This window comes from Staurois parvus, unplaced genomic scaffold (assembly GCF_062004578.1).
Source record: "Staurois parvus isolate SC_StPar_1 unplaced genomic scaffold, SC_StPar_1.0 ptg001090l, whole genome shotgun sequence".
NCBI lineage: Eukaryota > Metazoa > Chordata > Amphibia > Anura > Ranidae > Staurois > Staurois parvus.
The window spans coordinates 4,284,441-4,356,529 of NW_028318886.1; the positions used below are offsets into that span (position 1 = coordinate 4,284,441).

The window sequence follows — 72,089 nt, forward strand, 5'->3', positions numbered from 1 at the left end:
CAATTATTGGGACTTTAAAGACATCAATAAATAAGTAAAATTTCAATGTCAATCTTTATTGAGCGTCAATAACATTTAAAATGTCAGCCATACAAATTATATATGGGCGGTTACTTTAGAAGATAAATACATTGTTATATCACCACTGAAAGATGTATAGACATTACAGAGTTCATGAAAACCATCCAAAGCGATTCAGAGTAAATTTACACCTTCTTCAGGGATGAAGCTCTACACATAGGTGATATGATCTATAGAAGCTGAAACATATATATTTAGAACATATAACAATTCTACCAGTGATTATGTATAACATTGTTATGTAAACACCAAATATACAGTACTCACAGCATAATACAGTGAGAGCCACATAAGTTTCCGCCACATTTAAAAGTAGTTGGTTCCACCAATCCTCCCCAGTCTGCATCCAGGCAGCCACCAACCGGACAAGGCCCCTCCAAAAAGGGACTGAGGCCGCACTGTCACAACAGAGAACTACATAACAGAAATAGTGGAATAAATACAATCAGACAAAAGAGTATATCATTTCTTATATAAAAAAGTATCCAATAAGTCTGATGGACACCAACCGATAATAATGATGGTGTAAATTCTATTGTAGCAGGTATTGTCTGAAACCTGGTAGGGAAACGCAGCTCCATGCACAGAATGATCCTCCATTTCTTTTAGGAGAAATAGGTCCAGGTAAAACCTGGAACAATGATATCAAGAAAAGACCCCCAAATAAGTAATGGTAATGTATAAGTATAACCATATCTAGGCCCAATCAGGGGTATCTGTGCAAAAAAGAAAAAAAGAGAAGGAGCTGGCTTACCTAGATGGAAAGATGGCTACAAAACCACACAGTGATAAATCAACATCGTCCACCAACGTGAGAGCAGAGTAAACTCAGGTCTAGGGGATCTATTTATGTCTCCAAAAGCCTCCAAGCCTGTTGCACCACAGACCACATGTCACAAATTTCGGGGAGATATAAGTGATTTTCACTGCTGTGTTGGGCATATTGTACAGCATTTGCAGGATATTAGAACTTCATACAGGAAGGGACTGTTAGGTTGGGACTGAAGGCGGGAGCTGTTTATCTGTGTTGTAAACCACTCATACTTCTCATTGCTTTGTACTGTGGGGCTTATTCTACAACATTTGAAATTGTAACATATTCGACCAAACATTGAGGGGCACGACTGCTTGTCTGCATAGTATAGCTATAAACTACCTTTTGCTGCTCATCAACATCATCGTCATCATCATCATCACGGCTTTCTGCTTTTGGCTTATTCTACTACATTTGTGACTGTAACATATTAGACCAGGCACTGAGCACCAGTGCTACTTGTGTGTAGTCTATGGTCATAAACTACGTTTATAGCTCATCATTGTTGCTTTGTTCTGTTGGGCTAATTTTAATTCTTTACAATTGCAATGGCAGCATATTGGACCAGGCATTAAGCACTATCTTTTACTGTTCATCATTACTTTATGCTGTGGGGTTCATTGTACTACATTTGTAGCATATTAGACCAGGCATTGGACCCTAGTGTGGAGGAAGCCTGGAGGAAGACATCATGATGTTCAGGCAAAGCTAGCTGTCATCCTGCACATGCGGAGCATATGCAGGTTCGAAAGCAGGAAGTACTGCTAGTGCGTGGCTTCAGTGACAATTAGCGTTCTATTCCTAGTGCTGGACAGACCACTATTTTTTGGGAGTGTATCTTTGGCTTTAACTATATTTTTAATAAAGGATTTTAACTAATGAGGATTTCTCTTCTTTATGTTTACCATATAGCGATGGAAACCTCTGGAAAATTGCTGAGAGGGGTTTCTGGATACCTTTTCGGCATTAATCATTAAACCATTTTAATAGAGATGTGCACAAAGAAAAAATTTCTTTCACTTTGAATTAATTTGCTAACCACTTGCCAACCGCGCTATAGCCGAATGATGGCTCCATAGTGGTTGTCCAGGTCTGGGAGAACGTCATATGACGTCCTCCCAGAACGCGCCCTCCCGTCTGCCCCCGGGGGCGCGCACCCGGCGATCTCCGTAATCGCTGTGTCCTACACAGCTGATCACGTGATGTGGTAAAAGGCCAATCACAGTGGCCTTTTACCACGTGATCAGCTGTGTCCAATGACACAGAAGATCACCGGTAAATGCAGTTGCCAGTTATTCGCTGCACTTTCCTCGCGCCGTCGCAGCATGAGGAAAGCACTGCTGACAACTAGCAATTGTCAGAGGATGGATCAGCACCGATCATCAGGGCACTGATCATCAGTGCCCTGATGATCAGTGCCCAGCAGTGCCACCCTCAGTGCCGCCCACCTGTGCCCAGCAGTGCCATTCACCTGTGCCCATCAGTGTCACCCACCTGTGCCCATCAGTGCCACCCACCTGTGCCCATCAGTGACTAGTAGTGCCACCCACCTGTGCCCAGCAGTGCCACTCATCAGTGCCCAGCAGTGCCCCCCATCAGTGCTGCCCAGCAGTGCTACCCAGCAGTGCCGCCAGTCAGCATCATCAGTCAGTGTCACGCATCAGTGCCCATCAGCGCTGCCTATCAGTGCCCATCAGTGCCGCCAGTCAGTGCCGTTAGTCAGTGCCACCAATCAGTCCCCATCAGTGCTGCCCATGAGTGCTGCCTATCAGTGCCGGTGATCTTCTGTGTCATTGTTGCATATCAGTGCAGCATCATCGGTGCCAGCTCATCAGTGCCACCTATCAGTGCTGCCTATCAGTGTCCATCAGTGCTGCCTATCTGTGCCACCTCAACAGTGCCGCCTATCAGTGCCCATCAGTGCTGCCTATCAGTGCAGCCTCATCAACACACATCAGCGAAGGATAAAAGTTACCTGTATAAGTGCCTGGTAGGCAAGTGGTTAAGTCAATCATTTCGTTTCATCATATTCGTTATGTTAGAATGATTCCTTTTCGTATATTTGGTTTTGTTTAGTATTTTGATCCAAACTAATTCGTATTTTCAGAAGTTATTTTGGAAGATTCAGATTCATTTGTTAAGTTCTTTTGATGACTTGCTTGCAACTTTGATGCAATTTGCTTACAATTTCGATGTGACTTACTTGTGACTTTGATGTTTGCTTAACTTTGGCCAATCTTACCAATACTGTGCAGAGTGTGACAATCATATTGAGCTTACAAAGCCCTCTGAAGTTTCAAACAAATGAAGCAAATTAATACAAATTAATTAGTAATTTTTGTTATAATTTATTTTGAATTTATTGAAATTCATTACTATTGTGATTCGGATACATCCAAATAACGAAAATTTCATCCAAATTTTGTTTCCTAATGAAACAAATCGCACATGTCTACTTTTTAATAAAGGTCTTTATGTAATGAGGATTTGTATTCTTTCTGTTTCCCATGCAGCAATGGAAACCTCTAGAAAATAGCTGAGAGGGGTTTCTGGATACCTTTTAGTCATTTAACAAAGTGCATGTGAACTGCTTATTAAGTCTAGAGGTGAATAATATTTGGTGAGGTTAATGTGCACAGGGAGTCGGGGGAGTCTGGTGTCTGGAGATTCACATGAGAAGAATATACACAGATTTATTGTGGATATGAATTTATTTTTGCACTGATAAAGACCATACTGTTGCACTGAGTGACATTTGTTTATAATTTTGCACTGTGACTTTATATTGATTTATTGGCATAGTAGATTATATGTTGGTTAATTGTAATGACCTTACATCACCCCACATTCACTACACCCCTAATCCACATAGATAAGTTGGACATACACCAGTAAGGCCTACTATTCCTGAATAAAACTGTCCTGCTGTTGGACAAATTTAAAATACTGTGTCTGCAGTCTCATAATTGAATAGTAAAACCCTTGCTTGTACTCCTGTCTATAGCATATTTTGGCTTAGTACCTCTGATTAAAACTGTCCTGCCATTGACTAATTTTACAATGCTGTATCCTTTGCACTATTCTAATTGTTGTAGTAAAGCCACAGTCTGTACCGTTTGGGATTGATTTGCTAAAGGCAAATAGGCTAATCAGTTTAATCACTTTGCAATGGAAGTTGTACTTCACAAGAGAATTTGCACCAAAGCTTAGTGAATGATGTGAAGCTTTGCTGATTATCCATTATCTAATCATGTACAAGTAAAAACACATTTTTTATGTACCTTGCACATACCTGGGTATCCTTGCAAAGAGAAACTCCACCACATTCACAAAGCTCTGGTACAAATTGCCATGCAAATTGCAGCTATTTGTCTTTAGAAAAGCATCAGATTTTTCTCTTGTAAATTTAGGCCTAATCTTGCTATTTAAAATTATTCTTTTTGCTGTACAATTTTACAATGCTGTGTCATTTGTGCTCTCTTAATTCATGTAGTAAAACACCTGACTATACTCCTGTTCTTTAGTATGTTTTGACAAATTCACCCTAGTTAATATTGTACTGATGTTGGCCAATTCCTAACGAGAGCTTGAGAGATATTGGCCAACATCTGGACAAATTTTGCATCAGGGAGATCAGGAAAAGGCACAATGAACTACTGGAAAATTTCTATCCACCAATATAAGCCAAGCTAAGTGTAAAAGAAAAAAAAAAAATTCCACAGTCCAATATGTACTACCAGTGTACACTGTTGCTGAGACTGAAATTGAGCTGTTTTGTAACACCATGCACAGCTGTATTACATCCCCCAAGCACGTTGATTAAAGAATTTGTATATTTACAATGTTACCCTTGATATCACATTAAAATATACTATGCAGTGTGTTTTTAACAAAAATATTTTTCTACAGAGATTGAGATCCCCATTTTATTCATTAATAAGAATTAGAATAGCATGCATTTGAGTAACATGTTTACCTCTTGGGAATGTAATATGCTAATGAGCCCCTGGAGTAAACAGATGAATAGGTGGCGCTTCTTTGGTTCTCAAGGCTTACAATGTTTTCTATAAATATATATTGAAAATGTAAACCTTTTTAACCAAATTTGATTTTCTTTTTTAAGAACATTTCTGAATGCAGGTAAAACCACAGTTGAACCATCATTACTGTGTTTATTTCTGTATGTAATCTTTTGCCTTTCATATTTTAATTTAATCTTGTGGTAATTTTTTGTTTAGGTTGTTGAAGAAAGTAAAATTCTTCAGACTATTTTTCCACATCCTCTTACAAAAATGCTTGATGATGACAGCCTGGGTAACAAGACAGCACAGAGTAGATTTTTTATTGTTGGCTTTCCTACAAATCCACAGACCCAGCTGATACTTTTCACTGGAATTCTCATTATCTACATGATAGCTATGTTGGGAAATTTGATCATCACAATGCTGATCATCCAGGCTCCTCAGTTGCATACTCCTATGTACTTTCTTATATGTAATCTATCTCTATTAGACATGTCTTTTATATCAGTTACTGTTCCAAAGCTTTTAGCCATCACAAAGACTGACATGAATGTTTTGTCTTTTAAAGAATGTATCTCGCAAATGTACTTTTTTATTGCAACTGCAAACATAGAGTCTTTTCTTCTGACCTCCATGTCTTATGATAGATATGTAGCAATTTGTAATCCTTTGCTCTATCCTTTAATTATGAACAGAGTTTCATGTTTATTTTTGACTGTAGCATCCTGGCTCCTTGGATTCTTAAACTCATTATTGCTCTCGTTGCTTACATCAAATTTGTCATTTTGTAAGTCCAAAATCATTAATAATTTTTTCTGTGACCTCAAGGCACTTCTAAATATGTCCTGTAGTGACACTACTCTCATTCAGACTATTATACTTGTTGACAATTTTATCATTGGTTTCTTTCCTTCTTCTTTGACCTTGACCTCTTATGCTTATATCATTTCTAGCGTGTTAAAAATCCATAGCACAGAGGGGAGACATAAAGCTTTCTCAAACTGCACGTCACACCTTACCATTCTTTTCCTCTTTTATGGAACAGCACTTTGCTTGTACATGGTTCCTAATGCTGAAAACTCTCAAACCAAAGATAGCATTCTTTCATTTATTTATGTTGCTTTAATTCCAATGGTAAATCCATTAGTTTATAGTCTACGAAATAAGGATGTTTTAGGAGCTTTGTCAAAAGTAACTGGATGGAATAAAGCACATAGAATATCTTTTAAAAACAAAATTTAAAAAAGCATTTATACCTAAATTATCACAAAGTAAATCTATGCTTTGATAGTCACATTTCAACGATGGTAGTCTATTGTTGATGTAAATGTATCATTTTTTTCCCTAGTATATATCAAATATTCTTATTTATTCCTGAAGTCTGTCCAAAAAAACATGATGTGTAAGTGATAGCTGTCTTTCTGGTAACCTGGGATTTTCAAACATAGGGTCTTCCAACATCATTCTCTTTCTGCAGAAGCTGTTCCTGGCTTCCACAAGAGGTAATTGAATTGAAAAGAGAACAAGATTTTAAATTTTTCCTAATAAAAGCAAAATACAAATAAAAACTATGCAGCTTCTCTAAGTGAAAAATGTTGTTCCAAACTAAACACCCACCTTAATACTTAGTGGTATTAAATACTAAAGCAAACATTTATTATATCGCAGCTTTCCATTTCATAGATGTGATGGTGGTATTCATTTTCTTTTTTTAGGCTTTCTTTCTTTTATTTTCACCTGGTGATCCAGCCAGTAAGTCAGTTGTTATTCAACAGAACTAGCTCTCCAACAAAATGTAGAAGTTACAGAGGTGAGACAAACCACTTGACACTGACAGGGGTGCTTACAATGATCAACTTTTATTGGTTCATGTAAAACCTTTATCCCAAAAGGAAAAACAGTTTATAAAATAATAGCCAGAGTTTGGCTTCAAATTTGTTAGTGTATTTAAATCTGTTAATACTTCTAATACTCCCCTCCCCACCACACTAATAATGCTAGAAGGTGAACCGTGCTCCATCAGCCGGATGGAGGAGCACGGTTCACCTTCTAGCATTATTAGTATGGGGGGGGAGTGTTAGAAGTATTAACAGATTTAAGTAAAAAAAAAAGTGGGGGCACTCTAATACAGGAGGTGTTGTACTGGCCAGATCACCAGGTGAAAACAGAGAGAAAAAAGCCTAAAAAAAAGGAAAACTAATGCAACCACCAAATCTAAGAGTTGGCAAGTTGCAATATATTACATTTTTGGGTTTGGGTTTAATATCCCTTTAAAGCATATGTAAATCTGAACATGTAACATATCACCGTAACTAGATTTGCAGACCAAGCACCAGGTATGCGCAAAGTTCAGAAATGAGCAAAGTCAGTTAACAAGCTGGAGGTGGTATCTGATTGGCAGAAAAGCAACAAAACATAAGCAGAATCGAAGTCAAGAGCAAGCAGAGGTTGACAATGTGTAAACAGTGAGGTGCCAAGTTGACAAGCAAAGACTTTATCAGAAGACTCGGCTGAGGCTGGTAACAGAGATGATCAGAAATCATAGAAAGACAATGATAATCTAAAGGCCCTTTCACAAGGGCTGCTTCTATTCTGATCAGCAGGGGATCAGTGAACTGATCCTGTGCTGATGGGAGCAGAGCAGATGACAGGTTCATGTCTGTTCAGTTTCAGCATAACAGACATGGACAGACCCTGCTCTGCTCTATGGGTGGTAGTAGTAAACAGACTCCGTTGTCTGTTTACACCCAGTTGCCTCCTATCCAGTTTGCCCAAACAGAAGAGGGCTCAGTCCTCCTCCATTCTTTTTAAAGGGCCTGGATATAGACTGGTGTAAATGGACACAAGTCCATTTACACCCGCCAGTCCATGGGAATGCATGGACCTTCAAATCAGGTCCGCCTAATCGGATTGCCCTTGTGAAGGGCCTTAAGAGAAGGTCAAATGGAAGACAGGTAAGTAACCAAGGCCAGGCCCAAGTTCAAGGTCAGGGCAGACAGAAAGATCAACCAGCAATGAGCTTATTCTAAACTCAGTTTTAAATAACCCACTTAGTTCTAGTATCTGTGGTGGATGTGCACGCACATCCGCATGCATGTAAATGTACACAAAGTCACACGACGTAGGTCTTTCTGAACACAATTATGTTCAAATACAGTTTAACCATCCTTTACTTGAACATTTAACCTAACCAAAAAAACCTACATGAGCTCCAGTGGAGACTACATGGGATCATTTACCAAGGAAATTTCACTGTCGCCATGAACAAAGCTTATTACCTGATCCTGCTCTCTTATTTATATCTCCCATATTAGGCAATTCCTGTCATCTCAGTCTTGAAACATATCTTGAATTTCTTTTGTTATTGTGCATGACTGATCTAAAATGCCCTCATTATCTCTTGGTTTGACTATTGTAACAAAATCCTCTGTGGTCTACCAACAAACATACTGTCATAACTTCATTCCTTTCCTAACTCTGCTGTCATCCACTCTTTTCACTCTTCCTGCTCCACTCTTTCAGCCATATACTACCAGCCAATTCAGATCAAAGTTTTATAACTAACTCACAAAGTCCTCTTGCCCTTCCATGCATTTTCTTAAAAATTTCTAGATAAAGCCTAAGGCAGGCAATACATTAGTAATTTTTTTCATGCAACTAGCAGGTTGCAAGAAAAAAAATGACCCAATTCTTCCATCCACACATTCTAGGTGGATGGCGGAATTGCTCCTGCATTGCTTTTGTATTCTGACTTCCATGCGGTCAACACATACTGATCAGCGCAGCCGACTATAGCCGGCAGTGTTGATTGTGTGGACGTTTTTCAAGAGCATGGTTATGCAGAAGTTGATTGATAGACAACCTACTCATACATGGTTTAATATTTGGACAATTCCTTCTAAACCGGCCAAATTTCAATCCATGTATGTCCGGCTTTACTCTCAGTTTCAATTCTTCAAAAAACCTTCTTTTGTCCTCAGAATAGTTACATATATATTCATGATTTTCCCATTTGTGGAATTTTCTTCCACTACTGTTGGGTGCCCTTCAAGCCTTAACATTTTTTTTAAACTCATCTCCTCAGACAAGTTTATATTTTGATCTACATTATTCTCTCTCAACATCTGTTACTGATAGGGATGAGCAATTCTGCCAGGGTTCATTTTGCAGAGGGTTTGCAAAGTCTGAACTGCACACCCAATTGAAGTCTACGGGGGATTATTTATTTATTTATTTATTGCAGGTACTTATATAGCGCCATCAATTTACGCAGTGCTTTACATATACAGGTGAAACTAAAAAAATTAGACTATCATGCAAACGTTCATTTATTTCAGTAATGCAACTTAAAAGATGAAACTAATATATGATAGAGACTCATTGCATGCAAAGCTAGATAGTTCAAACCGTGATTTGTCATAATTGTGATGATTATGACTTACAGCTCATGAAAACCCCAAATCCACAATCTCAGAAAATTAGAATATTGTGAAAAGGTGCAATATTTTATGCTCAAAGTGTCCCACTCTAATCAGCTAATTAAGCCATAACACCTGCAAAGAGTTCCTGAGCCTTTAAATTGTCTCTTAGTCTGGTTCAGTAGGAATCACAATCATGGGAAAGACTGCTGACCTGACAGTTGTGCAGAAAACCATCACTGACACCCTCCATAAGGAGGGAAGGCCTCAAAAGGTAATTGCAAAAGAAGTTGGATGTTCCCTAAGTACTGTATCAAAGCACATTAATAGAAAGTTATGTGGAAGGGAAAAGTGTGGAAGAAAACGGTGCACAAGCAGCAGGGATGACCGCAGCCTGGAGAGGATTGTCAGGAAAAGGCCATTCAAAAGTGTTGGGGACTTTCACAAGGAGTGGACTGAGGCTGGAGTCAGTGCATCAAGAGCCACCACACACAGATGGATCCTGGAAATGGGCTTCAAATGTCGTATTCCTCTTGTCAAGCCGCTTATGAACAACAAACAACGTCAGAAGTGTCTTACCTGGGCTAAAGAAAACCAAACCTGGTCTGTTGCTCAGTGGTCCAAAGTCCTCTTTTCTGATGAGAGCAACTTTTGCATCTCATTTGGAAACCAAGGACCCAGAGTATGGAGGAAGAATGGAGAGGCACACACTGCAAGATGCTTGAAGTCCAGTGTGAAGTTTCCAGAGTCTGTGTTGATTTGGGGAGCCATGTCATCTGCATGTGTTGGTCCACTGTGCTTCATTAGGTCCAGGGTCAATGCAGCCGTTAACCAGGAGATTTTGGAGCACTTCATGCTTCCTTCCGCAGACGAGCTTTATGGGGATGCTGACTTCATTTTCCAGCAGGACTTGGCACCTGCCCACACTGCCAAAAGCACCAAAACCTGGTTCAATGACTGTGGGATTACTGTGCTTGATTGGCCAGCAAACTCACCTGATCTGAACCCCATAGAGAATCTATGGGGCATTGCCAAGAGAAAGATGAGAGACATGAGACCGAACAATGCAGAAGAGCTGAAGGCCGCTATTGAAGCATCCTGGTCTTCCATAACACCTCAGCAGTGCCACAGGCTGATAGCTTCCATGCCACACCCCATTGAGGCAGAAATTGATGCAAAAGGGGCCCAAACCAAGTACTGAGCACATATGCATGCTTATACTTTTCAGAGGTCCGATATTGTTCTATGTACAATCCTTGTTTAATTGATTGCATGTAATATTCTAATTTTCTGAGATTGTGGATTTGGGGTTTTCACAAGCTGTAAGCCATAATCATCACAATTATAACAAATCATGGCTTGAATTATCCTCCTTTGCATGTAATGAGTCTATCTCATATATTAGTTTCACCTTTTAAGTTGCATTACTGAAATAAATGAACTTTTGCATGATATTCTAATTTTTCGAGTTTCACCTGTATATTGTACATTCACATCAGTCCCTAACCCTCAAGGGGCGTACATGAATATTGTTACTAAATTCTGGCCATTTTCATGGCTATTTGGCAAGCTACTTTCAAAAAAGGGTATGGACAGCTGGGCACTGAAATGGATAAAATAATAATAAAATATTTAGAAATACCATACAGTGTGAAGAGGATCCTTTTAATGCAACTTTGAAGACGGCATGGGAAAAACACCAATCTTTTAAATTACATGCTTGAAAGATACCTGAAAGCTATATGTGGTATTACAGAACAGTAAGTTTTTCATGGACAGCATTAGGGACACAGCATTCTGGCATCACATATTTTAAATGTGTAGGTGATTTTTTTTTTACTTTTACATTTAGTTTGGCTTAGATACAACAGCGACATCCATGTCTTTTTGATTTCAACCTGAAAAAGGGCTTTTAAGGTACTTTAGTTTTGGTTGTTACACCTAAATTTGTACCCTGTGCTATTAACCACTTGCCCTCCTGAGGATTTACCCCCCTTCCTGACCAGGCCTTTTTTTGCTACTCGGCGCTGCGCTAATTCAACTGAAAATTGTGCGGTCATGCAATGCTGCACCCAAATGAAATTTACGTCCTTTTTTTCAAACAAATAGAGCTTTCTTTCTGTGGTATATGACCACCTGTGCGCTTTTTATTTTTCACGCTATAAACAAAAAAAGACCAAAAATTTGGAAGAAAAACAATATTATTTGCTTTCAGCTATAAAAAATATATAGTAAACACAAAGTTAGTTATAAATTTAGACCAAAATGTATTCTGCTACATGTTTTTGGCAAAAAAAACCCCAATAAGTGTATATTGATTGCTTTGTGTGAAAGTTATAGCGTCTACAAACTATGGTATAGATACTGCAATTTACGCCATTTTTTTCCTATACAGCGCTGCGCTAGTTTAATGGACAATTGCGCGGTCATGCAATACGGTACATAAATGAAATTTACATCCTTTTTTTCCCACAAATTGAGCTTTCTTTCGGTGGTATTTGATCACCTGTGTGGTTTTTATTTTTTGCGCTATAAAAAAAAAAGTCTGACAATTTTGAGAAAAAAAAACAATAATTTGGACTTTTTGCTATAAAACATGTCCAGTAAAAAAATGTAAAAATCAAATTTAGTCATAAATTTCTGCCAAAATGTATTCTGCGTCATGTCTTTGCTTAAAAAAAAATTCCAATACGTGTAAATTAATTGGTTTACGTGAAAGTTATAGCGTCTACAAATGGCGGGAAAGATACTGGGATTTTTTTTTATTATACTAAAAATGGCGGCAATCAGCGACTTATGGCGGTAATCAGCGATTTATGACAGTGATCAGCGACTTATGGCGGGACTGCGGCGGACATTTTGACACTGGGGGGGAACTGACTTGGGGTCACTGACATCCCCAGTGACACCAATACAGTGATCAGTGTAAAAAAAAACACTGACACTGTACTAATGGCACGGGGGAGGAAGGGGTTAACTTTTATTAGGTAAAGAAAGGGTTAACTGTGTGAGGGGAGTGTTTTACTAGGGGGCGGGGGTGTGTACTTCACATGAACACGCTGATCCCGAGAGATAAAGTCTTCTCTCAGGTTCAGCGTGCTCTGAACTGACAGATAGCAGGGCTGCATTGTTTACATTGCAGCTCTGCTATCTGTCAGTGATTACTTATAATCGCTGACACCCCGCGGGAAATGACCCGCCGGGAAACGGTGGCGGGCACCCGCTGCCAGGATCAGCTGGACGGGTAGGGCGGGCACGTGCCTCGTATGTGCCCCCTACCTGTTTTGCACAGCAACATTACATGACGGCGCTGTGCGCACAGGTGCCTCCCTGCAGCAGTAAAAACACTGCGGCAGGTCGGCAAGCGGTTAAGCCTGAATTGATTGGTGGAAGTAGCAGCCACAACAGATTTAAAAGCTACAGGAAAGTGCACTTCTGAAAAAATAAAGCTAAAGTCTTTATCTTCTTGCATATTGACCAGTGAGAAAAAAGTTTAATAGTGAGCCTTATTTCTCAGTATCACAATGCATAGTCTTAAAGAAGATCCATCACAAACATTTTTTATTGTCTTACCACTATGGGACAAAGTACATGTAGCACTTTGTCCCATGATTCTAGGTGCTATCTAACCCAAGTTACGAGTATTGACCTGCCCCCCCCCCCCCCCCTTATCTGCCAAGGCCAATTTGACAACAGCTTTGAAGAGATTCATAGCTTCACCTTGTCTCAACTATGAACACATTCTCAAGCAACAGCAAAAGGAATGCAGAGAGAAGGGGGGCATGTCAGCCTCTGGCACATGGCATGGTGCATTTATTTAACAAAAAAATGCCTTTATTGGAACAGCATTTTAAAGGATCTCAAAATGGTTTTGAACTAAGCAATTTTTAAAAGAAATATGTGAGAATTTGTCTTGCACAGCCTGTTCTGCATGTGGAAATGTCTGTTTTTTTCGCTTTCTGATGCTGGCTTTGATATGGCCGATCTGGCAATCAGCTAACTGCACTGTCAAATTTAGGATTTGCACTTTGCTGCACAGGGATTTTAAATAGATGCATTCTGGTGTTCCTATACTACTTACCATGCATGGCTGCTAAATGCACCTTTGGATTCAGGATTGATACTGTTCCTATATACTATATAATGATGTATGCTTTTACACATATATTTTGACAAGGCCTACTGACACTGGAATTCCAAACCAGATAAAATCTGAATTCATTTTGGAGGAATTTGTATTAAGTCACAGAACATTCTTAAGGGATTGGTGTAATTATGTAAATACTGTATATGTATTATAGTTTGGCCAAGTGCAGTTAATCAGAATCTAAACAGCCATCATGGGGATATATCTATGACCAGCAAGGCCATGGGGTCCTATTTCTTGTTCACTGTTTGAAACATTTAGCTCCTTTCTTAAATGGGTGGTTTGTGATATTTTGAGAATAAGCTACTTCTTCCACTTTCTAGATTAATTCTTGTGTGTCATCTTCCCTCATGGGGCAAAAGCTGCACCATTTTGTTGGCTGTAGTCCAACATTTAGTGGAGAGGTTCAGGGTTGAGCTGGTCATTGACAAGACTGAAGGTCTATCCCCTGTTATGGGTTTCCTGGGGTTTGTGCATGACACAGTAGATATGGAAAGTATCTGGAGCTTAACTCAAGGGCTCTATAGTGCCATGCAGTTCCTCTTCCTATTTAGCCACCTGAAACTCTGGATACTTCCTTACCTAATCTTAAAAAATCCACACTCTGAACTCTTTGCTTCTCTTATTTAGGCCATGCCACTTCTTCCCTTAATTCTCTTTGCCAGCTTATTGTACTTATGCCATTGTCTTGCTTCTTGTTGCTACTGCTACATTGCATCTTTATTACCATTACTTGAGTTCCAGTCCTTTGCTGCTGATTCACCAACCACTCTTATTGCTCTCCACTTTAAACCTGACGCCTTTGGCAATAACTTTGACCTGATTACTGACTATGCTCCTGCTTTTTCTGATACTGCACCAGCTGCTTGTATACCAAAGCCAACCAGTTAACCATGAAAATGCCTGTTGTTTCAGCTTCTGATATTGCACTGGCTGCTTGTATACCAAAGCCAACCAGTTAACCATGAAAGTACCTGTTGTTTCAGCTACTGGACTTTGAATCTGATCCCAGTGACTAAACTCAACACCTAGGAATCAGGTTGGGATTGATATGTGGTGTCCTGATCTACAGGATGGAATTTAGTGGGTCCTGAAGGTTGAAAGGCGTGCACAAACAAAAGGTGTTATGCTTATGTTATAGTAAAGGATGCCAAGTCCTTAAAGGTGGTCATTCTGTTCAAAAATATAAATAGGTCTTAGGTAAAGGCCAGTGAACTGGTAGTTCATTCATAGCTGTATTAGTGGTTAACTATGCATTTGTCTCCTAGTCAGTGCAGCTGGAGGCCTATTTTAAAGGTTTGCACAGATATTTAGTTTTACATAAAGTGCCTTCAACGGGATTTGGACTCCATTTATATTGTATATGTTTATATGTTTATATTTTGTTATGTGTTTGTAAATAAATGGCTGTGATGGCCATTAAACTCCAAACTGGTGTCTTGTGTGGGTTATTTTGTTAATTGGGGCTATAGGGGTGATAGTCAGGCAGTCCAGGAGACAGTTTATATTTAAACCCCAATTAAAAAAGTAGGATCTCTCTGAAGGACTAACTTCTGTGATAAAAATTGGGGAAGAAAGGAAACAGCCAGGGAGTAATAGAGTGACCTGTAATAAACTTGTGAAATGTCCAGTCCTGCATGTTGCATACCAACGGTTGAGCCGATGTCCTGGGTTCGGTTCAAGCACAGTTAGGTGAACTTCTAAGAGATTCAGATGCTGAACTCGAACCTCACTAAAATCAATAGTACGGTAGCTCAATTTGTCAAATTAAACATGCCCATGGGCTAATAGGCAAGAGGCAAATAGCATAGGGGTTAAGAGGCAGGGTGTGCACTGTCCTGGGAAACATTTGCCAATGCAAGAAAAAAAATACATTCCATCAACAGCAGTGATTTTTTTCAAATGCATGAAAACACTAAAAATGCTCAATTCCTTTAAATAACATGTCTAAGGGGGATACCCTAATCCTGGCTCTGAAGGAGTGCATTTTTGTGATATACATAAAGTGATGCAGAAGCAGAGGCATTTACAAAGAAAAAAAAGTGTTTACAAATCATGACATTTCATTACCAGCCTTCAGGGGTCTGCTATGTATTTTGGGGGACCTTTGGGGGGGGGGGTGTGTACTGTTTTTTTTAATTCCAATGCTGGCAACAGAATGTCTTTTGCAAACAATTTAAACTTCTGCAGTTTTTTCTATGTAAATGTCACTTTTGCTGCAGAATATCATACAGCAAACAAAAATAAAAAATAAAAACAAATACCTTTGCATGGAGTCTTCTTCCCCCCCCCCCCCAAAAAAAAAAAACATACCAGACTCTTTAAGTAAGGTATGGTATTTAAGGAGGTTGCTTCACACACAAAAAAAAAGCTTGAGGTCCTCCTAAAAGTCCATATAGACCAAAGCAGGATCTAGCTTTTCTGATCTGGTGGTGCAGTAAAAAAAAAGTCAGGGGGCATATTACCAGTAGTGTGACGGGGATACATAGAACCAATATTCCCTGTTCACTTAGCACACTTCTGTACCACAAAGTCATAACCCAGAAGTAACATCTGACAGGATGTGCAGAGGTGGTGAAGGAGTGAACTGGGAATGCTGTCATTAGCTTAGGGTGATTAAACAGAACCTGTGCCGCCTTATATCAAGTGTCCCTAACAGAGTCCCTCTTTATATCAGCGTTTCTCCTTACATCAAGGCTCATTTAAGAGTCCCTCCTTACATCAGGTGTCCTCACCTGAGTGCCCTTTACATAAAATGTCCTCATCAGAGTGCCCCCTTACATCAATTATTTCTCTCAGAGTGCTGCCTTTACATCAACTGTCCCCATCAGAGTTCCCCCTTACATCAATTGTCCCCATCAGAGTTCCACCTTACATCAACTGTCCCAACAGAGTGTCCCCTTACATCAATTGTCCCCATCAGGTCTCATGGATTTGTGGATGCATTTTCAGAGGTCTGGAGGGGCACAACTAAAATCTGGGGGGGGGGCATAGCCCCCTATATTGGGGCTTGCACCAGACCCTTAATCCGAGAATGCAGCCTGTCTGGTCAGGGAAGGGGGGGGGGGGTTGTGAGCGTGCAGCCTCCCCATTCCTGAACCATTCCAAACCACATGTCCTCAATATGGGGATGCCTCCCTGGCAATCATCTAATCCCCATGATTGATGTTGAAGTTGATATGTGTGACAACATGTGAGCATGACTAGGATTATGAAAGACCTGGGCATTGTTGGATAGAAAATACAAAAAGTTCTGTGTCACACAGCAGATGGTTGGTATGACAAGATTGTAACAGCTGGAGTAGCCTAAAGGGGTATGAATAAACAAAACCTGTGTCATGTCACTGATATGAGTACGTAGAAGAGACTATATGGGGTCTCTTAGGCTTAGGTTGCTAATATGTAATGATATAATTTAAATGAGTATATTAACATAATTAAACTTAAAAAATGAAATGGTCCACAGACAAATTCTACTGCAACCAAACAATTGGTCTCAGAGATGTACCCTTTGGGATAATATTGTTTTATTTATTACGCACAATAATGAGGTGGCCTTAATACAAGAGAACTGACATCTCAGGCAAGTGACAAAGTGTCACTGGAAGATAGGATATAAAAGAGAGCCTTTATTCATAATCATAGTGATGAAGGAAAATAATATGCCGTGAAACTGATGAAAAATGTTAAATCTGTATAAATGAGATGGGTATCTTACAAGTTAATCTAACAGCTAATTTGGTTTCAACATGAAAACATGGATTTCACCAGCAGTAGCATTTTGCCAAAGTGCCGTTCACAAGCTACTTAGATGGAATTTGCTTAGAAAAACTAATTTTTTATTTTTTTAAGAAAACATTGATTTTTATGGTCAAATTTAGGTTGGCTTAGACTTTGTGGACACAGCAATGATAACTCCATAATGTGCCTGCATTTTAAGTGATTAAATAATTTATAAACAGCCAGCCATGGTAAGGAGTCTGCAGTGTGTTCCGTGTGGTGTAAACTGCATAATGTTGCAAAGAACATTCTGTGAATGGTGAGAAGTGGTAATAAGTGATTTTTCACAAATATACATTTGCCACCAGGAATACAATTTTTCTCACTGAGCTGGTGAGATATGCAACTTTTTCTTCTATATTTAGAGGGGTTTTTTTTTCTTTGGTGGGGGGGGTTATTTTGTTTATTTCATTTAGGGTCTATTTAATTAGTGAATACTTCTGAACACAGTGCTTGCATTTTACAAGTAGTTCATAAAATATAGGCTGTAGTTTTGAGCTTGTTGTTTGCCCCATGTGGTGTCCACTGCAGAGAACCCTCCTTGATTGGTGGAGAGTTGAGATAGTGGAGTGGTTTTGACACAAATATAGAGAATTTGCCATAATAAACTCTTAACTTCACACAATAAGCTGCTTAGCAGACATTTTCTTGGAAAAAAAACATCAACTCTTTTTTTTCTTTATTTAAAGAGATAATTTACAGTACTTTAACCCCTTCACGCCTAAGGGTAAAACAAATCTCAATGCCTTAAGCACAATCTTGCAATTTTGACATGCGTTAGTAAAAACGTACATGTCATCACAACTACTTTGTACATCCAGGTGAATTATACCTTGTTTTTTTCAGGACAAATTGGGTTTTCATTTGGGGTAAATGGTAATGGATATCTCCTGATTTTGTTTTTTATTGTCAAAGGAAAACTAGCCAAAAATAGTAAAAAAAAATCATTTTTTAATTTAGCTGTGTGTTTCTTGTTATTACCATAACCTACCACCAAAGAACAAGCCAAAATATATTTTCCAGCTCTTGACAATTGCAGTGATACCATATATGTGTATGTTATTTGTTGTTTGTACCAACAGTACAGCCCAGAAACAATAGTGTGCATTTTGCTTTTTGGGTTTTTTCTTTACCTAAAACACACTGACACTGATATAATTTTTTTTTATCCTGACCTTTGACCCTGACTCTTGACCTTTGACTCTGACCTTGACCCAGACATTAACCCTGGCACTAAACTAGATCAAACCGTGATCTAGGTATTTTTTCTTTCTTAATTTTTTTAAATGTATTTGTTTATTTATCTTTTTTTTTTTTAACAAACATTGTTCTTTCCCTCTATGCAAGGAGAGAGAGAGATACAGTGTATCGCTCTCTCCTCCATTCATAGAGAAAAAAAACAAGGGGGGTGGGCTGTACAGTGACTGATCACGGTGATAGCCAATCAGAGGCTATCACAGCGATCATGTGACACAGAATCTGGAGTCTCCTTACAATGGGACCTGGAGCTCTCAGTGACACCCCGTTCTTTGTGCTGGGAGTGCACTGTGCGGTGCGCTCCCAGCACAAAGACAGCTATGCAAATATGCTGCCCCACAGAAACAAAAGCCCAGTTCTGTGAGGCCGCATATTTGTGTTACGACAGCGTGAAGGGGTTAAATTATTTAAAATTGAGTTTTTGTGTATTTGCTTACTTTATTGTATCTATTTGATTGTTATTTGTGCACTGCCGCTTTTAATCTTTTCAGTTTTTAACTGTCTGTTTTTTTACTTTCTGTAGGAATAAAACATAAAACAAATGAGACTAATGAGGTTTAGTTTTCTTGAGAACTATTTAAAGTCCTTGCACCCTTAAAATACCACCTAAAACCAACCAAATTGTGCCTTCCCCTTTAGACTTCAATGCAGACAAAATGTTGACACTTTTCTGAAATCTCACAATTTTTCACCAAGATTTGGGGGAAATAAAAAAAACAATTTAATTTATGTTTAGTTGTTAAATATTCCATGTACAAACTGTGACAGTAATGAGGTCAAATGACCTCCAAACTGAGTTGTACTGAACAATGTGCATCTTTATTTTTCTAAAATTCTCTATTCAGTGGCAAAATTCCTTTTACAGTCAGCTTCAGATACCAACCATTTTTTAGAACTCCTGATCTCATAAAATTACATTAATAACAAGTTTTTATACAAGTTTATGAGAAATGCTGAACAATTTGAGATTAAACATTACAGGAGAATAAATAGTGACATCTAAATGTAGTAATATGTACATTTGATGATAATAAATTTTTTCAATAATATGAACTGAATCCGGCTATCTAAAAATATAGATGCATTTAGAAATCTGGCAAGGTCGGATGGTCTGCTGAAATATCATACACTTAATCCTTCTACCCTACATAACTCAGCCCTTTCAATTGGATAGAGTGGACTCAAAGACAGCCTCCAGAGGGTCAGCAAAACTTCCAGAATTAGCAGCTGAAGATGGCTGTAAAGGCTTAAGGTTTTTTACCTTCATGCATTCTATGCATGAAGGTAAAAAGAAACCTTCTGTGTGCAGCAGCTCTCCTAAGCCCCCCCTAAAACTTACCTGTGCCTGATCTTGATCCAATGACGTGCACAAGAGCCTTGGCTGTCCAGGGTCTCTCCCTCCTTATTGGCTGAGACAGCACAAGGAGCCATTGGCTCCCATTGCTTTCAATCACAGCCAGTGAGCCAATCAGGAGAGAGTGGGGGTGGGGCCAAGACACTTCTGTGTGCCAATGGACACACAGGACAATGGCTCAAGAGTGAGCCTGCTTGGGTTCCCCCATAGCAAGCTGCTTGCCGTGGTGGCACTTGGCAGAGATGGGACAGGAGTGCCAGCGGGGGACACGAGAAGAGGAGGATTGGAGTGCTCTGTGCAGAACCACTTCACAGATCATTTAAGTATGACATGTTTGTTATTTGTAAACAAAAAAATAGTCTTATATATCATTTGAAGCTCTCAATATTCCATTGAATTTAAACATATGTTATGAGAATCATTCTGACGATAATAAATAATCATAAAAATAATAATATAATTAGAGATGAGCGAATCGAAGTAGGCGAAGTGGAATTCGTTTCGAATATTAGGAAAATTTTGATTCGCGTCGAATCCGAAAATAAGCAGACTTCGGATGCGCGAATCGAAATTTTTCCTAAAATGGCGGCGACATGTGCGGCGACGGAGCGGGGATGTCTGGGAAGGCGCGCAGACAAGGCGCGCTGACCCATAATGCATTCATTCATGACATGTGATCGCATTAGCCAATCAGCAGCCAGCCAGCCAGCACAGTGTAATGGTCGAGCTATAAATGGTGGCCATTTTAGAATTCTCCATTTGCCTCCAGTCATTCAACAGAGGCAGACCTGGCTGTATGCAGGGAGAGAGTTAGGGACAGAGAAACGTTACTTAGGGACACAGAAACGTTAGTTAGGGCCACAGAATCGTTACTTAGGGCCATAGAAAAGTTACATAGGGCCACAGAAACGTTACTTAGGGCCACAGAATCGTTAGTTAGGGCCACAGAAACGTTACTTAGGGACACAGAATTGTTACTCAGGGACAGACAGAATTGTTACTGAGGGATACAGAATTGTTACTGAGGGCAACAGAATCGTTACTTAGGGCCACAGAAACGTTACTTAGGGCCACAGAATTGTTACTTAGGGACAGACACAGAATTGTTACTGAGGGACACAGATTTGTTACTGAGGGCCACAGAATCGTTACTTAGGGCCACAGAATTGTTACTTAGGGACAGACACAGAATTGTTAGTGAGGGACACAGATTTGTTACTGAGGGCCACAGAATCGTTACTTAGGGCCACAGAAACGTTACTTAGGGCCACAGAATTGTTACTTAGGGACAGACACAGAATTGTTACTGAGGGCCACAGAATCGTTACTTAGGGCCACAGAATTGTTACTTAGGGACAGACACAGAATTGTTAGTGAGGGACACAGATTTGTTACTGAGGGACACAGAACCGTTACTTAGGGCCACAGAAACGTTACTTAGGGCCACAGAATTGTTACTTAGGGACAGACACAGAATTGTTACTGAGGGACACAGATTTGTTACTGAGGGCCACAGAAACGTTACTTAGGGCCACAGAAACGTTACTTAGGGCCACAGAATCGTTACTTAGGGCCACAGAAACGTTACTTAGGGCCACAGAAACTTTACTTAGGGCCACAGAATTGTTACTTAGGGACACAGAATTGTTACTCAGGGACAGACACAGAATTGTTACTGAGGGATACAGAATTGTTACTGAGGGCCACAGAAACGTTACTTAGGGCCACAGAAACGTTACTTAGTGCCACAGAAACGTTACTTAGGGCCACAGAATTGTTACTTAGGGACAGACACAGAATTGTTACTGAGGGACACAGAATTGTTACTGAGGGCCACAGAACCGTTACTTAGGGCCACAGAAACGTTACTTAGGGACACAGAATTGTTACTCAGGGACAGACACAGAATTGTTACTGAGGGACACAGAATTGTTACTGAGGGCCACAGAACTGTTACTGAGGGCCACAGAACTGTTACTGAGGGCCACAGAAACGTTACTTAGGGCCACAGAAACGTTACTTAGGGCCACAGAAACGTTACTTAGGGCTACAGAAACGTTACTTAGGGCCACAGAATCGTTACTTAGGGCCACAGAAACGTTACTTAGGGACACAGAAACGTTACTTAGGGACACAGAATTGTTACTCAGGGACAGACACAGAATTGTTACTGAGGGACACAGATTTGTTACTGAGGGCCACAGAACCGTTACTTAGGGCCACAGAAACGTTACTTAGGGACACAGAATTGTTACTCAGGGACAGACACAGAATTGTTACTCAGGGACACAGAATTGTTACTGAGGGACACAGAATTGTTACTGAGGGACACAGAATTGTTACTCAGGGACACAGAATTGTTAATCAGGGACACAGAATTGTTACTAAGGGACACAGAATTGTTACTGAGGGACACAGAATTGTTACTCAGGGACACAGAATTGTTACTCAGGGACAGACACAGAATTGTTACTCAGGGACAGACACAGAATTGTTACTGAGGGACACAGAATTGTTACTGAGGGACACAGATTTGTTACTGAGGGACACAGAACCGTTACTTAGGGCCACAGAAACGTTACTAAGGGACACAGAATTGTTACTCAGGGACAGACACAGAATTGTTACTCAGGGACACAGAATTGTTACTGAGGGACACAGAATTGTTACTGAGAGACACAGAATTGTTACTCAGGGACACAGAATTGTTACTCAGGGACACAGAATTGTTACTGAGGGACACAGAATTGTTACTCAGGGACACAGAATTGTTACTCAGGGACAGACACAGAATTGTTACTGAGGGACACAGAATTGTTACTGAGGGACACAGAATTGTTACTGAGGGCCACAGAACTGTTACTTAGGGCCACAGAAACATTACTCAGGGACACAGAATTGTTACTCAGGGACAGACACAGAATTGTTACTCAGGGACACAGAATCGTTTAATTAAAGAGTATGTCAGACAACATGCAGAGGAGTGGCAGAGGAGGCAATGTTTTAGGAGCGAGCAGACGTGGCAGCAGAGGAAGGGGTCGAGGCAGCACTATTCGCAGCCAGAGGCCAGTGCTCCCGGTGTCATCCAGCGGTCGTGTCTCCACCGACAACCCTGCCGTCATCGATTGGTTGGCTCGGTCGTCTTCCTCTTCCCAGGTCACCTCTGACACCTACAGCCAACGGTCGGTGGGTACGTCAGACACAACCGTTAGTTGGCATGGCCCGGGACCAAGCCCACTGAAATCACGTGTCCTCGACCTGCCCCTGTCCTTTGGTGTTCCCTCACCAAGCGAAGTATCGCATGCTGTGGGCTCAGCCCCACTGTACAGTGAGGAAGAGCAAACAGAGGGCGGTCAGGAACGGGGGGAGACATCCGCCTCTTCAGCAGCCAGGCGAAGAAGTAGTGGCGAGGAGAGTGGCTCGGTAGCCGGTCTAGAGACAGGTCTGTCTCCTGACCCACACGCAGCCGAGGGGGCTAGTAGTGAGGCGGAGACCCTAATTGATGATGAGGAGGCTGATCGCACTTGGCAGCCTCGTCGTCATCAGGCTATTGCTTCCGCATCATCAGGAGAAGAGGGTGGCAGCTTGGCAGCGAGCAAAACAGTCGGTGGGTTGCCCAGGAGGCAGCAGGGTCGCAGCAGTGTCAGTGGAGGCAAACGGCCACGGAGTACAGCACCAGCTCCACTGCAGCCTACCACCACGGCCAGTAGTGGTGCCGGTGTGCACGGAGGAAGCAGCAGTCAGCCAGTGAGGAGTATCGGGGGCAAAGTTTCCTACTCGGCGGTGTGGCAATTTTTTGTCAAGCCGCCCGAGGAAGTAAACGTAGCCGTATGTCGACTATGTGGCCAGAAAGTCAAGCGTGGCCAGGGGGCCCATGTTGGGACTACAGCGTTGCGGCAGCATATGCAGCGTCGCCATTTGGTGGCCTGGGAAAACCGTGATAAAGATACGGCGGTTCTGCCCGCCCCAGCCCCCGCTCCATCACCCGCTCCGTTACTTGCTCCGTCACCCGACGTCAATCGCCCTCCATCAGCCAGTCAAGGCTCCAACACCTCTGCTGAGGGGAGTTGTCGCTCGTTGCCATCTTCCGCTCGTTCAGATGCTCCTTCTCCTGCTACTCCTCTTCACGGATTCCGTCAGCAGTCTTTCTTGGAATCCGTTTCCAAGAGACAACAGTTTGCGAGCACGCACCCGACGGTGCAAAAGCTGAACGTCCTCCTGTCCAAGTTGCTGGTGCTGCAGTCCCTCCCTTTCCAAGTGGTGGACTCAGCACCTTTCCGAGAAATGATGGCTTGTGCCGCGCCGCGGTGGAGAGTGCCAAGCCGTCATTTCTTCGCCAAAAAGGCAGTGCCAGCCCTGCATTCACATGTAGAAGAGATGGTGGGCCAGTCTTTGAGCATGTCGGTCTCTGCCAAAGTGCACGGCAGCGCCGACGTGTGGAGCTGTAACTACGGTCAGGGACAGTACATGTCATTTACGGCCCACTGGGTGAACGTGGTGCCGTCACAGCCGCACCAGCAACTTGGACAGGTCACGCCGCTTTTGCCTCCACGTTTGCACGTCCTTGGTCCACAAAAGATGTCCGCCTCTACCACCTCTTCTTCCGCCGTGTCCTCAGCCGCCACCCCCGTGCCAAGTCCCATTACCCGACCGGCATATCACATGTGCAGGGCGCAACGGTGTCACGCTGTGCTGCACCTGGTATGCCTTGGCAAACGTAGTCACACAGGGGAGGAACTTCTGAGTGTAATGAACAGAGAAATCGACAGATGGCTGTCTCCGCGCAAACTGAAAATCGGAACCATGTTGACCGACAACGGAAAGAACATGGTGTCTGCTCTGCGTCAAGGAAGGTTGTGCCATGCGCCATGCATGGCTCACGTGTTCAATCTGGTTGTCAAGCGGTTCCTAAAATCCACCATCCCACTGCAAGACATCCTTAAAATGTCACGTAAACTTTGCATGCATTTCAGCCATTCCTACACCGCAAAGCACACCCTCCTTGAGCTGCAGCGGCAGAACGGAATTCCACAGCATCGCCTGATCTGCGACGTTGCAACAAGGTGGAATTCAACCCTACACATGTTAGACCGCCTTTACGAACAGCGAAAGGCCATCACCGATTTCCTGATGTTACAAGCGGATAAAGGTACTCCCCTGTGTAACTTCGATGTCAGCCATTGGTAGCTCATGCGTGACACCTGCCGCTTGCTCAGGCCCTTTGAGGAGGCCACGCTATTCGTGAGTCGCCAGGACTATGGGATGAACGACGTCATTCCTCTGTTGCACGTCCTGGAACAAATGCTGTTAACAATAACTGGTCAGGGTGCGGTAGACGTGGCGCACAGATCTCAACGCCACATGACCCCTGTGGGGGCAGGACAGGAAGAAGAGGAGGAGGTAGAGGAGGACATTTGTGCTCAGGAATTATTGAGTGAAATGGGTGGTTTTTCCACTCAGCGGACAGGAGTGGAGGAGCAGGAGCATCTGGTAGAGGAGGAGGAGGAGGAGACAGAGGACCCAGACGCACCGTGGCAGTATGCTGTGGAGATGGAGGCAGGGAGACCCTCGCATTCCTTGGCACAAATGGTCCATAGCATGCTCGGTTGCTTGCGTAGCGACAGCCGAATAATAACCATCAGACAGAGGGATGACTTTTGGCTGTCCACCTTGTTGGACCCTCGCTACCGTTCAAAAATGGTGGCCTTTTTCACACCTGCTGAGAGGGAGGCCAAAATAACGTACTATAAAAACCACCTATGTAGTCAGTTGGTCTCTGCCTTTGTGCGCCAACGTCCATCCTCAGACACTATGGGCCCTGTGCGCTCGCGTTCCGCTGCCATGGCAGCAGGGGAGGGGTGGGGTGGTAGGAGCAGTGGTAGCTCCACCAGCAGCGGCTGCCTCAGTCTGCAGTCGATGATGAGTAGCTTTCTTCACCAGCGCAGTGAGGAAACTACTAACCAGCCGCAGCAGCAGCACCATCAGGTGGACCTGGAGCAGGACCTCAAACAACAGGCTTGGGCCTACTTGGACAGCACCCTGCCAACCGAGGTAGACAATCCCCTTGACTACTGGGCAACGAAACTTGACCTTTGGCCCCAACTAGCTGAATTTGCCCTTGAAAGGCTGTCATGCCCGGCCAGTAGCGTGGCATCGGAGCGCGTGTTTAGTGCGGCAGGAGGTATTGTAACTCCGCGGAGGACACGACTGTCCACCCAAAGTGTGGAGAGACTCACGTTTGTGAAAATGAATCAGGCGTGGATTAGTCTGGATTTCAAACCACCAGTTCCTGACACAACTGACTAAATCCGCCATGAATCATGCCCCTGCCATGTGCCACTTTCAGGTCTACTCACACTGCTGGTGTGTTCCATTTTTTGTCATAGGGTGCTGGCAGATTACGGGCCTCCCATAGCTGCTGCCAGGCCCCTAATCTGCCATGGGCCCCTATACCACCTCCTCATGCTGCTGCCAGGTCCAGAGTCTCTCATGGGTCCCTGTACGGCCTCCCATTGCTGCTGTCTCCATCGCCACACTCTGCCATGTGCCACTTTCAGGTCTCCTCACACACTGCTGGTGTGTTGAATTTTTTGACATAGGGTGCTGGCAGATTACGGGCCTCCCATAGCTGCTGCCAGGCCCCTAATCTGCCATGGGCCCCTATACCGCCTCCTCATGCTGCTGCCAGGTCTAGAGTCTGTCATGGGTCCCTGTTCGGCCTCCCATTGCTGCTGTCTCCATCGCCACACTCTGCCATGTGCCACTTTCAGGTCTCCTCACACTGCTGGTGTGTTCCATTTTTTGTCATAGGGTGCTGGCAGATTACGGGCCTCCCATAGCTGCTGCCAGGCCCCTAATCTGCCATGGGCCCCTATACTGCCTCCTCATGCTGCTGCCAAGTCCAGAGTCTGTCATGGGTCCCTGTACGGCCTCCCATTGCTGCTGTCTCCATCGCCACACTCTGCCATGTGCCACTTTCAGGTCTCCTCACACAATGCTGGTGTGTTCAATTTTTTGACATAGGGTGCTGGCAGATTACGGGCCTCCCATAGCTGCTGCCAGGCCCCTAATCTGCCATGGGCCCCTGTACCGCCTCCTCATGCTGCTGCCAGGTCCACAGTGTCTCATGCCATGTGCCACTTTCAGGTCTCCTCACACTGCTGGTGTGTTGAATTTTTTGACATAGGGTGCTGGCAGATTACGGGCCTCCCATAGCTGCTGCCAGGCCCCTAATCTGCCATGGGCCCCTATACCACCTCCTCATGCTGCTGCCAGGTCCAGAGTCTCTCATGGGTCCCTGTACGGCCTCCCATTGCTGCTGTCTCCATCGCCACACTCTGCCATGTGCCACTTTCAGGTCTCCTCACACTGCTGGTGTGTTCCATTTTTTGTCATAGGGTGCTGGCAGATTACGGGCCTCCCATAGCTACTGCCAGGCCCCTAATCTGCCATGGGCCCCTGTACCGCCTCCTCATGCTGCTGCCAGGTCCACAGTGTCTCATGCCATGTGCCACTTTCAGGTCTCCTCACACTGCTGGTGTGTTGAATTTTTGACATAGGGTGCTGGCAGATTACGGGCCTCCCATAGCTGCTGCCAGGCCCCTAATCTGCCATGGGCCCCTATACCGCCTCCTCATGCTGCTGCCAGGTCTAGAGTCTCTCATGGGTCCCTGTACGGCCTCCCATTGCTGCTGTCTCCATCGCCACACTCTGCCATGTGCCACTTTCAGGTCTCCTCACACTGCTGGTGTGTTCCATTTTTTGTCATAGGGTGCTGGCAGATTACGGGCCTCCCATAGCTGCTGCCAGGCCCCTAATCTGCCATGGGCCCCTATACCGCCTCCTCATGCTGCTGCCAAGTCCAGAGTCTCTCATGGGTCCCTGTACGGCCTCCCATTGCTGCTGTCTCCATCGCCACACTCTGCCATGTGCCACTTTCAGGTCTCCTCACACTGCTGGTGTGTTCCATTTTTTGTCATAGGGTGCTGGCAGATTACCGGCCTCCCATAGCTGCTGCCAGGCCCCTAATCTGCCATGGGCCCCCGTACTGACTCCTCATGCTGCTGCCAGGCCCGTAATCTGTCATGGGCCCCTGTTGTCGCTTGTTGGCATATTCCGCTCGTTCACATGCTCCTTCTCCTGCTACTCCTCTTCACGGATTCCGTCAGCAGTCTTTCTTGGAATCCGTTTCCAAGAGACAACAGTTTGCGAGCACACACCCGATGGTGCAGAAGCTGAACGTCCTCCTGTCCAAGTTGCTGCTGCCAGGTTCGTAATCTGTCATGCGCCCCTGTACCGCCTCCTCATGCTGCTGCCAGGTCCAGAGTGTGTCATGGGCCCCCGTACCGACTCCTCATGCTGCTGCCAGGCCCGTAATCTGTCATGGGCCCCTGTACCGCCTCCCCATGCTGCTGCCAGGTCCAGAGTGTGTCATGAGTCCCTGTACGGCCTCCCATTGCTGCTGCCAGGCCCGTAATCTGCCATGGGCCCCCGTTCCAACTCCTCATGCTGCTGCCAGGCCCGTAATCTGTCATGGGCCCCTGTACCGCCTCCTCATGCTGCTGCCAGGTCCAGAGTGTGTCATGGGTCCCTGTACGGCCTCCCATTGCTGCTGTCTCCATCGCCACACTCTGCCATGTGCCACTTTCAGGTCTCCTCACACTGCTGGTGGTTTCCATTTTTGTCATAGGGTGCTGTATGGCCTCCCATTGCTGCTGCCTCCACCGCCACACTGTGGCTCCACACTCTGGTTTTGGCCCCGTGACTGCCCAAATGAGTGAAGTGTGCGGTGATTCTAAGATCGACGGCACTCATCTGCATGTCATACTGACTGTCAGTATTATTTCTCTTCCCCAGCAGACTCCAAGGGCATTTAAATTAAAGGTACAGTGTTCTGCACTAATATAAAGTCTCTCTGAAGCCTAGAAACACCCTTTTATAAGTTAAATTTGCAGCGAATATATTCGACTCGAATCGAAATTTTTCCACGAATTCGCCGAATCAGTCGAATCGAATTTTTGAATACTTCGCTCATCTCTAAATATAATAATAATAAATTTAATTTAATAATATAATCAAACCAAAAACACTTAAATTTGAAATAGAGCGCCAAGTTCGCACATCGCTGAGCAAAGTCGCAAAATCGTTTTCATTGTTTGATGACGAATTTCCCCACGAATCATTATCACTCAATTCTGCAAGTGGTTCTGATTTACTATCGCTGTTCTCTAGCTGGTCTAAAACCGCTTTTGACCTAAAGGGACGCTTTTTGGACGCCATGGACATTTCTCAGTTTCCAGGCAATAAGAACAGTAAAAATGCAGGCAGATCACAGGACAAAGCACTCGGGACAAAATGTATGTGAAATGGTTTGATACAGTAATGTTTTACTATGTGATTTTAGTGAATGTCACTTTTTGTCATTTTTGAATTTCCCGCCGTTCCGTCCCCCGTACGTCCCGACGCTCACAGGGGACGGAACTCAGATGACAGATGCCGGCATCCGCCGGATTACATTGTCGGGGACACTGCAGGAGGGACATCGTGGGAGCGCAGGACAAGGTAAGTGATACAGGGATCCCAGAGCAGCGCCGCATGGTATTCCCGAGTGTAGCTCGGGGTTATCGCTTGTGGTACTGAAACCTTACCCCGAGCTACACTCGGGAATACCGCCAGGGAGGTTAAGTACTTTTCACTTTTATTCTCACTTATTTTGCTGTTGCCTATTGTCTATTTTGTAATAATTTTTTCTGGTAAATATTTTTCTTGCACTGTTTTTCTTGCCTTTTCATTAAATGATAATTAAAATTTGTTAAGATTTATCTCTAAATACTCAATAATCCAGAGTTTAAAAAATGCTTGCATCTAAAATATATGTAGTGGAAATGAAAACTTTTAATTACCCTCATCCTTTTTCTGATATCCCTGGGGTTTAGCATAGTATTCTAAGAATTTGATTACAATATCACTTTTTTATCTGTAATTTTGAAAAAAATGTTTTTGCTATCTGTAACTGACATATTTATTTACAAATGTTACAATGCTACACATTTAAGAAATGTTACATATAGTCATTATTTTGTCAGAAATAAAACTTACAATTTTATTCAACTTACTTTATTCACTGTTTGCTTTTTTATTAGTATGAATACCTGTTTGCCAGATGCCATATTGAAACCTGAGTTTTACGTTGTCGCCTTTCATGTTACTGGATATTTATGTTACATCACGTTTGTTGGAGTGTTTTTGTTGTTTTTAATGGCAATATGTGGAAACCTACTAATCACTGTTCTGATATGGCTTGTCCTTCATCTCCACACTCCCATGTACTTTTTTCTTTGTAATCTATCAGTTCAGGATATTGTGCATGTGTCAGCCATACTCCCGAAATTAATCTCAATTGTATCAACAGGAAACCACAATATTTCTTTTGCAGGTTGCTTAACACAAATATTTATGCTTGACTTCTGCTTAAATACAAACTTTTTACTTCTTACATCCATGGCCTATGATCGTTATGTGGCCATATGCATTCCTCTTCAATATTTTTTTATTATGAACATGAAAAAATGCTCCATATTGGCTTTATCTTGTTGGGTTATTAGTGCTTTAAATGCAGTAATGCACTCTTGTTTGATGTCACAGTTATCATTCTGCCATATTAAAGCCATCAACCATTTCTTTTGTGATGTAAGAGCCATGGTAAAGTTGTCCTCTAGTGATACAATGCATATAAAAGCACTAATATTTGCTGAAGGTGTGCTTTTCTGTTTTATTCCCTTTGTACTCATATTAATTTCCTATATGCATATCGTATTTACCATCTGTAAGATTCATGGAACAGCAGGAAGACTCAAGACCTTCTCCAGCTGCTCCTCACATATTATTACTGTATTCCTTTTCTGTGGAGCATCTCTCAGCCAGTACATGAAACCAGAGTCTAAGCAGTCTGAGGAGCAGGACAAGTTGTTGTCTTTGCTCTATGTTGCTGTGGTCCCTATGCTAAACCCTTTGGTTTACAGTCTGAGAAACAAAGATGTTTTGCAAGCCATGAAAATATTGATCATCTCTAATTTGATTTAAAAATCTTCAAAAGTAATGTCAAAAGCTACTATATTTGTTCGAAGCAACATGGTAGGAAAAAAGAAAGCAATGTGTTTTGTTTCCTTTATTGGGGTTCCAAAAAGTGAATGATGTTTGGTAATAATTAGTTAAAGCAATGACTAGTTAAAGTGGATACAAACACAAAATCAATTTTAAGCATGTTTTGTATCGTGCCTTACAGTATACCTCCTTATTAATCATATAATTATTTGTGAATCTGCCACACAGTTTCCTACCCGGAGATACTGCCTGTAACAGCACTTTCAGGAGATGAAAAAAAAAAAATTTATAAATAATAATCCTTAATAATAATCCACAAGATGAAAAATAATAAATACTTGGGATTTGATTTACTAAAACTGGAGAGTGTAAAATTTGGTGCAGCTCTGCACAGAAACCAATCAGCTTCCAGGTTTTTATTTTCAAACCTTAATTGAACAAGCTGAATTTTGAAGCTGATTGGCTACCATGCACAGCTGCACCAGATTTTGCACTCTCCAGTTTTAGTAAATCAACCCCATAAGCTCTACTTTGCAGTTAGCAGCAACATTGTAAGCCTGCTGTGTGTACTTCTTCAATGGGATAATGAAAGCACACACATGGAAGGCTGGCAAAGCTTATGATATTTGCGACGCAGCGGCTTAGCGAAGCCTAACCAAAACATTGCATGCTCTTACTGTCAAGACTTATAAGTAACACATTTCGCCACATTTTCGCAAAAAAAAAAAAAGATATGCTTCAGAGGTCTGTGTAAAGTGAAACATAGTACCATACATACTAAAAAATAAATTTGGGTTTACATATACTTTAAATGATAGGCAATCCATGCATTTCAAAAATGTATCTATGAATGTGCATAAGTAGTTACATAGTACGTAGGGATGGGCTTTATGTTCACCGAACCCACAAACTGTAAAGGCATTCAGCGGGCTGTTCGCTCACCGTGCCCCACAATGCACAGCGCTCTCACAGTGCATTGTGATTGGCCAAAGCAATGCACCTGTAAGATGCAATGCTTTGGCCAATCACTGCACAATTGGGAGGAGCTAGCAGTGACGTCACTCAATTGTTTACATCTGACTGGCAAATATCAGATTGCGGCGAGTGCTCGGAGGGTGCGAAAGGGTCAGCGGACGTTGTTTTTTTTTTTATTTCGGTGATTCGATGGCATCGTGACAACACTGGACACCATGATTGACAATAGATTGAAAGGTTGGAACCATTTTTTGGCTTTTTTGTTTTTAAATAAAGAACTTAGAAAAAACTGCTGTTTTGTTTTTTTGTTCAATAATGGAATTTTTCAAAAGTCTGGCATCTTTATTCTTTACTAAATTTATCCCTTTAGTGAATAGGTAGGGTATAGGTACCCCTTACTCATTCTTATTTAAAGGGGTACTCTGATGCCTCATAAGCTCCCCTGCCCGCAGACCCCCAAAACCACCGGGCCATGGTTGTCCCCCCTTTCCTGGCCTACTAGGCCTGTGCTCAGATCAAGGGTCTGGTAGGAATTTAGGGGGGACCCAATGCTTTTTTCCCCCATTTTCGCGGGGTGGGGTTCCCTTTAAAAGTCCTACCAGGCCTAAAGGGCATGGTATGGCTTTTAGGGGGAGCCCCATGCACTTTTTAAAAACACATTTTTACTGTGGGGTCCCTCCTATCCTTTCTACCAGACATAAAGGGTCTGGTATGGATTAAAGGGGAGCCCCACACTTTTTTTTTAAATAAAAATGTCATTTTAAAAAAACTTCAGTCCTGCTGCAGCAGGTTCCATACATTGTACAGATGTGCAATTTTGCAGGTAGTTTAAGAGGACACACCAGGCAAAAGGCAAATCTTTTTTTTTTTAAATTTAAGCAATGAAAAGTGACTGCCCCTTTAAAAACTGTACTTTTTGAATTTTTTTTTTCACTGATTCATGTCCCTCAGGGCAGTACCCGAGTCCCCATACCTCTTTTATGGTCAATAACTTGCATATAAGCCTTAAAAATGGGCAATCTTGAAATTATAATTTCCATTTATGAGTCCCATAGACTTGCATTGAGTTCGAAGTTCACGGTTGAACATGCATTAGGTTCGAATATTTGACTGAGTACTGAACACGGGGGTGTTCGGCCCATCACTATTGGTAAGGTTAAATAAAGACAACAGTCCATGCAGTTTAACCTGAGTGTGCGGGACTTTCCATATCCCTGTACATTGTGCTCACAAAGAAACACACCTAAATGTTTTTTTTTTCAAAGTTGTCTACACTTGGCACCACCAACTGTGGAAGGGAGTTCCATATCCCTATTGCTCTAACAGTAAAGAACATGTAAATGGTTTAAAAGCAGCACTAAATATTGTGTTACTAAAATATATGAAATCAAATTCTCATCTATTCAGAATGTCACGAAAAGCTAATTAAGATAAAACTACAACTATACTATATTTCCAAATTGAAACATGATTAATTAGTATAATGCATGTGCAAACATATAAACAAATGTGCAGGTGCCTGAAAAGATGATTGTCTTTGCAGTGAAAAGAAAAAAGCAAATCAGATCAATACAATAAACATGCATACATATAAATGCATGTGCAAACAAAAAAGTCCACATAAAGTTCTTAGATGCACCTTCCATAGGTGCCTAAGTACACAATTCACAAGTCCTAGTGAGAATGTTATTTCAGCAATTGAACAATCCACATGACAGTCCTAAACAGTGCAGTGGAACCTACACATGGATTGCAGAGAAACATAATATAAAAGGCTTACCAGAATGTCATGGCCCCAAATTAAAGAGCGGTCATAACAGGCATAGAGAGTATATCAGCAACCTGTCCAAGAAAATCACCAAGTTACCATATGACGTTCCAACTCAGCATGGTAACATGAATATAAACACAGGAGAAGAAATGCCCACAATAGTTTAACTCCAGCAACAAATGTTTATTAAATACTGCATTAAAAAACTCATATTATAAATAAAAATAGTGCTTATCTGTATAGAAATTGGGGCTTCGATCAGCAATACAAGCTTGCGTGATGATGTCAGTGCATTTGGCTCTACCCTACATGTTTCTGAGCCCCTGCGGACATTAATCTGTGATGAAATGCATAGGATGGAGACAAACACTCTGATGTCATGGGAGAATATGTCCTAGTCTGTCTGACCAAGACTTGGTAGCAGTATTGGAGCCAGATGGTGGTATAGGCCACAGAAGAGACACAGAGAGACTTGAGGCATTATGGAGAGGCAAAGGATATTGCAGAGACTGGATCTACAATGACACTGAAGGGAATGGAGTTTGCATGCCTGCTCATGGGAGGTGACAGCCCTTAGGAGGGCCAAGGTGCAAGCCCTAAGGAGCTACTTGGTCTTTGCCAGAGTCTTTCCCAAAGGGTGATGGGTTTTGCTGCTGCCCTCAGCCACGCCCAATCAGGCAGCTGCCAGAGACTGAGAGTACAGATAGACAGGAATAAGCCTCTTGCAGCAATAAGGTACTGGGTTCACTAGAAGCAATACTAAAAAGTGTCTTGTAGCATTGAGATATTGGGCTCAAAGGAAATGTCTGAAGAGCACAGGAGGCAGACATATGGAGACTGGATACACTCTGGAGTGCTCAGAGAATCACATTGGTTCTAGCAACAAGTTGCTTGCAGGAACACACAGGGATGTAGGCAGCTGTCTGGTATAGGACACTATCAACAGCTATTTTGCAAACAGTATACAGCATGAACCTGGGTTATATTAGCCTTTACTTCCACTTTAATTTATTTATACATGGAAAATGTTTTCAAAATAGTTCTATCATTTCAGTTGGTTTAAAATGTTAAATGATTGTTTAGATGTCTACCAAAACAGGATCTTTGTAAAACAATAAGATTAACACTTGTTAAAATTGGTTGAAGATTTTTGTTTATTGTCAAATTAGAAGAGTGCATAGGGATATCAACTCAAAGTATCTCACCATTTGCTGAGATGAGCATACTTAGGGCAAAAGTTAAAGGTGTTTTACCACCTTCCTGTTTTTACTGTATATGTGACTGATTGGATCTGATTGGATGGCTTAAAGGATAAGTTCACCTTTGGGAACATGTTATATGTTCCACCCATGTTTAGGGTGTACCTGATCATGGGTGCAATGATTTACAGACGCCATAAAAAATAAAATAAATGCACATTTTTCTTACCTACAAAAAAATTTGCATTTATTATATATGAATATATATATATATATATATATACAGTGGGGCAAAAAAGTATTTAGTCAGCCACCAATTGTGCAAGTTCTCCCACTTAAAAAGATGAGAGAGGCCTGTAATTGGCATCATAGGCAGACCTCAACTATGAGAGACAAAATGAGAAAAAAAAATCCAGACAATCACATTGGCTGATTTGGAAAGAATTTATTTGCAAATTATGGTGGAAAATAAGTATTTGGTCAATATCAAAAGTTCAGCTCAATATTTTGTTATATATCCTTTGTTGGCAATGACAGAGGTCAAATGTTTCCTGTAAGTCTTCACAAGGTTGGCACACACTGTTGCTGGTATGTTGGCCCATTCCTCCATGCAGATCTCCTCTAGAGCAGTGATGTTTTGGGGCTGTCGCTGGGCAACTCCCACCAAAGGTTTTCTATGGGGTTGAGATCTGGAGACTGGCTAGGCCACTCCAGGACCTTGAAATGCTTTTTATGAAGCCACTCCTTCATTGCCCGGGCAGTATGTTTGGGATCATAGTCATTTTGGAAGACCCAGCCATGTTTCATCTTCAATGCCCTTGCTGATGGAAGGAGGTTTGCACTCAAAATCTCACGATACATGGTCCCATTCATTCTGTCCTGTACATCGATCAGTCGTCCTGGTCCCTTTGTGGAGAACCAGCCCCAAAGCATGATGTTGCCACCCCCATGCTTCACAGTAGGTATGGTGTTCTTTGGATGCAACTCAGCATTCTCTCTCCTCCAAACACAACGAGTTTTGTTTCTACCAAACAGTTCTATTTTGGTTTCATCTGACCATATGACATTCTCCCAATCCTCTTCTGGATCATCCAAATGCTCTCTAGCAAACTTCAGAGGGGCCCGGACATGTACTGGCTTAAGCAGGGGGACACGTCTGGCACTGCAGGTCATTCACTAGGTTTCCCCATGTGGTCCTGGGATTTTTGCTCACCGTTCTTGTGATCATTTTGACCCCACGGGGTGAGATCTTGCGTGGAGCCCCAGATCAAGGGAAATTATCAGTGGTCTTGTATGTCTTCCATTTTATAATTATTGCTCCCACAGTTGATTTGTTCACACCAAGCTGCTTGCCTATTGCAGATTCAGTCTTCCCAGGCTGGTGCAGGTCTACAATTTTGTTTCTGGTGTCCTTCGACAGCTCTTTGGTCTTCACCATAGTGGAGTTTGGAGTGTGACTGTTTGAGGTTGTGGACAGGTGTCTTTTATACTGATAACAAGTTCAAACAGGGGCCATTGATACAGGTAATGAGTGCAGGACAGAGGAGCCTCTTAAAGAAGAAGGTACAGGTCTGTGAGAGCCAGAAATATTGCTTTTGTAGGTGACCAAATACTTATTTTCCACCATAATTTGCAAATAAATTCTTTCCAAATCAGCCAATGTGATTGTCTGGATTTTTTTTCTCATTTTGTCTCTCATAGTTGAGGTCTGCCTATGATGCCAATTACAGGCCTCTCTCATCTTTTTAAGTTGGAGAACTTACACAATTGGTGGCTGACTAAATACTTTTTTGCCCCACTGTATATGTGTGTGTGAATCTATCCTTTAATCACTTTACCCCAGATTACATTTTCTACTCCTCACCTTTGCAATACCATACAGTTTTGAAGCCATCAGTTCCAAAAACATTTATCTTGGTCTCATCACTGCAGATGCAGAGTCCCAGCATTGCTCTTCTTTTTCAGCATGGACCCTGAAAAATTCTAGGTGGGCTTTTTTGTGCATGGGTTTTAGGAGAGGCACCACACCCGTGCATGCCATTCCTGTGCAGTATACACCATATTGTGTCATGGGAAATAACCACACCAGTTTGGCTTTCTACTTCTTAAGCTAACTGAAATGAACTTGCATGGCAATTTTCTTCAACTCTTCTCATTAGAAGGCGCTCCTGTCGAGGTGTTAACTTCCATGGGCGGCCTGGACATCTCTGTGTGATGGTTGCAGTTCCATCTTTGGTAAATTTTTGTATCACGTTTGCTACAGTATTCTGACTAATAAGTAAAGCTTTTCTGATCTTCTTGTAGCCTTCACCTTTCTTGTGTAAAGAAATTATTTTCTTTCTCAGGCCTAGTGACATATCTTTTCCATGTGGTGACATTGCTGACAGCATGAAATGGGAAGGGGTTTCCTTTGTTAAGTAATGCCCTTTTATAATCAACTGTCTGCTGGACACCTGTTTAATGAATAAATAGACTCACCTGTAGTTGAATTCTTGTTAATTAGGATTTCGTTGTCTAAAATTGAGCTTTGCTCCTAAGACTTTCGTTGGGGTGTATTCCTTTTTGCAACATGGTCTTGAATAAATTTGTTAGGAAAAATACATTTTGTATGTGCAAATGAACAAATCTCATTTGCAATTAATGGCCCGCAATTGTGGGAGTATTTAGTAGTATAGTGTCCCATAGAAAATGTGGATTCTGAAAGTAAAGTAAAGGTTTTGTGACAAATCTGTTGGAGTATACTGATTTATGCTGAGCACTGTATATCAGAGCAGCTTTAAAAACAATGGCATTCATAACGAGATCCCGTGCTGCGATAGCCAATGTACAAGCAAACTGAGGGCACACAAATGGTCATATGGACATCTCTGATCATTGGCAGTAGAGGAAGGAGTCGACAAACCCTCACACCTCACAAACAAACTTTGTCAGAGCTGCTGGAGAGATTTTTTTATCTAATGAAACAAACCGTGTCAGAGCTGCTGGAGAGATTTTTAAATAATGAGTATTTTTTATGTATTTTTGTAAAATAAAGAATATAATTTTTTATACATGAATATACTGTATATGTGTGGTATTTCATTAAGCTGCATTAAAGTCCCAAAGGGATATTTTTTCTTGTATTTATAATGTTTTGGGGATAAGTAGCCAATACTTGAATTCTCTATACCATCTATGGCGATTGCACTGAACTCCATGCTACTGGTGTTTTTTGCCTTCCTGTGAATATTCTATGAAGATGTATGGAGAATGCAATTCAAGCAAGTAACCCAGAAAGTTTAGCTCACAAAGAAACATAGATGCTATCACAAGGCCACTTATAGGTTAGTGTTTTTCAGACCTGCCTTTAGATCCTCATGGATACTGGTAACTAAAAACAGGTAAAAAAAGAATTGTTGTGGGAGCCAAAACTTAGTGATCCTGGTGCTCACCTGTTATAAAGCTAGGTGTCACCACAGATTAAAGTGAACCAAAATAGAAAATGAGGAAATGTGGAAAGAGACACCTACTTAAATGCTATTTGTTACACATAAATATAAAAAAGTTTATTTATATTGAAAGATATACAAAATATATACCCAAAGAATTACCTACAAGAATTACTAAAGTATGGTATGATAACTGTAAGGACCATGTTGGCCATCAAAAAAATCTTCACATTCCTCCACACTCTCCCAAACAAGAAATATGCTAAAAACACATACCCATCACCATAAAATTCCCTCAAGTTGCGATGGAGAAAGATCTTGAGGTCAACAAATATTAATATCACAGACAGATATAAGGACCTGTCAACAAGTCTTATTCCATGCATGCAATAAGGCTCCTAATCAACTATGCCTTTTGACTCGAGGTCCGTAGTGGGACAATTTGGATAAAGTCCATTGAAAGTAAACAAAACTTTCTGCCTTTTGCAAAGAAATGTTGAGAGGCCTACACTTCACACAAATTGATTTTGCTGGGAAATACCGATGAGATCTCTTTGAATAATTTTACTATGTTATATTTTATTGCAAGTCAAAGGTTTTATACCTGCGCCATAGATGGACAGGTAAAGGACCAGATGTGCCACTTGACGAGCCCAAAAGGAAAAGCTTAGATGCTTAAATTGCATATAAATCCTCAATTAAGTTCATATTGTTTTATTTATATGATGTGTAGCCTTATTGTCTAATGGGAATATACAGGAGGGACAGGACCAGTGATCAACACTATTGGGATGTGTCAAATATTGCAGATTACAGAAGCCTGATATTCAAGACTACTGGGCTACAGGAGAAAACAACAAAGCCATGTGCTGGCACTAATTGGTGTCTACATGGCAGCAATGGAGCAAATGTACCCTTGGAGTACTCAGAGTTTTGCTTTAATCAAAAGTTCTCATTTACAGGATTCTTCACTTTGATATGTCCTTCAGACTGTAACAAATTTTACTGGCTTCAATTAGTATTCTGCACACACATAAAGCCTGTACTTATAAAATGGCTTGCTAAAATCAATGTCATAAAAGAATAGTTTAATTTGTAAATGTATTGGAATTTGTCATTTTCAATTTACATACGTTTTGCTTTTATTACAAATATACACTGAACTCCTCAAATTGTTGCACAAATAGTTAGAAGTTCAATAAAACTTTGCACTAAGAGGCATATCTCTTGGGATATTGCCACAGTATAAAGGTAATGCAAATTGCACCTGCACAATACTAATGTGAAATGGCAAAAGGAGAGCATGTAAGTGAATTTACATTAATAACATATAGGCAAATTATATATGATATAACTTAAAGTCACAACATCATTGTATGTCTTGATAATATAGTTTTTGTATTTAAATCCTGAAAAATGTATTTTATGTACAGCTGTTTAAAGGAGAAGGGTACCTCTGCAATATATGTGTGTAATTCTAATTCACTGGGAATTGCTAGTAAAAAAAATAGCTTTTAGTTAGCAAAACCTAATTATATCATATAGTTTAAAAATATTTTTTTTCACAGTTGGTCTTGTCAATGCACTGATGGTAATATTTTATTGCCTTTTTAATCCAATCTTAACATATTTTCATCTGTAAGAGAAAACAAAAACGTTTAGAACAGATAGCTGAATATGTGAAATTGATGAGAAACTCACACATATAATTCAATATGCTCATGATTTGCTTCTTGCCTCCCCTTCAAAGAAAGCTTTCATGACTTATAACCTATATATTTTACAGGAAGCTTGCAGTTATGTCAAACACAAGTGCATGCTCTGTTGTTTCCTAATGTATGGTGCATTTAGATAACTGAGCATATAGAGTGCAAAAGTAACCTAAAAAGTACCCCATCAGAAAGTAAACCCCAACTTCGCTTTTGTGGACTGAGTGTGCATTACAGGTTATGAGTACCTGATTAGTTACCACCGGGGGCGGACTGACCATTTAGAAACTTGGGCACTGCCCGAGGGCCCGGGGTCAGTAGGGGGCCCCATGAGATGCCCCTGGTACCCTTTTCATAGGCTTTTTTGAGTTTGGGCAAGGACACAGGGGCCCCATGATCCCCTATTGCCCGGAGGCTCCATGAGTTGACAGTCCGCTCCTGGTTACCACTGGCCTTTTTAATACAAACTATGACATACAATAGCCAGGATGTCTTCTTGACACGGTATGGAGCTTCACTGGTTTAGTTAACTCTTGCTTTTGTCCTGGTGTTTGTAGGGATGGACATCAGAAGCAGAAAAACAAACTCTGGTTGATTTTTTGTTGCATCTTCCTTTCAGATTGACTATATAGAGACATTGATGAGTAGCTTAAGTTAAGACATGTTGGTGTGTTCTGTGCTGTTATTTTTTAGTAGGGGTTTCTGTACTGAAGGAACTGATAAATACACCAGAAGCACAATTTAGGGAAACCAACCAAGACCACTTTGGCTAATCTCCTTTATCTAGTCCTTTTCTCAGCATGTGATTCATTTAATGGAATAGGAAAAATTTCATGAATTTTGCATGTGTATGGTATATTGAGGCCTATTCATGTACAAAGGCTAATAGCAACACAATAGTCAAGGCATGGCTTGAACTCATCTCTACATTCAGGTTAACTTTTTCAGATCTTTTAGCGTGCTTCATTTTGTCAGAGCTTCTATTTAAGTGATTTCTTGATTCAACAGGTCTGACAGTAATCAGGCTGGTGTGTGGCAAGTGAAATTTAAATCAGGTTTCCAAAAAATGTGGTTAACCAGTTAATTTATGATTTAACAAGGGGGGAAATTACTTTTTCACATAGGGCCAAGCAGGTTTGCACAGCTTTTTTCCTTTAATAAATTAAATCATGATTTAAAAGCTGCATTTTGTGTTTATTCAGGTTATCTTTGTGTAGTATTAAAATTTGTTTAATGATATGAATCCTTTAAGTGTGACAAATATGACAAATTAAATAAGGAAGGGGGCAAATACTTTTTCACAGCACTGTTCTTAATGCTTGAGCATCTTGAGCCTTGGATGTTAGTTTCATACGATACATCTCTGTCCTTTAGGATACTCCTAATCAGTTATACGTGATCTCACATTCCTAGGGACCATTCACACATCCCCAGACAAGTATTCCTAAAATGGTCGACAATATTTGTTATTTGTTTATTTTTACTGTATTAAATCTAATGACAATTTACAAGATTTTTCACCCGTTTCAAGGATTTATTTTTCATTTTTGAAAGTGTAATCTTTATTTTAAAGTTCTAGAAATTGTCAAATTGGCCAGAAATTATTTTATAAAAACATGTTTTTCAATCATAAAATCTCTAATTTTGGCAATTTATTTTTTCCTTGGCATGAATTTGCAGTTTTTTGTAAACTTCATGAAAAACTTAAATCAAATGAAATCACTATTTTCTTTTTTCCTAGTATGAATGTCTGTTTTCCAGATGCCACACTGAAACAAGAATTTTACATTGTGGCCTTTTCTACCTATGAAAATGGATGGTACATCCTGTTTGTTGGAGTGTTTCTAGTATTTTTAATGGCAATATGTGGAAACCTGCTAATCACTATTCTGATATGGCTTGTCCCTTATCTGCACACTCCTATGTATATTTTCCTCTGCAATCTATCAGTTCTGGATATTATTCATGTGTCTGCTATCTTGCCAAAGCTAATGTCTATTATGTTGAAAGGAGGCCACAATATTTCTTTTGTAGGCTGCTTTTCACAAATGTTTATGTTTATCTTTTGCCTGAATACAGACTTTTTACTTCTTACATCCATGGCTTATGATCGTTATGTGGCCATATGCATTCCTCTTCAGTATTCTGTCATTATGAACGTTCAGACATGTGTCCTGTTGGTTTCAGCTTGTTGGGTTATTGGTGTCCTAAATGCAGTAATGCACTCTTTTTTGATGTCACAGTTAACATTCTGCTATCATAAAACTATCAACCATTTCTTTTGTGATTTAAGGGCCATACTGAAACTGTCTTCAGATGATACAATGCATATAAAGACAATAGTATTTGCTGAAGGTGTGCTATTTGGTGTTATCCCATTTATCCTCATATTGACTTCTTACGTATGTATCATATCTTCTATCTGTAAGATCCACTCAACAGCAGGTAGACTGAAGACCTTCTCCAGCTGCTCCTCACACATTGTCACTGTAATCCTGTTCTGTGGAGCATCTCTAAGCCAGTACATGAAGCCAGAGACTGAGCAGTCTGAGGAACAGGACAAGTTGTTGTCCTTACTTTACATTGCTGTAGTGCCTATGTTAAACCCTTTAGTTTACAGTCTGAGAAACAAAGCTGTTTTACAAGCCATGAAAATCATCATTAAAATCAAAGTGTCTAACTTCCTATCTGGGGCTTTTGTAAGGTACTAGGGCATGTTGTTGACTATGTAAGGGTCTTAAAGTGTAAAGGCTTAGCTTTTTTTTCCCTTAAAATAATAAACAAGTTATACTTACCTGCTCTGTGCAATGGTGTTGCACAGAGCCACCCTGAACCTCCTCTTGCCTCCGCCTCTTCTGTGTCTGCCCCCATAGCAAGCTGTTTACAATGGGGCAGTTGTGTGGGCTCACTCCCAAGCCGGGATGTGTGTGTCCATAGACATACACAACCCAGCTCAGCCCTGCCTTATACTTCCCCCTTACAGGATTCGATTATTTGATTGACAGTAGCAGGACTCCATGGCTCTCCATTCCTTCTGTCATTTGTATGCAAGACAGTGCTGATCAATGAAAACAGCAGATTGTTTTGGCCAGGCAGAAACCATGGTTGGCCTGCAGGTATGTCTTTTGAAAGAATCTGAATTTCTCTAACATTCACCATTATTTTAACCCATTGGGCACCTTGAGCACCTTGACTGCACTGCAAACTTTATTAGAAATGTAGGCAAACCTTTCCATTTGATTCCATTTCTTTCCCTTGGCAGATAAGCATATATTCATTTTCACATTAAACTTCAGTTGTTTATAGCCAACTCCAATTAATCACAATGCTCTTGGATGTTTAAAAACTTTTTGAAGAATTCCACACATTTAGTTTTTGAATTCTGAGACACATATTTACTATGCCTTGCAAATATGCAATGTTTGTGCCACACATTTCTCAGAGCCTGCCATCTGAACTGCAGTCTGTATAGGAAATACACCACATCATATAGTATCTGCTGGTCAGCACTGATGTACCATGGGACATGTAGTCCTTCGAAATTGAAAGCAAACCAAAGGAATGAGCAGAGAACTGAGAAGCATGCAGGGACTCCAGGACACTGTTGAAAGAGATGACCAGCAGGCAGGATAACTGAGAATGAAAGAATTCTCAAGCTTATATTGTATTGTCAAAAATAACTATTGTTTGTATTGCTATTACAATGCTGATTTTATCAAATAAAAGTGTATCTAGGCTAGAGACAATGGAATCTTGACACCTTAATGCTAAAAATCATGGAGAAACTAGCCATAAGATTCTCAAGTGTTATTAGCTACTATTCATAGTTCAAACAGTTTAGACGCTAGTCCACAACAGCAACAGCAAGAAATCAATGTGGATGGATACCCACAGTGTCCACACAGGAAGGGCACAAGGAGTGGTGTGAGCAAAACTTGATCCGAAGTCCAGATGGTAGGCGCTTGGGGGTACTCCTATCAATAGCAATATCATGGTGTTGACTGCTAAAAGTTATACTCTCATACACAGATTTTCCCATTTGGCCATTATTTTCAAAGATGATTCACCTTATGTTTATTGTGGCAGCATACAACATATTAAAGAGATTGCAATATCAAAAAGTGAAAACTTAAGCAACATCTTTCATTAAATATAGTTTTTAGTGTAAGCTTTCAAGCTCTCTTTTTAGTATGATGCCATATGAATAACTGAAATATAACATACTTAAGTACATTAAACAGCAAAGAACGCATGTTAAATAAACTGTCAAAAAACAAGGAGATTTTGTTAAAACAGAAGTATGGGGTTTCTGCACAAAATTATACCCACCTTGGTGGTGGATGCAGCATCGATCCAATGCTGCATCTGTCCCCCCCAGTAAAACTGAGAAGACCACTGATCACTCAGTTCCTGGTCTTCAGTGAGCAGAGAGCCGCTAATTGTTAGTCACTGGCTCTCTGCTCTGCCGCTTCAGTGCTCACTGGAGCACTGGGCTGTGGAGGGGACAGGAACGCCTGTCTCAGGCTCCCACCGACTAGCAGAGGGTTTGAGCCAGCTGTCAGTCCAAGCATCTGGGAGGATCCCAACTTTAACCAGTTCAATACAGGACTTTTTCACCCCCTTCCTGCCCAGGTCAATTTTCCGATTTCTGCACTTTCACACTTTGAATGACAATTGCTCGGTCATGCAACACTGTACTCTGTACACTGAAATTTTTATCATTTTTTTAGACAAATAGAGCATTATTTGACAGTATTTAAACATCACTGGGTTTTTTTTTATTTTTTGCTAAACAAATTAAAACAGCCTGAAATTGTGAGGAAAAAAAACACCCTTTTTTCGTTTCTGTTGTATAATTTGCAAATAAGTAAATTTTCTTCTTCACTGATGTGCGCTGATGAGGCTGCACTGATGGGCACTCATAGGCTGTACTGATGGGTACTGATAGGCTGCATTAATGGGCACTGATAAGCTGCATTGATGGGCACTGATGAGGCTGCGCTGATGGGTACTAAAGAGACTGCACTGATGAGGCTGGACTGATGGGCACTGATGGACACTGAGCTATGCATGAGTATGAGCGGCGTGACTGGGAGGACATCATATGATGTCCACCTGGGGTGACAAAAGGCCCACCCTGCTATCAATCTGCTATTGGCTGGGCAGGTACCAGTAAAAGTCAGGGTGGATCCAGAGCCTAGACCAGCTGAGTGGAGTCAGTCGACAGGGAACTTTAGCCCACTGTCAGCTGAAAATGAATCACAGGAATGCAGGCCATACCGTAAAACAGAACAAGGAACATATTTACAAATTAGTCCAGGCAATAAAGCAGAGGTGTAAAATACACAACATTTGGCCATGGCCCTTTGCAATGTCTTGCCATCTTTACCTGTGATCTGTCAAAGAACAGAATTATGAGCACCCACACTGATAATTCTGTTAATGTCCTAGTGACACAGTAGTGCTACTAAGCTTTTAGGGTTACTTACTTAAGCCAAATATACTCTTCATTTTGCAAGGGAATTTTAGGTTTGCAAGGGAATTTTCCCTTAGCTTAGTGACTACGGTTAAGCTCTGCTGACTTCCGTAATCCAATCACATGCAAGAAAAAAAAGGTTTTTTATTTTCCTTGCATATGAGTGGGTATTCTTTGCAAACTTAAATTTCACCACATTCACTTGTGAAGTAAAAATTACCTTGCAAAAGGGAAAATTCCCTTGCAAATCGAACTATCTATTTGCTTTTAGTAAATCAAATCAATTGTCTTTATTTAGGCAAATATACAATGCATTATATGTTTATATTAATTTATGTTCCAATTGTTTCCTCTTTCTCTTAAATTAACCATCAAAACAGAGACCCTAAGATGCATGTCACCTTTCGTAACATGTTACTTGTTATACCCATATTCAGGGTTATGATCGGACCAGCCCCCGCACCCTCCTCCCTGATTCCCGTTGCGACAGCTAGTGGGGGATCTTCTCCTCTCCCCTAGCTCTCACAATTTAAAAAAAAAAAAATACGGCCAAGTGGAACTTCACCTGCCCAGCCATGTCACTATTCTGTGAATGGGAAAACTATAAGTTCTGACAGCCTTTGCAGCTGACAGCTTTATTTCTCAATGAACTACCAGGGCACTCTACAGCGCCATTGTAGTTCATTGAACCTTCCTGTCAGTAAGTATCTGCTTGCCCATAGGGGATGTACAAGCAAGCAGATATACTCACAAGTCAGGAGAAGACCTGCATGGCACCAGTAACATGTAATCAGATACATAATCAGATACAGGACACTGGAGGAACTGCAGGAAAGTTGCTGGATTCTATGAACCTGCAGGAGTTGTGATACAAGCACATGGCCAGTGGTGTATATGTGTCTATTTGCAAGCAAAGAAATGTGCCACAGTTTTGATTTTGGAATCCAGAGTTCCGACTTTGAAATTTTGTGTTCCAACATTGGAACTCCATATTCCAACTTTGGAACTCCGAGTTCTGACTTTGGAACACCGAGTTCTGACTTTGGAACTTCAAGTTCCTACTTGAACTCCGTGTTCCAACTTTAGAACCCCAAGTTCTGATTTTGGAACTCAGAGTTCATACTTTGGAACTCCATGTTCTGACTTTTGAAACACTGAGTTCCTACTTTGGATCCCTGAGTTCTGACTTTGGAACCCTGAGTTTTGATGTGGCACCCGAGTTTCAACTTTGGAAATTTTCATTTCCAACTTTGGAATTCTGATTTCCAAATTTGGAACCCTGAGTTCAGATATTGGAACCCTGAGGTCTGACTTTGGAACACCAAGTTCTGACTTTGGAAATCTGAGTTTTGACTTTGGAACCCCAGGTTCCAACTTTGGAACTCAGTGTTTTGACTTTGAAACACCGAGTTCTGACTTTAAAACACCAAGTTCCATATTTGGAACTCCGATTTCCAATGTTAGAATTCTGGAGTTTCCAACTTTGACACTCTGTGATCTGACTTTGGAACACCTTGTTCTGACTTTGGAACACCAAGGTCTGACTTTGGAACTCCGAGTTCCGATGTTAGAACTCCGAGTTATGATTTGAACACCGAGTTCTGACTTTAGAAATCCTTGTTCCAACTTGTGTAATCCAGTTTCTGACTTTGGAACCCCGAGTTCTTACATTGGAATCTTGAGTTCTGACTTTGGAAGTCCAAGTTCCAATGTTGGAATTCCAAGTTCCCACTTTCAAACCTTGAGTTCTGACTTTGGAACTTAATGTTACGACTTTGAAACCCCAAGTTCTGACTTTGGAACACTGAGTTCTGATTTTGGAAATCTGAGTTCCGACTTTGGAACACTGGTTCTGACTCTGCATCTCCGTGTTTCGACTTAAGAACCCAGAGTTTCAACTTTAGAAACTCAAGTTCCAACTTTTGAATCTTGAGTTCTGACTTTGGAATCTCGAGTTCCAACTTTGGAATCCAGAGTTCCAACTTTGAAATTTTGCATTCCAACTTTAGAACTCCTAGTTCTGACATTGGAACTTCAAGTTTTATATTCTGACTTTGGAACTCTGAGGTCTGAATTTGAAACCCTGAGTTCCAAATCTGGAACCCTGAGTCCTGACAGTAGAACTCTGTGTTCCAACTTTGGAACACCGAGTTCTGACTTTGGAACTCGGATTTCAAACTTTGGAATCCCATGTTCCGACTTTGGAACACTGAGTTTTGACTTTGGAATTCTGAGTTCCGACTCTGGAACACCGAGTTGTGACATTGGAACTCCTTCTGACTTTGGTAATCCAATCCCGAGTTGCAACTTTGGAATCTCAAGTTCTGAGTTAGGAATCTCGAGTTCCGACTTTGGAATTCCGAGTTCCGACTTTGGAATGCCGAATTCCGATTTTGGATCTCTGAGTTTTGACTTTTGAAACTCCATTTTCCGACTTTAGAACTCCAACTTCTGACTTCTGTATTCCAACTTTGGAACTCCGTCTTCTGACTTTGGAACACCAAGTTCTGACTTTGGAACTCCAATATCTGACTTTGGATCTCTGAGTTCAGACTTTGGAACTCCAAGTTCTGACTTTGGAACCCTGATTTTCAACTTTGGAAGTCTGCATTCCAACTATGGAACCCTGAGTTCCAAATTTGGAACTCCAAGTGCCCACTTTGGAACTCTGTTTTCTGAATTTAGAACCCCGAGCTTTGACTTTGGAACTTGGAGTTCATACTTTGGAACTCCATGTTCGGACTTTGTAACACTGAGTTCCGACTTTGGATCCCTGAGTTCTGACTTTGGAACCCCAAGTTTTGATGTGGAACCCAAGTTCAGCTAGTACAGCTAGTGAGTACACCAAGTATGTTTTGTCAGTTCAGCTGTATATTGTACTATGTGTAAAGATCAGAAGATTTTATTGATCTATTGGTCTATTTTACTGTGTTTGCTCCATGTATTTGCAATAAAAAATGACATAAGGACAGACTAAAAAATGAAAAGTTTTAGATAATACATTCCATTGTGCTTCTACCTGAAAAGTCCCAGGGGGTGTGGGCTCTAGATTTGCAATTGTTACATTTGGGATGTTGGCAGGATGCTACATGGTAGATATCACTCAGCACAGTTAATTATTTGTTATTGAATGTGTTAGGTAGTAAATACCTGGTATTGCCACCTTTTGCTTTTCTGGCACTGAGTGATTGTTTTGAACAAGCCGTTTTTTGTACAACATGGCCGAATACCAAGGCCAAGAGTTGGAAAATTTCAAATCCAATCTCTATCAAGATTATGAGCAGAAGGAATCGGTCAAAAAGAAATGTCCTCTGTCTTTTTCAATCTCAGACATATTTTAGAGAAAAAGTATCTTCTTTTTTGGCACATTAGATCATGAAGAAGGGCTTTAACCCTTTTGGACTTCGAATCCACATCTTTCCATCTTTTGACAACATCAATTTGGATTTTTAGGTAGCATGGGAGAACAATTTCAAGCAATGTTCGATAACTATAATGACACTATTAAACAAAGAATACCAAAAACGTATAGCCAATTTAGACAATAACGGTTAAAGCCATTCATACTAAACTAATACTGTTTTTTGAAGCTGAAACCAGATTAAAAAACCACTTGGAAAAATTCAATAAAAACATTCTAATTAAGAAAGAGATAAAGCTTCAGAGGGGCAAGAGAGTATTTCAGGAGGGTAAGGCCTACATATGGTATCATGAACATAATGTACAAAATAGGCCCTACTACTGAACTAGAACCGATAATAGATTTAACACTTCTGATACACCTGTATTTTCATCCATGTCATCCTTTTTCTTCTCAGTCTTCTGCTTATCAGCACAAGGGATATAGGTGGCACAAACCTCACTGCCGTAGTGATGGTTCAATGGACAGCTTTTATACTGAACATTCTTCCTCTATACACTCAGGTAATTTGCAGGGAACCAATACCCTGAATAATGTATGTGGTGATATGGTCATTTCTTATGCCTCTGCAGCTACAGGTGGTTGGCCTTCCCACACTACTATTACACCTAACACTACTATGGAGGGTTCTAATTCCTCCCATACACAAGAGACTACTTTTTTAGGACAGGCACGTGGAAACACAACCACACGCCAATGAACCTAAAAACATTTGTAAAAGAGATTAAAAAAATTAACAAACCACATTGAATATTATAAACCTGTAATCTCATCACCTTTCTCCTGATAAGATCACTGTTTTATTCAAAGGTCTCACCTTTTTCCCTAATCAACAATTGAACAAATTTGACACTATTAAAGCTCTGCATCTTTTTGCTCGTAATTTAATCTTGAAAAGTCCGTTTGTTAAAAAACAATGTTTCTGCGACTGTTGTTGGTACCAGCAGGGATGATTGAGCCATTCAGTACTTGATCGCTCTTTTTAGTGACAATGAATTGACTGATTTAATTGACACACTTGATCTTGAAACACTATTGGACACAGCGAAGGATCAGCATCCAGAATCTATGCCCAACACTTTGGTCAATGGTTTGAAAAAGAAATCAGATAAATTCCCCCCAGTCAGCTCATACCACAATGTTGCTCCTGTTCTTAAATTGGTAAGCAAGGATATTCAGAAACTCAAGGTGATCAGCCCTAGGATAAGTCATTTTAGTATCAGTGAAAAACAAGCATTAAACATTAATATCAAACTAAACTCTTGCTAAAAATCATACAGAAACAATCAAGCCCTCCAATAAGGGGGGCAATGTGGTTATGGATAATGAAAAATATGTACATATGTGTAACAAGATCCTAGCCAGTAAGGCTTTTGATACCAAAATCCCTGAGTGATGTATACAACAAAGAAATGTATCTTTTGGTGCATAGGGTATATTATGACAATATAATTTCCAAGAACACTTAGGAATTCATTAGAACAGGCTTTCTCAGGGTGGCCATGTTCTATGCCCTTTGCAGAGTGCATAAGAATCCCCTGGGGAGACCCATCATATCACCAAGAACCTTAGTCGGTTTGTAGTTCATCATCTTAGAACTTTTGTCACTATTCGGCCTTCTTATGTTCATGATACCATACCTCGAATACAAATTCTAGATGGAATCCATGTGGGTAGTGATACCTTTTTGGTCATCATCGACATGGAAGTGCTATACAGTTCTATACCACACAATCAGGGCCTCTCTGTGATACACCATGTTTTATCCCAGAGAATCCAACATGAACTGCAGCTCAATGAGTTCATCTTGTCTTCTTTGGATTTCATCCTTAGACACAATTTCTTTTTCTTCAATAGCTCCCATTACCTCCAGGTGCATGGGGCTGCTATGGGGACCTGCTGTGCCCCCTCCTATGCCAACCTGTACCTGGGGGAGTGGGAATGTTTGCTGTTGATGGATGATGACTTTTCAATGTATGCGAACCACATTCTGGCGTGGTATCGCTACATTGATGACATCTTTTTCTTGTGGGAGGGTTTGGAGGATTCACTGAGGAAATGTTTGACCTTCATGAATAATAATGATTACAATCTACACTTTACTATGTCCTACAGTAAATCAGATATTACTTTGCAGAAGAGTCCTGATGGTCAGCTCTTCAGCGAACTCTTACGTAAACCCACAGAAGGTAACTTCACTTAAAAAGTGTCCAAACTATCACGCCATAACCTATTATTTCCCAAGAAGAAAGTCAAACAAATTGACCCAACTAGGATAATTACTACCTTTTCTAATCAGCACAAACAAGATAAAAGCATTATCAAAAAATATTGGCATCTTCTGACTATGCACCCCTCTGTGGGTTGGTTGGTCTCTGACCAAACAGCCACCACCTACAGGAGGGTTCCCTCTGTTGGTGATAGGCTGGTCCACAGAAAGTTCCTAGGGGAAACCAGGGGTGATCCCTGTAGGAGATTTCGCACGCACCAATGTGGAGCATGCTCCTACTGTATTTTCATGGATTTGCGCTCTCATGTTACACTTCCCAACGGACAGCTGTTCCATCCCACATTATGTCAACTGCAAAAACGCAGGGGTAGTTTATCCATTTGCCGGATGCTTTTAAGACTAAGATGGAATTCTGGATTTATTGTCATGTAGCTAGCATATGCAAAAGAGACCCTGAACTACCATTGGGTCATCATGCTGCCTTGGTACATGGCACCATTACTCCTAAAGTGCATTTTTTAGCCCTTGATAGGGTGCATTCCAATCCGAGGGGTGATGACCTCAATAAATCTCTCTTACAAAGAGAACTTAGATGGATTTACAACTTAAATACCACTACACCCCCCCCCCCCCCCGGCTTGAATGAAGCTCTCAATTTCAGACCTTTTCTTCAGGGCTACTCTTCAGGGGGATGTGAACTAGGCCTCTAGGTAGGACCTATGTTGCTATTATATAATTGTGTTTTTCACTACATTGTCTGATATATTTCTTCTTGATGTGTGTTGTTTTGCCGCTCTGTTACCTATTGTTTTCTATCAGCAGTGATACTGGTTGTGCCTAACAGAGGACCTTCGAACTTTCCCTTTATGCTCACTATTCAACATGTATCATCTTTTTCAAATTGTATGTATATGCTATAGTATTTGTATGCCATGTGAGGTAATGTATATGCTGTTTATGAATTTGTTGCAATGTGAGGTTGCATCTCTGCCTTGTGTCTCCTGGATCCCGTTTGATTTGTCTCCACTTCTTTTTCTCTTTTTTTCTCAGGGGTTTTTTTTTCATTTTATTTTGGTCCTCTCTGCCACCTGGCCTACGTGGGCTCCCCCTTTGCTCCCCCTGTTGGGGTGTGGTGGGAGTCCAACAAGGGTGGCCATTGGCAGTGGGTTGGGCTAGGGTAGGGGCATTCCATATGGCGTGCTCTTTGGTCCTTCTCTTTCCCACTGTGGAATACATGCCCTTTTTGGGTGTGTTGACCTTCTCACGTGCACGGTGATGTGGGGACATGTGACGTCATCCTGCCCTAAGGACCGAGGCGACGCCGCACGCTGCTGACGTCAGGGGATCCCAGCATGGACGCCGCCATTTGATGCCATTTGGCTGCTTATTGGTGGGTGTCCTCTTTCTTCCCCCACTTGCTATTGGTTGGCTTTAAGAAGCTTTCCTATTTAATGAGGATACTCACTTACATACTCTCCTTCTGGCACATGATTGCCTAAGCGAATCCATCATACCCACCATGAATAAGGTCTTTTGGCATTCACTAGCAATTTTGCAGGTTCTCTAGATTTTCCTCTTATTTTATTTACATTGGCCTCATGCAATAATATAATTTTCTCTTTAAATACCTTAGTTCATTTACCCCTTTCCTCTCTAACTTTGGGTGTTGACTGGCCTTTGCTTGACCAGTAAATGTGCAATAGGGCACCCCTACTCCTGCATTGTACATTTTTACGTACTGTTTTTTTGTAACTTTACAGACCTTTGAATGCACCCCCGGGGGGGCCATCAGGGATCCTTGTGGTAGTTGGGGGGACCTTTTTTGGGGTCATGGCCTTGTGGCTTCCTGCAGACTACTTTGGGCTATCCTCATGTGTAATGTTACTTAAATTGACCATGTAAGTGTTGATCAAAACCGCTTTCGCATCACTCATCATATATATTTACTGTTTTTCTTGTTCTTAAATTACCTTACATGATTGATCTTTGTGTGTTGTATTTTAGAGTTGATGTACCCAGTTCTTCCTCCTGAAGAAGTTACTCTCTGAAACATGTTAGGATCTGGGATATATTGAAGACATACACTCTTACTGACCAAGCTATATTTTATGACTGGCAGTTTTTGCATGGTGTATATTTACATGTATACAGCTAGTATGTTTAGTCAGTTAAGTTGTATACTGTACTATTTGTAAAGATCAGAAGATTTTATTGACCAGTTGGTCTATTTTACTGTGTTTGCTCCATGTACTGTATTTGCAATAAAGGATGACAAGTTGTAGATGACACACTCCATTGTGCTTCTGCTTGAAAAGTCCCTGGGGGGGGTGGGATCTAGATTTGCCTTAGAAAAATCAGCACACAACACACACATAAACACTTCCTAGGCACAAAGTTAACCCTTTGATTGCTCCAGATGTTAACCCCTTCCTACCCAGTGTCATTAGTACAGGGTCAGTGAATAATATTAGCACTGATCATTGTACTAGTGTCACTGGTGATGTCAGAGGCAGTTAGTCAGTTCCCACTCGCACTATCACAGTTCCGCTGTAAGTCACTGATCGCCACCATTACTAGTACAAAAAAAAAAAATTCAGTATATATATCTGTAGTATATTTGTAGATGCTATAGCTTTAACGTGAACCAATTAATACACACTTACTGCGATTCTGTTGACCAAAGCAGAATACATTTTGGCTTAAGTTTATGAAGAAATGTGTTGTTTTTTTTTAAATGTTATTGAATATGTTTTATAGCAAAAAAGTAAAAAAAAATGTTTTCAAATCTTTGATTTTTTTTGTTTATAAAAAAATAAATATAAATAAATAAAAACCTCAGTGGTGATCAAATACCACCAAAAGAATGCTCTATTTGTGTGAAAAAAATGATATAAATTTAATTTGGGTACAGCATTAAATGACCATGCAATGACCGTCGGTTAAAGTAGTGCAGTGCCACATAGCAAAAAAATGGCATGATCATGAAGGGGGGTAAATCTTTCAGAGGGCAAGTGGTTAAAGTAGTACTTCTATTTAGGCAATGCAACATTCCCCCATACATTTTTGCTCTTGAGTTTATTCACATAGGAACTTAGCCCTGTGCAATGCACAGTGCAATTTTTTTCCTTTTTCTGTGTGCAGGCAGTCTATAGGAAGTGAATAGGTACGCATTGGCTGTATGCACTCAGCTGCAAGGCCAAGATTGACAGGTATGCATAGATGGATGCATGGATTCAGATGCACAGGTTATATGTCCGTGTCCATTGAGTCATGAGATTTACACAGCTCTGCCACACAGCACAGTTCTGCTTTGACCTTTTTCTTGCTGCAGTTTCACTTTCACTTACAAGTCTCTCCCCCACCCTATGAGTGGAGAGTGAGGAGAAGCAGTATGCTGATGAGCTAATTTCTCTGTCACTTCACTCCTCCAATCGTCATGCTCCCTTCACCCTCACTTCTGCTCCAATTCTCACGCTCTCTTCATCCTCACTTCGCCTTTAATCTTCATGCTTTTATTTATTCTAGCTTCTCCACCAGTCTTCGTGCTGTCTTCTAGTAATGGGCCGAACACCCCCCTGTTCGGTCCGTGGTTGAACATTCAAACCTAATGAAAGTTCCACTGTGAACTTCGAATAGAGGGGACAATTCACTAAGCGGTATCTCATCACATCTGAGTATTTGGTAAGATATTGCACAGCTACTAAAAACATTCTTTAATGTTTCAACTGTCAGCAGGGTTACCCGCTGACAGTTGAATGTAAAAAGAATTGCAGGCATTACCCAGCAATTAAAAATTGTTTTAAAAAAACATGTGGGGTCCCCCTATCCATACCAAGCCCTTTAAGTCTGGTATGATTTTGAGGGGAACCCCCCATGGCAAAATTTAAAAAAAAATGATGCCCCCCCCCAAAAAAATGCATACCAGACCCTTATCCAAGAATGCAGCCCAGCAGGTCAGGAAAGGGGGGGGCGAATGAGTGCCCCCCCCTCCTGAACCATACAGGCCACATGCCCTCAACATGAGGGGGTGCTTTGGGGCAAGAAAGGCTCCCCCCCAAAGCACCTTGTCCCCATGTTGATGGGGACAAGGGCTTCTTCCCCACAACCATGGCCGTTGGTTGTGGGGGTCTGCAGGCAGGGGTTTATCAGAATCTGGAAGCCACCTTTAACAAGGAGGCCCCCAGATCCTACCCCCCCATGTGAATGAGTATGGGGTACATGGTACTGCTACTCATTCATGAAAAAAAAGTGTAGTGTAAAAAATGACAGTAGACAGTCTTTGATAAGTCTTTTATTAAAAACTAAATTAAAAAAATGTCCCCTGAAGTAGCTCCAATGTCAATTATGATGTGATGTAGTAGTCCCAGTTAGAATGCTACTCTCTCCTCGCTCACTTCTCAAAGGAACAGAGGCTAGAGCCACAATGCCTAGAGTCACCAAAAGCTGCAAGCATTGATGCAAAAATCCCCAAGCCTGCAATCACCAATAAAGCAATCACCAAGGATGGAGTCAACAGCCACAGACTCCTTAGAAGTGACTCGGCTGGACTAGCTAGTCTAAAGATTGACGGTAGGCTGTTGCATGAATGTGGGTGCATGTAGTAATCCTAGCTAGATGACATCTCTTACGTCTGATGGCTCATGGTAGGCTACTGCATGAGCATGAAAGTGTGATTTAGTAATCCCAGTTAAAGGACTACTCTCTCCTCGCTCAGTGCTCAGAGGTACAGAGGCTAGAGCCACCTAGAGCTGCAAACATTGATGCAAAAATCACCAGACCAGCAATCACTGAGGATGCAATCACCAAGGCTGGAGTCTACTGCTTTAGACTCCCTGGAAATGCTTGCTTAGCTAGTATGGTGACTGAGTGTAGTCTGCTGCATGAACGTGCGTGTGTGTTGTAATCCTAGCTAGATGACATCTCTTATGTCTGATGGCTCAGGGTAGGCTACTGCATGAGCGTGAATGTGTGATGTAGTAATCCCAGTTAAAAGACTACTATGTGGTGCCTCCTCCAAAGCCACTTGATACTTCCCTGTGTCTCTGTCTTCTGGAGCTGTAAGAGTTAACAGCCCATCTGAAACATTCTCCCACCATGTATTACTTTCTGTGAATGTGTCATTCAACTGCTCCTCTTCCACTCATAGAATGCAATGCATTATGGGAGAATAGTATAACAAGCAATATGAATGGCGGAGGGGGCAGGTGAGTGTTGCAACTTTTCAGATAAGCAGCGGCACCATGTGTTTCAGAGCATGGCTAAGCAGCTGTTGAATTCTTGTTTTTTTTTTCAGTGAACAGCAGTTTATAATGGGGTTAATTAGCCATAAACATGAGCCAGGCATTTGGCCTTCATTTGCAGCGCAGCCCCATTGACTTAAATGACCGAGTTTGATAAGCTGTTCCATCATTCATTTTGGCATGTTGAAAAAAAATAGCCTTGATCACGATGCACAACACTGCAGCAGCGGCATGAGAACAGCTTTATGTGAGCAAGCGGGTGGGGGCTGTAAAACCACAACTCTGCCACCTGTTTTTACTGACAAACGGCTGCTCGTATGAAAGAGGCCTTAAGTGGGGCTGAGACAGCACTGCAAGGGTTAAAAAAACGTCTATAGCTAAGGAAGCTATTTTACTTACTTGATCTTTCTGCTCCTTTAGGTTCCTCTGAACTGCTAGTCTAGTCCCTGAAGCCTCTACTTCCCTACGCTCTGGCAGTTGGATCCCCCTGATGTCATCAAGATGGATGCACGGACGTGAGGACACCGAGGGATAATCCACTGCCAGAGCTTAGGAGAGCCCCATTTGCAAGGAAGTGGAGGATCAGGTAAAAAGTGCTTTTAGGCCCATTTCACAGGAAGGGTCCAATCAGATCTGCCTGTCAGTTTTTTTACGCAGACTTCATCGGAAGGTCCATTCGCCCCTATGGACTGACGGGTGTGACTTGTGTCCATAGACACCCGCCTACCTCCAGTCCGATACAAAAACACAGAAGGGAATCTGTCCTTCTCCTTCTAGGTGGATTGAATCGGAGGACAGTTGGGTGTAAAGAGACAGAAGAGTACACTTGCACCCGCTGCCCATAGAACGGACAGAGTGGATACATACCTGTCATCTGCCCACTGTTCTCTGATCAGCGGACAGATCCCCTGCTGAGCAAACTGGATTCTGCCCCATAGGGGCCTTACTGTCCCAACAAGCATTTAATCCTTACAGTAAGGGAGCAGCCCCACTGCAAGGGATGGTTATTACTTTTCCCGGATTTCGGCTTTAAATGAATCTCATACACACATATTTTACATGTGAAAGACTATAAAAAAACACACAGTTCACTTTAAAAAGCCTAAAATATACTGCTTACATCTTAAATTCTCATCTTCCTTTCATATTACTGATCCAGTTTCTGAAATCAGTTTGGGTCAGAAAAATCAAGCATCTTCCTTTTACATAGAGATAAAGTGAAGAAAAAGATTTCTAGCTCTTGACAAAGAAGAATCCAGATTAACCCCTTCACGCCTAAGGGTAAAACAAACCTACAGTATATGCCTAAGCACAAATTTGCAACGTTGACATGTGTTAGTAAAACCGTATATATCATCATAACTACTTTGTACATCTAGGTGAATTATACCTTGTTTTTTTCAAGACAAATTGGGCTTTCATTTGGTGGTAAATGGTAATGGATACCTCCTGATTTTTTTTTATTATCAAAGGAAAACTGGACCAAAATAGTAATAAAAATATAATTTTTTTAAATTTAGCTGTGTGTTTCTTGGTACTACCATAACCTACCATCAAAAAACAACCCAAAATAAATTTTCCAGCTCTTGATGATCGTAGTGATACTATATATGTGTATGTTATTTATTGTTTGTTTCCGTAGTACAGCCCAGAAACAAAAGTGCACATTTTGTTTTCTATTTCTTTTACCTAAAACACACTGACACTAACTGACACTTGTCACGATCGCAGCGTCAGAGCCCAGACCTTCTCACCAAACTCCTGACCGAAGGACTAGCCGATCTAAAACCGCGATGTCACGTGCATAACAATGGCACACCCAGCTGCACCCTACACAACGATTTTCCAGCTACTTGGACCACAATCGATGTACCGGCAGCCTGAGCGATTGTTACTGGGTCAGGTTAATTATGCAATTAACCCTTCACACTGCCACCACCTCCTTTTTGTCCAGAGAAAGAGGAAACTCGGCGATATTAGTTATAACACTATAATGGTTGAGGTAATCGTCTGTATAACACGGTTATACAGAGGGTTAAACAAACACAGTAGCGTTCTCTTTAGAGGCAGGAATTCGTAAATTGCAATAGAGAGCTATAGAAACAGTTCAACACTTTCAGAAGGAAAGATTTATTACTAAAAGGTCAAATGGGTGCAATAAAAATATTTACAGAAAAAGATGTAACTAAGATATATATATAAAGATACAGAGACCAACAGCACAGCAAAGAGATATCAAAGAAAGGTGAAAGGGTTAAGGTACTTGCCAAAGTCCTGGGTTAGCAGATCCAAGTTTCAGAGCAAAAGGGCACGGGTCTCCCCAGGTGGTACTGATGTTAAAATGGGAGACGTCTTCAACTTTTTTCTCTTAGGCCTGACATCCCAATTTGTAGTTCCCCAGCAGGGGTGTCTCTGAAGTCAAGGACCAATACCCCGTTTAGGGCGTGGAGGTCTGGGTGTGGACCTAAACTAGAGCCAAAATCTTTCCTAACTCATATTTTGGCTCATAACTCTTCATATGCACCAGTGACACTCCACCCGCGGTAGATTATTATGCAGACACGTCTGAGGATTGATTAGATATGATTATGAAATTATACACTGAACGGTTCACAAGATCTACTTTTCGGCTTTCCTATGTATTCAAGACAAGGCGAGTGACCTATCAAATTGTTTGTCTTCTCTTAGCCAATCTGACGATATGTATGGTTTTTATGTAAGTCTCTTATATTCCAAGATATGAGACATAGGGGAAAATGGATTTTTAAAAGTGTTAGCTGGTCCCGCCTTCCTTGGAATGTCTTGAACTCCATGGAAAGTTTGCCTTATCTTATACGAGGTGTTACATTTTACAGGTTCTTCGGACAGCTAGGCCCCAGCTCCCTTGGGGACTTTATAGCTCCTAGCCCCCTGCTGGGCCCTGGCCTCCTGTGACACTCCAAACACACATACACACTGGTCAAATGTCGCTGTGTGTACGCGGTTACAACACTGATACCATTTTTTTTTTAAATCCTGACCTTTGACCTTGACCTTTGACCCTGACCTTGACCCAAACACTTATCCTGGCCCTGAACTAGATCAAACCTTGATCTAGGTATTTTTTTTTTATTTTTTATTTTATTTTTTAATATGTATTTATCTTTATTCTATCTTTTTTTACAAACATTTTTCCCCCTCTATGCCAGGAGTTAGAAAGATACAATGTATTTCTCTCCTCCATTCATAGAGAGAGAAAAAAAACACAAGGGGGCCGGGCTGTAAAGTGACTAATCACTGTGATAGCCAATCAGAGGCTATCACAGCAAACATGTGACCCAGATTCGGGAGTCCCGGGTTCCTATCGTTAGAACGGGACCCAGGGCTCTCAGTGACACCGAGGTCTTTGTGCTGGGAGTGCGCTGTGTGGAACTCTCCCAGCAGAAAGACAGGTATGCAAATATGTGGCCCACGGAAAAAAGCCCAGTTCTGTTAGGCCGCATATTTGTGTTACCGGTGTCAAGGGGTTAAGTACTTGTGAAAAAAAAAAGAGTTGTAAATGATCACTTAGGACACATAGAAAACCAGTGCATTGTAGTGACGCGCAGCAAAATGAATTTCTACCATGTGTGACAGCATCTCATAGTAACGCATCAAACTTAGAGCGATATTATGCAGTGTTTAGTCATTTAGCAATTAGTTATATTTTTTTGCAAGTCCAGTTTAAGTGTCCTGTAAGTTTTGGAACCCCAGACAGTGCCCTGACGATCAGTGCCGATCCATCCTCTAACAATCAGCGTGAGGAAAGTGCAACCAATAACCGGCAACTGCATTTACCGGTGATCTGCTGTGTCATTGGACATGGCTGATCACGTGGTAAAAGGCCGCTGTGATTGGCCTTTTACCACATCACGTGATCAGCTGTGTCTGCAGGACATAAGATCACGGGGGGGGGGGGGGTTGCGGGTGGTCGGCCGCAGTGTAGCCATCAATCGGCTATCTGCGGTTGGCAAGTGGTTAAAGGAATCTTTGCCATCTTTTATTTCACTGTTTGGTTTTCATCTATCTAGTGGAGTTAAAGAAAAAATGTGGCAGGGTGATTTTGCTGATATCCTTTCCCTACTTTCGTGTTCTAAGGAATATCTTAGTAAATCGGATAAAAAAGAGGATAGATCAGAAGAGGATCGTAGGAAGCCAGTAGCTTGTTCTTTTAACAATTGGCTTCAGGCATCTTGCATTTTTTCTAGTGTGATGTGTGAAAAGTATCCGGATAGGAGTTCTGGTCTTTTTCACCACATTGATATTATTCTGGAAGCATATAAAAATTTTGGTGGAATTTCTTGGTTTGTGTATGACAAATCTTTTTGACAGAAATTGTCAGTTCACCCTTCCTTGCAGTGGGGTACTAAAGATGTGGGCTTATGGCTTAATCTTTTTCTACCCCAACGGTCAACCTTTGTGAAACCACAGCCTGCAAACGCCTCCGCCACCAATGCCCCTTACAGGAAAGGAATTTGTTTTTCCTACAATGATGCAATCTGCAAATGGCCAGCTTCATGCAAATATCGGTATGAGTGTGCCTTTTGTTCCAGAGCACATCCCATTGCCAAATGTTTAAAAAAACTGGCCAATAATCCACACCAATCAGGTAGTGAAGTCTTTTTTAAAGTCAATGTCTCCGGTGAAACTGGACGCACTCTGGCCGTGATTACAAATCTATCCAAACAACAGGATGGCTCAAATGCTTTTTAGTGGATTTCAAGATGGTTTTGTTTTACCGTCTTTCACTGGGGTAGGTTGTACTATTGTGCCCAATCTAAAATCTGTGGATGGTGTACATGATATTGTGCGCAAAAAGTTATTTAACCTCTTCACGCAATGTGTGGCTTCTCAGCGTCTGGGCCTAGATGCCGAGCGGCCGCACATTTGCATTCAATGATAAAAAAACATATGTGCTGAGAGCGTGTGCCCTGCGCGCTCCCAGCACACATGTCCAGTACTCACGGAAAGGTCCTGGTCTTCTCTTTAGATCGGGACCTTTTCCAATCATGTGACTGCCATGACGACGCCTCCCGGCTTCTGAAACTCTTAAAGGGCTGGGAGGCGCCGGCGTGAAGGGGTTAAAGAATTGCCTTTTCACGATTTTAGAATATCTCCGTTAGGTATTATTCTAAAAAAGAAATCAAATGAATACAGGTAAGTTCACAATCTGTCTTTTCCAAAAGGGTATTCCTTGAATGATCAGATTTGTTCAGAGATTGTTTCCGTGCTTTACGCTTCTTTCGAGGATGCTTTACAGAAACTTAGGCAATTAGGTCCAGGGGCACTCTTAGCTAAAGCAGACATCAAATCTGCATTTAGATTGTTGCCAGTACACCCTAGCTGTTTTAATGCTTTAGGTATTTTCTTTGAGGATTTCTTTTATTTTGATAAATGCCTCCCGATGGGTTGTTCTATCTCCTGTTTTTATTTTGAGGCTTTTTCTACTTTCTTGGAATAGGCCACTTCTCAGGTGTCGGGTTCTAATCCCTTGATTCATTACCTTGATGATTTCCTTTTTTTGGGCCCAGCTGTAACTGATGGCTGCAGTAAATTATTAACTGCTTTTCTATATGTTTGTGATAGCTTTGGAATTCCACTTGCGCATGAAAAAATGTTTTTACCATCGTGTCGTTTGGACTTTCTTGGTATCACCATTGATACTTTGAATTTGGAATTAGGGCTCCCAGCTGAAAAAATATCGAAGATCAAATATTTACTTATTAGCTTGATTTTTAAAAAGAAAGTAACCCTGAAAGAATTGCAAACTCTTCTGGGTCTCTTGGCTTTTGCCACTAGGGTTTTGTCTATCGGGAGAATTTTTTCTCGCAGACTTTATCTGGATATGTCAGGGTTGAAATCTCCATCCGCCCATGGTTAGGGTGTCCCATGACATGCAGGAAGACATGTTGGTATGGTATAAATTTTTGGACCACTTTAATGGGAGGACGGTCTGGCAACAAGGTTTTGTTTTTGATGTTGACGTGCAGCTTTTCACGGATGCTGCTGGGTCTCTTGGTTTTGCAGCCATTTGGCGTACACATTGGTGTGCTGAACTCTAGCATTTTACATGGAGATTTAAGGGTTATTTAAAGAACATAGTCCTTCTTGAACTTTTCCCTGTAGTTGTTGCAATTGAATTATGGGGGACCTTTTTTCAGAACAGGTGTATTTTTCTGAGTACAGATAGTTAGGACGTTATGTACACTATAAATTGTCTGTCTTCTGAACCACCACCTCTTATCATCTTAATGCGTTGTTTCATTTTCAAGAGTCTTAGTTTGAATATTAGGTTAAAGGCCAAACATGTTGCGGGAAAGAGTACTCTTCTGGTGGATTCTTTGTCTCGCTTTCAGATGACAGAATTTTTCACATTATTTCCAGAAGCAGATGCAGTCGGTATAGCCTGTCCTCTTCATTTGTGAGATCTCATTTAACTGGCATTACTAACTATATTAACCACCTCCCGCCCGCCGTATAGTCCAATGACGGGCGCAAGGTGGTTCTCTCGTTCTGGGAGGATGTTATATGACGTCCTACCATTCTCACCACGCATGCGCGGCTCAGGGAGCGCGCAGCATGGCGAACGGCGGTGCTCTGTGTCCCTCGGACACAGCGGATCACCGATCTATGGAAAGAGCCGAAGATGTCGGCTCGGTCATGTGATCACATGTAAACAGGGAAATGCCGGTTATCAGCATTTCTCTCCTCACGAGCTGTCACGCTGACAGCTCGAGAGGAGAGGAGAGCCGGTAATCGGCATTCCGCGGATAGGACATGTACACTGATCATCAGGGCACTGATGATCAGTGTGCCCTGATGATCAGTGTGGCCCCAGAAGTGCCACCTGTCAGTGTCCATCAGTGCCAGCTGCCGGTGCTGAACGTGCCAGTGCCACATCAATGCCACATATCAGTGCCTACCAGTGCACATCAATGCCACATATCAGTGCCCATCTGAGCTGCCTTTCAATGTCACCCATCAGTGCCAGTTAGTGCCACCTATCAATGCCAATCAGTGCCACCTATCAGTGCTGCCAATCAGTGCCAGTCAGTGCCACCTATCAGTGCCAGTCAGTGCCGCCTATCAGTGTGCATCCGTGTCGCCTATTAGTGCCCATCAGTGCCTCCTATCAGTGCCAGTCAGTGCCGCCTAACAGTGCCAATCAGTGCCACTTAACAGTGCCAGTCAGTGCTGCCTATCAGTGCCAGTCAGTGACACCTATCAGTGCCGTCTATCAGTGCCACCCATCAGTGCCATATGTCAGTGCTGCCTTTCAGTGCCCATCAATGATGCCTCTCAATGCCCATCAGTGCCACCTACCAGTGCCTCCTCATCAGTGCCCATCAGTGCCACCTATCAGTGTCCATCAGTGCAGCCTATCAGTGCCCATCACTGCAGCCTCATTAGCGCACATCAGTGAAAGAGAAAAATCACTTATTTACAAAATTTTACAACAAAAACTAAGAAAAAAGAAAAAAAAAAAGCGTTTTTTGGTTTGTTTAAGAAAAAATAAAAAACCCAGAGGTGATTAAATACCACCAAAATAAAGCTCTATCTGTCACAAAAAAATGATAAAAAAATGTAATATGGGTACAGTATTGCATGACCGCGCAATTGTCATTCAAAGTGTGACAGCGCTGAGAGCTGGAAATTGGCCTGGGCAGGAAGGGGGTAAAAGTGCCCTGTAGCCAAGTGATAAGCCAATGATAAAATAGCCAAGGCCAAGTTAGCACCAAAACAATAAGAGTTGTGGTCTTTTATTGTATAGAATAAAGAATACTGCCTACAGTCCCATAGTGTGGGTCAGGGGCGGAATGACTATTCAGGCACTCGGGTGCCTGAAGAGTTCTTCTTTATTTTCTGTCTATTTAATGAGTTTCAGAAAGTACAGGAAATGAAGGAACATTTCGTCTTACTTCCTGTCTATAAATGTGTGTCAAGAACAGGATGTGAGGGGAAATCCCCGGATAGGGTTCAATGAAGACACTTTTACTGGAACATCAGCATGTCAGCACACCTGGGTGTGGATCCACCCACAAGCAGGGGCTGACTGACCATTTGGGTGCTCGGGCTCAGGGTTAGCAGGGGGCCCCATGAGATGCCCCTGGTACCTTTCATAGGTTTTTGTGGGTGTGGTTTGAGTGTGGGCAAGGACACAGGGACTCCATGATCCCCTATTGCCTGGGGGCCCCATGAGTTGTCAGTCTGTCCCAGGTGTTGGTAGGAAAAAAACGTTTGCATTATTTCTCGTTTGGACGTTTGGAATCATAAAACACATATATTTATATCAAATGCCACGCAACCATATATAGAGTTGTAGTCAGTGATGTCACAGGGAACTCTGAATTTACACTTTCCTAGAGTTTCATGTATATTAAAACCATCCAAGTTTCTGGTCAATCATTCTCTTCTATTGCTAATTTGTTTTAGTAAATCAGGGACATTGCAGTGAACTCATCTAGACATTTATTACAATAGTCAGACCAGAGGCATTGAACAAATTGTGCTAACAGAGGGAGAGACTTAAAGGGACAAACAGTTATTTAATACCTGAGCCTACTCCCTGTATAGCAGACACAGTATACTCTTGACACACACAATCTAGTACACAATGAAATATATAACAAATATAATATCCATTTTTTGGAGACAAAGTAAACAGAAATCCAAATCCAAAAATTATTCAATTATCAAAGAAACAGGACAAAATATTCCAAGGAAGACACCTAGACAAGAAGGGATTGTTCTTATTTCACAGAGTATTTGTCTCACTTCCTGTTCAGGAAATAAATTGAAACTTCAACGTGACCCATATAGCAAAGAAAAAAAACTTACAGGGTTTTAACCCAACCTTAATCTATCCAAATCACAAAAGTAAAGTTTGAACTTTCAAAATGCTTTAAATAAAGCTCTACAATGCATAGTATTGGGACAAGTGTCTGTAACCATCCAAGACTGGATACATGGGTTTATTGTACAGTAAGTAATGCTTGGACATATTTCTTCGCGTAAAGGAAATGTTTCCATGATAGCATACCATTTAACAGTTCCATTTTCTTTGTTACCTTCAGTTTTATTTTTTTACTTTCTTTTAGGTAGCATGAAGAAAAGAGGTAAATCTTTGACACAAGGAATGTCTGTAATACATTTACTCATTGTGAATATGAGCTGGTCATACACTAGTCACATACAGGTAAATGTTGATAACAGAACATTAATTAAGATATACCAGAAAATATGTATTAGATTGTCTGTTTTTTTATGTTAGCTGTAGTTGCTGCAGAATAAGCAATAATAATGATCATTTTTACCATTATAAGTAGCAGTGATGGTAGTAGTAGTCAGGGCTGCTGTTAGAAACCACGAGACCCCATACAGCCAACCTGACAGAGCCCGCCCCCCCCCCAAAAAAAAAAAAACACAGTTTACAATGCTTCGGTTATGAATGAACACAGTGAGTGGTCTGTACCGAGCAAAGAAAGGGGCTGGTAAAATGTGACATATTTACCGGACCCTTCAACCACTCTCCATCCTGAAGGAACCTATTGTAGCTGCTGGTAGGAAAGAGGGGAGGATAGCTGGAAGTTTTGCGGTGGGTGGGGGCACACGGGGGGGGGGGGGGGGGTGGCTGAGCAGCATGGGGAAACGTTTGGTGCACAGGGAGGGTGATAAGATGCGACAGGAGCGCGATTACTGGAACCAATCCCCTGTATGGCTCTCTCTGCAGCAGCTGAAAGCCAGTGGGAGGGAGAGGAGAAGAAGCCAGCTTACAGCTGCTGCAGAGAGAGCTATACAGGGGATCGGTTCCAGTAATTGCACCCCCACGTGCCGATCACCCTCTCTGCCCACATTCGATTCACCCAGCTGCCTGGGCCCCCCTGCTGGTCTGGGCCCCGTACAGGAGGACTGGTGGTACCCCCTTATCCACGACCCTGGTAGTAGTAGTGGTAGCGGTAGACTTTAAAACAGCGCCAGCATTTTCCACAGCTTTATACAAGATTTTTTTAGGGTCCGCTTTAAAGACTTTCCCCTCCAGAGGATTTACCCTCCCCCTCCTAACCAGGCCATTTTTTGCAATACGGCACTGAGTTACTTCAACTGACAATTGCATGGTAATGAAATTTATGTCCTTCCCCCCCCCCCCCCCAAAAAAAAATATTTCTTTCTGCAGTACTTGATTGCCTCTGCATTTTTTATTTTGGCACTATAAACTAAAAAAAAAACGACAATTTTGAAAAAACCCAATATTTAAATTTGTTTGCTATAAAACATATTCAGTAAACATTTTAAAACATCTAATTTCATATAAATTTAGGCCAAAATGTATTCTACTACATATCTTTGCTAAAAAAAAATCCCAATACATGTAAATTAATCGGTTTATGTGAAAGTTATAGCGTCTACAAATGGCGGTATATATACTGGATTTTTTTTTAATATACTTGTAATGGCTTTGATCAGCGACTTATAGCGGGACTGCAGCAGGCATTCTGAGACTGAGAGGAACTAACTGTCACTGACATCCCCAGTCACACTAATACAGTGATCTATGCTAATAAAAAGCACTGACACTGTACTAATGACACTGGGCAGGAAGAGGTTAACATCTGGGGTGATCAAAGAGTTAACTGTGTGCTGTGTGTGTTTTACATTATATGATGTGTGCTGTTTTACTATGTAAGCATGCTGCTTTGTCTTGCTCTGCTATGCAGAGCAGGACAAAGCAGCATGCTAGTGCTGACAGAGGAGAGATCTGTATTGTTTACATGCAGACCTCTCCCCTGTCAGTGTTCCTCGGCGAACGCCGGGTGCCGGTGGGGAACCTCCGGCCGGTACCCGGTGATTGACAGCTGTAGCTGCCAATGGTGGGTAGGGTGTGCTCCCTACCCAGAAATACAAAATATATATGTGATTTTGAGCAGCCCTACCACCCTGTAGCAGTAGTTCTGGGAACTTTTAGACTTACATGGGTTCTCAGAGGAAGGAAAATTTCAAACAAGCTTGATAGCTCTGATAAGGCACCTCCCACACAGTAAGGCTTTCCTTGATGGACATTCAACAGTAGCTTAAACCATCGAAATACAGGAAGGAGTCAAGTTGTGTCTTTTGTTGAACCTTGATGAAGGAGTAGTGGTGTTGCCCCTGAAATTCATTGACTGTTTTTATATGACTTTTTTTTACCAACAATTAAAACCATCTTGGACTCTAAGTGCAGCTGGAGGTTCCTTTAATTTGCCCATTCACTGAATGCTGAACAGCCAAAGTTCAGGCTGAATATTTCAAACTGAACTTCCTTATCCTTATTCCTGAAGAACAATGGCTCTGACTTGGTGGGAAAGTAATAAGAGAGTCTGAATATAAACACAGAAAGTATGATAAGGATTAAGAGGATTATTGCTGTTTCTGTCCCATCTATATTCTATGTCTGCTACTGTATAGAAATCATCTAAATTTAGGTTACAATACTTTTGACAATTATACAGCGTGAGGCTATCATTATTTTAATGATATATAGTAGTTTAGTTTGTAAATGCTTGAGAGGAATACTGATTTCTCTAGGTAGTTAATTTTTTACAGTTGACACTAATTTTCCCCTAAGAGACATCAGGCACCTAAAACATATAAACAGCATTCATCAACCTACAGATATGTTTGCATCCCAGCATGATTTTTATTGAACATTCAAGTACTCGTATCCTCGTTGCATGTGTTAAATCACTTAGTAAGCCAATATCTAAGCATACAGGGTAAGGATTATATGCATAAAAAGATTAGATATAATGCATTTTGTTAGATCTGCATGGCAATGAAAGGCAATGTAATGTAGTGTTTGTTCAGCTTTGCAATGAGTGACAATATAGCTTGTAGATCAGGTTGCTGGACTGAACAGAATTGACCAATTATGATGAAATTGGCCTTGTGCACAAGTTTGTTTTCTAATCCATCCATCTGCTCATCCTATGTTTAAAAAAAAAAAAGCACACAAAAAAAACAAAATACTCATGTTGCCTTCTCATTCTCTGCTGTACCTGAAGATATGACATTTATTAAAGATGATGCTAAATCAGTTTAAAGTGATCTTGCTTGTGCCAGTATAGCAAAGTATCCCAGCCAAACCTAAACAGGTATAGATGCATAGGAATTGATTTAACAAAGGTGAATAGCTTGTTCATTTTCTTTGTTCCCTTTGCTTAGTGAATGCTTCAAATTTCGCTTTGCAAAAAATACTCAATCACGTAAAAGGAAAATTTAAAAAAAAGAACAGTATTTTTCATTGTACATTATTTAAGGATATAGTCAGCAGAGCTTCACCTTATTCACTAAGCTACAGAAAAATTCCCTTATAATAGGAATAGCCTATTTGCAAATAGTAAATCAACCCCATACTGTATATGTATGCTTATCTCTTGACATTATCATCAGACAAATAAATAGGAAAAAGTTGCCAATTTATTAATATCAGCACTAGTATGCTCTACAAATCTGTTTAATGTAAGGAAACACAAGCACTTAAGCAACAATGCTAAAGAGAACTTGACAAGTAGTATGCAGCTCATGAAGTGACTTGCACATTTGTTCTAGGTCAGTGACTCCTTAAGCCTGGTTCATACATATGTAGTGCAGAAGATGCAGCGATCCCTGCTCATTTTCCACACTGCATTGCAATCGCACTGTGTTTGAGATCCTTTACAGGTATCAATACAAGTTAACAGCACCTTAAATGCAACGCAATTGCAGTGTGGTTTGCCCACACTAGATCACCTGGTACAGGCACAACCATGCTATGTGGTTGTGGTGCGGCTCCAAAAAAAGGTGCCTGCACTTCTTTGGTGTGATAGTGTATACACAGAAATACTGTATATGAAACTATCTGTATGAGCCATACCCAAAAGAGCTTAAGTATTCAAAAAGGAATTAATAGTGTGATTTCTGAGAAACTAATTTTGCTACAAAATTACTGAATTCTCTAGAAAAAAAATCTACTTTTTTTGTTTAATTAGAATGTTTTTTCTCTGTATATATTGTGACGATCGCTTCGTCAGACCCCAGCCCTTCTCACCAAACTCATGACCGAAGGACTAGCCACTCTGCACAAAGATTTCCCAGCTAATGGACCACAATCTGTGTATCTGCAGCCTGGGAGCGATTGTTACTGGGTCAGGTTAATTATGCAATTAACCCTTCACACTGCCACTCACCTTTTTGTACAGAGAAAGAGGAAACTCGGCAATATCAGCAATAACACTATGATGTTTGCATAAGCGTCACCGCAGGCAGAGATATACCAAAGTTTAAAACACACACAGTAGCTCTCTTCAGAGGCAGGGATTCTTAGTTTGCATTAAAGAGCTTTAGAAACAGTTCAACACTTTCAGAAATTAAGATTTATTACTAAAAGGTCAAAAGGGTGCAATAAAAATATTTACAGAAAAGATGTAGCCAATATATATATATATATATATATATATATATATAAATATACGGAAAGCATTACCACAGCAAAGAGATAACAGAAAGAAGTTTAGAGGGATAAAGTACTTGCCATCAGCCTTGGTTTAAGCAGATCAGGTTTCAGAGCCAAAAGGATGCCTTATCTCCCAAAGTTAGTTCCGATGTTACAAGGGAGAATCTTCAACTTTTTTCAACTCAGCTTAGCTTGGTTTTTCTAGGAACTCAGCAGGGTGTCTCCTTGAAGCAGAGAACCAATCGCCTCATTTGGGGTAGTGTTGCAGGCGGAGACCCAAACTATGACCAAAAACCCTCACAGTTGATGTCATGGTTCATAACTTACCCTGGATCAGGGGCAGACTGCCCATTTGGAAACTCGGGCACTGGGGTCAGTAGGGGGCCCCATGAGATGCCCCTGGTACCTTTTGCATAGGCTTTTTTGAGTTTGGGCAAGGAGGCCCCATGATCCCCTATTGCCCAGGGGGACCCATGAGTTGTCAGTCCGCCTCTGCCCTGGATACATGTAACATTCTATCCACGAGTATTTTAATACGCAGAATCTTCTGCTGAACGTCTACATATTAAATATGACATACCTGTTGTGACGGTTAAGGAGATATCATTTTCTGCCTTCCTGTATATGTCAGATAGGGGGTGTAATATATCAGACGACTTGTATTAAAGTGACCGATCTGAATATATGCCTGGTTTTTAGGTAAGTCTCTCATAGTCCAAGATATGTAATCATAGGGGAAAAGTGGATTTTTAAATGTAAGTCTGGTTTACGACTACCTGGAATGTCGTTGAAACTCAGTGAGGGCTTGGTTTATGGCTTTACAATCCCTTTTCCAAGCAGAGTCTCGCAGACATCATGGGGCCAGGCTAATTGGGGTTTATAGCCGAGGAGCTCTCCCGCTGAGCTTGCTGCCTGTGATCTCTGTCATCATCCAGACCACATGTCACTCAACAGAGAGGGAGGGGGGATATCAGAGGAATCTGATTTGGGAGAGAGAGATACAAGATGGAGGGGTTTGGAGCAAAATGGATGACTGCATCCATCTCTGTGTGCACGATTGCTACACATATGTAGGGGAGTTTACTGTATTTCATATAGTTTACTTTTTTTGACCTTTTTTGTGTATTTGATCATTATTTGTGCAGTGTCACTTTTTTATTTTACTTTTTTTTTTCACTTTCTGGGGGGGGGGGTTTGAAAATGTGATATCAGTTATTGAGGTTAATGGAGATTATTTGTTAATACTCAAGAGGAGGTCCAGGATATCTGAAATTACCATCTGTAACTCTGAGGAGCTATTTAAACCCCATTGAACTCTTAAGAGTGCCAAAAACCACATTATTCCCTGATGACACCGATTCCAACTTCCAGTGAAGTCGCACAATTTCAAAGTCAGATGTCATTCCAACTTGCAAGACATCTGCGACTCGCAAGACACAGATGTCTATGCAAGTCACACCTGAAGTAGTGCATGCACTACTTTAGAAATTGGTGCGGCTCTGACCAAGTTGGAATCACACTGCTATGAACGCTTTAATTGCAGACAACAGGGTGCAACTTGCCATGCGATTTGAAATTCACATGGCATGGCAATTCACACCCGGTATGACCCGGCACTTACCTTAACTTTCCTCATTCATGAATTCTGCCACAATGGCAAAGTTTTGCTGGATATGTCACCTTTGGGACGGTATATTTAAGTTGCTGATTGAACTACTTACTTTAAAAAGTGATTCATTTTAAAATATTTATGGAACAGAAATGAGAAATAATAATGAGTGCTACTTATATGAATTCAAAGATTTAAGGAGTACCTCAAGGCTATTTTATATATATATATATATATATATATATATATATATATATATAAAACAATGCATCAAAATAAAAGCTTATTGTAGCATCCGAATACTGTTCACCTTTATTCGTTGAGATTGAGGCCCGGATTCGTAGATGGATTAGTAGATGCATTTTGTCAATAAACCAGAAATAGTAAATATTTCAGAATTGTGATATGCATATTTCCACTTTTTCAGCAAATTGGTATCATGCCTACTTTATATCTATTGCATGTTCCTATTCAAATAGCATAACTTTTTAAACCTTTTAAATTTGCTGCTTACCTTTTTTATTTGCTGTGCCACCTCCTACCCAGAAATGACAGATCACATACAGTAC

At 41.3% G+C, this 72,089-nt stretch overlaps 3 protein-coding genes across 3 annotated transcripts; all 3 read left to right on the forward strand.

Annotated features, from left to right (window-relative positions):
- Window positions 1-5,187: 5,187 nt before the first annotated feature.
- Window positions 5,188-6,159, forward strand: LOC149440382 (olfactory receptor 1E16-like). The gene has a single exon (XM_089658755.1). The coding sequence runs from the start codon at window positions 5,188-5,190 to the stop codon at window positions 6,157-6,159; it is 972 nt and encodes a 323-aa protein (XP_089514881.1).
- A 23,857-nt stretch (window positions 6,160-30,016) lies between these two features.
- LOC149440383 (olfactory receptor 1-like) lies at window positions 30,017-34,785 on the forward strand. The gene is made up of 2 exons (XM_089658756.1): window positions 30,017-30,922; window positions 34,741-34,785. Exons 1-2 carry the CDS (start codon window positions 30,017-30,019, stop codon window positions 34,783-34,785), a joined length of 951 nt encoding a protein of 316 aa, XP_089514882.1.
- A 7,015-nt stretch (window positions 34,786-41,800) lies between these two features.
- LOC149440384 (olfactory receptor 5V1-like) lies at window positions 41,801-47,125 on the forward strand. Its single transcript, XM_089658757.1, has 2 exons — window positions 41,801-42,762; window positions 46,819-47,125. The coding sequence occupies exons 1-2, from the start codon at window positions 41,801-41,803 to the stop codon at window positions 47,123-47,125; spliced, it is 1,269 nt and encodes a 422-aa protein (XP_089514883.1).
- The last annotated feature ends 24,964 nt before the right edge of the window (window positions 47,126-72,089 follow it).

Bases quoted from the DNA above. Each gene is read 5' to 3' on its own strand.
- LOC149440382 (XM_089658755.1), top strand. From the start codon at position 5,188: ATGCTTGATGATGACAGCCTGGGTAACAAGACAGCACAGAGTAGATTT.
- LOC149440384 (XM_089658757.1), top strand. From the start codon at position 41,801: ATGAATGTCTGTTTTCCAGATGCCACACTGAAACAAGAATTTTACATT. The intron at 42,763-46,818 runs GTACTAGGGCAT...TGGAACCCTGAG, and splicing joins CTATCTGGGGCTTTTGTAAG to TTCAGATATTGGAACCCTGA.
- LOC149440383 (XM_089658756.1), top strand. From the start codon at position 30,017: ATGAATACCTGTTTGCCAGATGCCATATTGAAACCTGAGTTTTACGTT. The intron at 30,923-34,740 runs ATGAAAATATTG...ATTTATTTATAC, and splicing joins ACAAAGATGTTTTGCAAGCC to ATGGAAAATGTTTTCAAAAT.